This window comes from Rhincodon typus, chromosome 25, assembly GCF_021869965.1.
Source record: "Rhincodon typus isolate 14 chromosome 25, sRhiTyp1.1, whole genome shotgun sequence".
NCBI classification, from domain to species: Eukaryota; Metazoa; Chordata; class Chondrichthyes; order Orectolobiformes; family Rhincodontidae; genus Rhincodon; species Rhincodon typus.
Window position 1 is genome coordinate 11,191,064 of NC_063356.1, and position 72,089 is coordinate 11,263,152.

The window sequence follows — 72,089 nt, forward strand, 5'->3', positions numbered from 1 at the left end:
GTCAGTTTGCGATGACAGCTGGGGAGGTGGATAGTGTCATGGATCATTGTAGGCATTGTAAATCAAAAAATTATGACTTTGTTTTTTCCAACATTAAATTCTGACTCAGATAATAGTTGGGGACTTTAACAAGTCTTTTCAGTTCGGGAAGTACAGAACACAAATGGACAGTGATTCCATTTGCACAATATCTGAGAGAAAGCAGATAAATTGTGAAGAGGGGAACTAAAAGTTATGTGCAAGTGGCAGACATGAACAGAACCAAGTGACAGCAGTGCCACTGAATTACAGAGGAGAGATACAAAAATGAAGATTTCGTGATCATCAGCAGCAAAGTCGATGAGGACTGACACATATTCTTATTTTTGACTCCAAGCAGTGCGATCACAGTGGTGTGGCACAATGAAATTTGGATTTGAATGCAAAACTTGCATTGGCAATTGTGGGAGAGTTGCAACATAGCTGTTCAAGGGCAGGACTTCATGGAAATTAGAGATAGAGGGAAGGTCAACGATTATATTTTTCGAAAAAAGTGAAGCACTAAAACCGGGCATTTTAAATTCAGCTCCAAAAATCTTTTGAAAGATTAGGTTTAGTAAGTAACTAAGTAACGGGAGCAGGACGATAAAGATAGCATTCATGGACATCTGAAGACAGGAACAAGAGTTGTAAAGTGGATGTGGTAGAGACATCTATCAGAGCAGGTGCTTGCACACTCATAGTCCTAATATTAAACACAAAGATGAGATTTCCAAAACTTCAATACCTTGCTAATGCTCAGCAGGTAGCATGCTCACCTTCAAGTCCCCCTCTAGAGATCTGCACACAAAAATCTCAGCTCAGACTCCATGGTACTGGAGGAATGTTGCACTCTCAGTCGTGCCACCTCCACTCTTAGGATTAAAGATCCAATTTCATTATTTTGAAGGGATTTTACCCCATTATCCTGGTCATCATTTATTCTCCAATCAACTTCACTAAAACAAAAATAGACTATCTAGTTGTTATCACATTACTATTTGTGGGAACTCCATCACATTAACTGGTTGCTGTAAATCCTACATTAAAACTATAACAAATACTTGGAAACGGCTGGAATGCATTCTGGGATGGCTTGGGTTGTGAAAGGCACCATGTCTTCCCATTCTCCGCACAATGGGATAATGGATTTTTTTAAAGCCCAGACTTCAGATGCTGGAAATCAGAAATAAAAACAGAAATTGCTGGAAAAGCCCATCTTCAGAACATTTTGTGTCACTGGACTCGAAACGTTAATTCTGCTCTCTCTCCACAGATGCTGCCGGACCGGCCGAGTTTGTTGAGGCTAATGTGACTGTCCCTTTGAATAAATATGCACTGTGATGTATTATTTTGTGCTAAAATTCTTGCTATGAACTAAATAAACATCTGTGATCTGATCTATATGTCATATAAACAAAACACTGCATTGTTCTGGGAGCTATATGCCCTGTATTTCTTTATTTTTCCTAACAGTGTGAAGTAAAATATCTATTTTTGAGGCCTTGCTTTGAGCAAGTATTTTGCAAAGTCAGCCATGTGAAGCCCAATACAGACCTACATGAGAATTTGTCAATAGTTCTTTGTTATACGTTAAAGCACAGAATCAGGCCTTTCAGTCCATCAATACTGTACTTGTGTTGTCTGAATAAAAGTAGTCAAGGTGCTGGATTCATTTGAGAAATCAGTTCGATATTGCAATAAGGGATAAGTTCAAGGGCATTTTCATTTGAAGAACAAGTAATTCCCGTCAGCTGGAATTATTTTGTGATATCATGAGCAACTTAATCTAATTTTTCACTGCAAGAAACATTTAATCTGATTTAACTTTCCTGCTCACTTCCTATGGGTTTAAAATTCCACTACTCTTGTGCTATTTATTAAATATTTTATGTTTCTCTCTGCTGTCTCCTCTGCACCAATTCCAAATAAAGAAGCACTAGCACTCGCACCCCAGGAAGTCAAAAGAGCAGTATGTTTGCCTTTACAAATGGTGCACTTTCCAAACAACGTCAACAACCCTGTGCACATTCTTTCCAACTCACTTTTTTTAAAATGTATTCATGTGATGAGGGCGTTACTGGCAAGGCTAGCATTTATTACCCATCTCGAATTGCTCCGAGAGCAGTTAAATGTCAACAGTAGGCCAGATCAGGTATGGATAGCAGGCTCCTTCCCTAAAGGGCATTAGTAAACCAGGTGTGTTTTTCCTCTGGCAATTAACAATGGACTCATTAGACTCTTAATTCCAGATTTTTATTGAAGTCAAATTCCACCCTCTACCACAGTGGGATTCGAACCTGGATCCCCAGAACTTTAAACCTGGGTCTGCGGATTAACAATCCAATGATAATACCATTAGGCCACCTAATGTTTAAGAATACTGTATTGCAGTTTTGTATTTTTTTTTAAATGCAATGACTTCCATCCAGTGATCAGTATACACAGGACTTTCCTCCTTGTTTGACCAAATTCCATCCTACATTTTATTGAACTTCATAATTCACCTCTATTAGTACATGAATAACCTACCACTACTACAGGATCAGGAAAACTAAGTATTATTTGCCCTATCTTGTGAACTATGAATACTTTTTAAAAACTCATTCATGAGATATGGATATCGCTTGCAAGGTCACATTTGTTGCTGATCCCTAATCGTCCTCTAAAAGATGGAGGTAGCCCATCTTCTTGAACCACTGCAGTCTAACTTGTGTAAGGGTGTCCACAGTCCTGTTAGAGAGTTACAGGATTTTGACCCAGCAACAGCGAAGGATCAGCGATATAATTCCAACCTAGGATAGTTTGTGGCTCAGAGGAGAACTTGTAGTTGGTATTGGTGTTCCCAATCATTGGTTACCTCATCCTTCTAGCTGGCAGAGGTTGCAATTTTATAAGGTACTGTTGACAAAGCCATAATGAATTCCTTCAGCGCATCTTACACACTGTGTGAAAGTGAAGGAATGGTGAGTTTTATCCATGTCAGGACAGAGGCAAATTTGCTAGTGGTGATAAATTCATGTAGCGAAAGAGTGGGAGGCAGTTTGGGGGAAAAGGGAGCCAAGGACAGTCAGTGAAGAGATATGTAGGTATGTGAAATTGGGAGGGGGCAAAAAGGGACCAAGGATGGAAGAAGAAAGGGGTTGAAGAAATTGAGGAAGAAGGGACTGAGACAGGAGGGGGAAAATAGTTGGTAATGAAGAGGGTTGTGATGGGAAGAGGAGGATGAAAGCAGGAAAAAAGGGTGAAATTCATCCGCCATGCTGGGGTTAAAGCATATGTATTTCATAATGTCAGGATACAAAGGTTTGGTCAGTCTGCTTAATCTCATTATTTAATCTTTTAAGGGCAGAATCATATCTAAATTTGAACCAGACGTGACTGTTGATTCAGCAATGCTTTCAAATGGAAATTGATTCAGAAACAACTCCGTTGCATGGTCAAAAACCCACCAACCCTATTTCTATTGGCATAAGGACTTTAAAACTGTGCTGATTTAGCACCAAGATGGTTGAAACATTTTGAAACCTGTTACGACTCTGCGTTCATTCCGTTATGAAATCCTTCTCCACACACGTAACTTGGGTTTGGAACCCATTTCGAGTTTAGTCCAAGACATTTCATCCTCATCCAGTAAAACGACCAATTTTCGTCAGTGCCTTTTTCGCGACAAGTTTAGAAAAAAGGGCTGAAACCTCAGATTTGTGAAGAAGTCAAGCCACTCATAACCGAATGGATCTCTTTACTGCTCCTATGATGCTGCTTGGCCTGCTGTGTTCATCCAGCCCTGCACCTTGTTGTCTCGGATTCTCCAGCATCTGCAGTTCCTACTATCTCTGGATCTCTTTACACTCGAGTTTTACGTGAGTTTAAGAAATGTACTCACCTGTGGCCATAATGTAAATTTATTCGGTCGGACTAAAGGTTGATTCTTTTTAAAAAAGGCAACTCAACGGAATTACTCTCGATTATGCTACACCACTAAAAGCACAACGAGTAAAACTTCGCACTTTAAAAAAAAACTAGAACTTTGAAAACAAATACAAAAACAACAGATAGTTAGTTCACTAAGTCCTGCGACCAGAGAGAGGGCTGACGGAAACAGAATTTGCGCAGTTCTCTTCCGTTTCCTTAAAACATGCTTCTGACGCACAATATGGATCAAAACATCAAATCGTTAAATAAAAAGAACAATCAGTCTCGGCCTCTGACAATTCAAAAATATCATTCTCTGACCATCGATCCTAAGGAGAAAAATTAATAGTTTCGTAAGGTATTGGTTACATTCTCTCGGACTGAACCGCTAGGATGTGGGTGCACAGTTTGTTAGATAATTATTGTTACATCATTCTTAAAGAGCTAGACATTAATTCCTAAGCGAATATTCACTATTGCACTGCAGAATCACAATGACCCAGAACTCCAGATAGGAAGAAAGTGAAGAAACACCGACTGGAGTTATTTGCTGGGATTATGTTGAAGTGCCAACGTAGCTGACTCTGGGCGAATTGCCCAGAAAGTTGAAACTTTCGATGGGCAATCACCCAGCATTTGGAACCCTCTAAACACGTGCACAACTCTGAGTTAGAGATGATGGGGGATTCCAACTGACTCGGAAGAGTTCAAACCTACGCCAACTATTAAACTTGATGCACCGATGTCCCAAGGCTGAGAAACCATCCATAACCACCTCCAGCCCCCCACACCAACAAGACCCCCAACACCTCAAACCAACCTGATCTGATTCTACCCTTGGACTAGATTTCCCTGTCTCAATAAGCCAACCCTAAGACTTGGGAACAGAAGTAGGCCATTAAGCCCATGGAGCCTGCTCTGTCATTCAATGGGGTGATGGCTGATAATTCTCAACTTTCCTACCTTAACTCCATGACCCTTGATCCCCTAACTGATTAAAAATCTGTCTATCTCAAACATGAATATACCTAATGACCCAACCTCAACAGCCTTTTGGGGTAAACAATTCACCAATCATGACCTGACCCACATTCCCATATCCTAGATCCCCTGAGTTGACTGTAATCCCCAAGATCCAACACCCCCAGACTGCCAATCCCTTCCTGACCCCAAACTGCTGTCTGATTCATCTCCCAATGCGCCCCAAGATTTGACCCCTTATTCTCCTCCAACACTCTCCCTGGATCAGTTGCCATTAACTCCCTTCCCAGCAACTACTCCCCCCATTCACTCTAAGCCTTCATCCACTTAGCTGCCACTTTAGTCATCTACCATCTGCCATGTTATAGAACATAGAACATAGAACATTACAGCGCAGTACAGGCCCTTCGGCCCTCGATGTTGCGCCGACCTGTGAAACCAATCTGAAGCCCATCTAACTTACACTATTCCATTCTCATCCATATGTTTATCCAATGACCATTTAAATGCCCTTAAAGTGGGCGAGTCTACTATTTTTGCAGGCAGGGCATTCCACGCCCTTACTACTCTCTGAGTAAAGAACCTACCTCTGACATCTGTCCTATATCTATCACCCCTCAATTTAAAGCTACGTCCCCTCATGCGAGCCATCACCATCCGAGGAAAAAGGCTCCCACTGTCCACCCTATCTAATCCTCTGATCATCTTGTATGTCTCTATCAAGTCACCTCTTAACCTTCTTCTCTCTAACAAAAACAGCCTCAAGACCCTCAGCCTTTCCTCATAAGACCTTCCCTCCATACCAGGCAACATCCTGGTAAATCTCCTCTGCACCCTTTCCAATGCTTCCACATCCTTCCTATAATGCGGTGACCAGAACTGTACGCAATACTCCAAGTGCGGCCGCACCAGAGTTTTGTACAGCTGCAACATGACCTCATGGCTCCGAAACTCAATCCCTCTACCAATAAAACCTAACATACCGTACGCCTTCTTAACAATGCTATCAACCTGGGTGGCAACTTTCAGTGATCTATGCACGTGGACACCGAGATCTTTCTGCTCATCCACATTACCAAGAATCTTACCATTAGCCCAGTACTCTGTATTCCTGTTATTCCTTCCAAAGTGAATCACCTCACACTTTTCCGCATTAAACTCCATTTGCCACCTCTCAGCCCAGCTCTGCAGCTTATCTATGTCCCTCTGTAACCTGCAACATCCTTCCGCACTATCCACAACTCCACCAACTTTGGTGTCATCCGCAAATTTACTAACCCATCCTTCTACGCCCTCATCCAGGTCATTTATAAAAATGACAAACAGCAGTGGCCCCAAAACACATCCTTGAGGTACACCGCTAGTAACTGAACTCCAGGATGAACATTTCCCATCAACCACCACCCTCTGTCTTCTTACAGCTAGCCAATTTCTGATCCAAACCGTTAAATCACCCTCAATCCCATGCCTCCGTATTTTCTGCAATAGCCTACCATGGGGAACCTTATCAAACGCTTCACTGAAATCCAAATACACCACATCAACAGCTTTACCCTCATCCACCTGTTTGGTCACCTTCTCGAAGAACTCAATAAGGTTTGTGAGGCACGACCTACCCTTCACAAAACCGTGTTGACTATCCCTAATCAAATTATTCCTTTCTAGATGATTATAAATCCTATCTCTTATAATCCTTTCCAACACTTTACCCACAACCGAAGTAAGGCTCACTGGTCTATAATTACCAGGGTTGTCTCTACTCCCCTTCTTGAACAAGGGGACAACATTTGCTAGTCTCCAGTCTTCTGGCACTATTCCTGAAGACAATGACGACATAAAGATCAAAGCCAAAGGCTCTGCAATCTCCTCTCTAGCTTCCCAGAGAATCCTAGGATAAATCCCATCCGGCCCAGGGGACTTATCTATTTTCACACCTTCCAGAATTGCTAACACCTCCTCCTTATGAACCTCAATCCCGTCCAGTCTAATAGACTGTATCTCAGTATTCTCCTCGACTACATTGTCTTTTTCCTGTGTGAATACTGACGAAAAATATTCATTTAGCACCTCTCCTATCTCTTCGGACTCCACGCACAACTTCCCACTACTGTCCTTGACCGGCCCCAATCTTACTCTAGTCATTCTTTTATTCCTGACATACCTATAGAAAGCTTTAGGGTTTTCCTTGATCCTACCTGCTAAAGACTTCTCATGTCCCCTCCTGGCTCTTCTTAGCTCTCTCTTTAGGTCCTTCCTGGCTAACTTGTAACTCTCAAGCGCCCTAACTGAGCCTTCACGCCTCATCTCTACATAAGCCTCCTTCTTCCTCTTGACAAGAGATTCAACTTCTTTAGTAAACCACGGTTCCCTCGCTCGACCACTTCCTCCCTGCCTGACAGGTACATACTTCTCAAGGACACGCAGTAGCTGTTCCTTGAACAAGCTCCACATTTCAATTGTGCCCAGCCCCTGCAGTTTCCTTCTCCATCCTATGCATCCTAAATCTTGCCTCATCGCCTCATAATTGCCTTTCCCCCAGCTATAACTCTTGCCCTGCATTATATACCGATCCCTTTCCATCGCTAAAGTAAACGTAACCGAATTGTGGTCACTATCACCAAAGTGCTCACCTACCTCCAAATCTAACACCTGGCCTGGTTCATTACCCAGTACCAAATCCAATGTGGCCTCGCCTCTTGTTGGCCTATCTACATACTGTGTCAGGAAACCCTCCTGCACACATTGGACAAAAACTGACCCATCTGAAGTACTCGAACTATAGCGTTTCCAGTCAATATTTGGAAAATTAAAGTCCCCCATAACAACTACCCTGTTACTTTCGCTCCTATCCAGAATCATCTTTGCAATCTTTTCCTCTACATCTCTGGAACTTTTCGGAGGCCTATAGAAAACTCCCAACAGGGTGACCTCCTTTCCTGGTTCTAACCTCAGCCCATACTACCTCAGTGGACGAGTTGTCATCAAATGTCCTTTCTGCCACCGTAATACTGTCCTTGACTAACAATGCCACACCTCCCCCTCTTTTACCACCTTCCCTGATCTTACTGAAACATCTAAACCCCGGAACCTGCAACAACCATTCCTGTCCCTGCTCTATCCATGTCTCCGAAATGGCCACAACATCGAAGTCCCAGGTACCAACCCATGCTGCAAGTTCACCCACCTTATTCCGGATGCTCCTGGCATTGAAGTAGACACACTTCAAACCACCTTCCTGCCTGCCGGTACACTCCTGCGACCTTGAAACCTTATTTATGACCTCACTACTCTCAACCTCCTGTACACTGGAGCTACAATTCAGGTTCCCACCCCCCTGTTGAATTAGTTTAAACCCTCCCGAAGAGCATTGGCAAATTCCCCCCCCAGGATATCGGTACCCCTCTGGTTCAGGTGTAGACCATCCCGTTTGTAGAGGTCCCATCTACCCCAGAATGAGCCCCAATTATCCAGGTATCTGAATCCCTCCCTCCTGCACCATCCCTGTAGCCACGTGTTCAACTGCTCTCTCTCCCCATTCCTCGCCTCGCTACCACGTGGCACGGGTAACAAACCACCTGCCATCCTAACCCTTACCCACTTATCCACCTTACCCACCTATGCCTTCTTACCAACTACTTTATGCACCACAATCATTCAATTGAATGAATTAATTAACACAAAATATTAAATAAACACCAATTAAATTTAGAATTATTAAATAACAATGGCAATAAATATCTTGAAAGAAATTTAGAATATCATACACTTACAATTAATTAATAAAAATAACTTTAAATGCTTAAAATAAATAGAAAGAAGCTATGCAAAAACACAAAAAATGCTCCATACGTTTTATTACACTTACCCTGAAGTGTAAATCACTAAGCTGGTTACTGCTGACATTCGAGGGCCTTCCCAGGGTGGGGGTGGTGGGAGGAGGTGGTTTACTTATCTTGCACTATGTCAAAGCCTAGGCAGCAGGCTGTGATGAAGGCATCTGAGAGCAGCCAAACTGAGAGGTCTGGCCACAAAAAAAAACACCGAAAGGTAAGTGGGTGCTTTTCGATACAATTTCCATCGGATGAATCTGTCCTAATGGTAATCAGAAGCTCTTGTTCATTGTATCAGTCTACCATCCACATGGAGAGCAGGATGTAATACACTGGATGATGCAACATTTTGAAGAAGTTCTGAAGAAGTAATATTGGACTCGAAACATTAACTTTCTTTCTCACTTCACAGATGCTGCCAGACTGCTGAGTTTCTCCAGCATTCTCTGAGCTTGTTTCAATTTTCCAGCATTGGCTGTACATTACCTTTAACATTTTGATGAGTCAGCTGCTGCTAATAGCTACTCCTACCAGGAGATGTGCTGTTTGTAATGTTCATTTTGCCTTGGACATCCACTGGAACTTGCCTGCAACTGCCCTGTGACAGACAACACTCAAGCAACACAACCACCAATTTTCTGCACTTTGCATTCTGGAAGAAAAATCTTGGTAGCTTTGCAGTTCTTATGAAATGGCTGATTATTGCCATTTTATTTTCTGGATGTCACACTCCGAGTCTAAAATGTGATGATTTCAATCAGAAGGAAACGAGAATACATAACATGGTGGCAGCCAAACCCAAACATTTCAAACAAATTTATTGCTGAATTTGATTGAAAAATCAACTGGAAATTGTGTATTCCAGCTAGCTCCCACTGCAGGATATCTTGACATTCTCCTGTCAATTAAAATAATTGCAATATTTAGAGAAAAAATTAATAATCGGAACAGTTATATTGATACAGAAGCATTGTGTCTCTGTACAACATATATAGATACATATTTTAAAAAGTGTTTGTTATATTTTTATTTTTAAAGAGCTTGGAACTAAATATTATATGCACATGCATCCCAGGATACCACATTTTAATGCAGCACTGTTATCATGACAGGTAACAATATTTCAGTCCATAAGCCACATTAGACAGCTATGGAAAACTTTGGGGAGCAGCAAGAATACGCACAATGAAGCTTCAGCATTTTGAGTCTAAAATGCGATTATTTCTATTAATGGGAAGCAGAAGACATAACACAGTTCCATTTCGGGATGTGCACACAAAACCCAGGGCAAATACTTTATTGCAGTGCTGAGGGGTGCTGCACGTTCAGAGATACTTTGAATTAAGACCATAACAAATGGGAAAATTAATAGGCCATTCGGCCTCTCAAGCCTGCTCTGCCATTTAATGGGATCATGCCTTCATCAAGGCTGTCTCTACCCTCTCAGGTGGACTTAAAAGATCCCGTGGCACTGACATTATCTCAAAAAAGAGGAAGAGGATTTATTCTTTTAAATATTTAGCCATTAGTCAGCATCATCAAAACAAATGACCTGGTTGTTATCACAGTGCTGTTTGTGATGCACCTCTGCATTTCCTGCATTATAACAGTAACTACACTTCAGAAGTACTCCAGTGGCTGTCAAGTACTTTGAAACATCCAGTGATCATAAAAAATGCAAATCTCATTCTTTATTATAAAGGGAGAATTCATCATTAAAATTGCATTATTTTAATAAAGTTTATTACACCTACCTGTTCAAGTTGCTGTCACACAGGGAGGTTATTGTAGGGACAACATTGCACAGCTACATTTACTCAAAAAAACTCTGTCAGCTCAGCTGAAATTCGGGGACCACACCCAAATCTTGTTTACATTTTTGATTAAAATCTCATTGGTTATTTACCTTTAGAGTTCAGAAAAAAGAACAACTAGTATTTAAATAATATTTTATTTATTATCGTAAAATGGTTTACAGCCAACAGAATACTTTTTTAATGCAGTCATTATTGTAATATAGGACACACAGCAAGCAATTCATAAACAGCAGTTCCCACAAACAAGAACATTTAATCTGTTATAGTGATGTTGATTTAGGGATAAATATAAACCATGAACATGAGTTTTTGAAGAGGTGATAAAGGAGCTTAATGAAGGCAGAATGGTAGACATTGTCTATTTGGACTTCAGCAAAATGTTCAACAAGGTTCTATATGGTAGACTGGTTAACAAGGTTAGATCACATCGAATCCAGGGGGACCTAGCCAACTGGGTAAAAATTGGCTTGAAGGCAGGGGACAGAGGGTGGTGGTGTAGGGTGGCTTTTCAGACTGGAGGCCAAAAGGCTGGATGCTGGGTCCACTGCTTTTCGTCATTTATATAAATGACTTGGATGTGAATATAGGAGGCATGGTTAGCAAGTCTGCAGATAATACTAAAATAGGTGGTGTAGTGGACAGTGAAGAAGATTATCTCAGAGTACAATGGGACCTTGATCAGATGGGGCAATGGCCCAAGAAGTGGCAGATGGAGATTGATTTAGATAAATTTGAGGTGTTGCATTTTGATAAGGCAAACCAGGGAAGGACTTGTTCAATTAATGGTAAGGTCCTGGGAAGTGTTGCTGAACAAAGAGACCTAGGGGTGCAGGTGTATAGTTTGTTGAAAGTGGAGTCGCAGGTAGACGGATTGGTGAAGAAGGCATTTGGCATGCTTGCCTTCATTGGTCAGAACATTGAGTATATGAGTTGGGACATTATGTTGGATCTGTACAGGTCATTCATGAGGCTAGAATACTACGTACAATTCTGATTGCACTTCTATAGGAGGATGTTGTTAAACTTGAGAGGGTGCAGAAAAGATCTACAAGGATGTTGCCAGGACTGGAGGGTTTCAGTTATAAGGAGAAGCTGAATAAGCAGGGTTTTTTCCCTGGAACATTAGATGCTGAGAAGTGACCATATAGAGTTTTATAAAATCATGAGGGGAATGGATAGAGTGAATAGCCAAGGTCTTTTTCCTAGGTTGGGGAGTCCAAACTGAAAGGGCATAGGTTTAAGATGAGAGCTGAAAGATTTAAAAAGCACCTGATGGATAACTTTTTCACACATGGTGCATATATGAACAGAAGAAGTGTAGAGGTGGGTACAGAGAATATTTAAAAGGCATTTGATGGGTATATGAATAGGAAGAGTTTAGAGGGCTGTAGACCAATTGATGGCAAATGGGACTAGGTCAGATTGGGATGTCTGTTTGGCGTGAATAACTAGGACTGAGGGGTCTGTTTCCATGCTGTATGACTCTATGACTACATAACTCCTCTGCTCTTCTTCAGAGTAGTGTCTTAGGGTCTTTTCCTTTCATCTGAGTGGATAAATGAGGTCTCTGTTTTGCGTGTAATCTGAAAGATATCACTCTGACCATGATACTGGCATTGAGCATACCAGATTTTGTACTTAGAGGTAAGGGTTCTGTCACTGAGTCCAGACTGATAAACAACTCGTACTATCTACATTGTTGATAACATCAACAAACATAATGAACAAACATTTCAAATTTACTGTTTCAGGAAGACTTATTTTAAAATGATTAATGACCCTTCAACACATGTACACTCAGTCTCTTGTAACACTTCAACTCTGTGTCAAACCAGCCAGAATAGCCATCGAGAATTTATCTACTCTTGACAGCTGTTCTCAACAGCAGAGCTGCCAGTAAGAACTGTGAGCCTTTCGTTGAAACTACAATCTACATTGTAACTGCTACCTTGCACTTTCAGACCTGAGGCTCTATTTTTTAATTTCCTCCCTGTAATCTCAAAATTTGCATGTGGGATCTCAGTATGTACTCACTATGTCATTGTTAGTGACATGTATCACGATTTCTGGTTCACCCTGTTCTCCTGGAAAAACTTGCCCCATACAGTCTCCATGATGCTGTTTACCCTGGCACCAGGAAAGCAATGTACCACGCATTAAATAAAAGTCTGCCAGTTGCCTTAATTATGGAAATTTTAATGACTGCATTTCTACTTTTTACTGGTCCTCTTGTGTAGTATATTGCCCATTGATGGTGCGACCTGGACTGCATTCCTACAAGATGTAACTCCCAAAAGTAACTCCCACACAGTCTGAAGACTCTTCCATTTCCTGTCCCTTCCTTCGCTTTGAGGTGGCCACAAATCTACTACTGTTGCTGCTTGTTGGGTGATCATCTCCAGAACTGAACAAGCCCGGAATTACTCCTCCTTCCCAAATCTTTGCAGTCACTTCAGCTTTGCCTCAATTTCCACAATCCTGAGCTCAATCTAAAGCAGCTAGAGGTGGTCTATACATGGTCTGCCCAACATTAAGGGATCTGAATTTCCCACATGGCACAGGAATTACAAGTGTTACAAACAAGAGGGAGAAGTGAATTTAATTTTTTTTAGTTCTGAGGAAGGGTCACCGGACCCAAAACGTTAATTCTGTTTTCTCCTTCACAGATGCTGCCAGACCTGCTGAGCTTTTCCAGCAACTTTATTTTTGCTCCTGATTTACAGCATCCGCAGTTCTTTTGGTTTTTATTTAATTTTTTTTTTGTTTTTCTTCTACTGTCCGTAAGCAGAGGTTGTTTCTTATTTTACTTATTGTCACATGATGATTGTTACATCACACGTACACAAGTGTGCAAAGAAAAAACAGAAAACATTTACAATTATAACTAGCTTAAAAATCAAAGATATGAGCATCAATTCATATGATTTTTGTCTGAGTCCAGAAAATCAATATCCAGTGAACATTCTTGCAGATCTATGATCTTGCAGAATCCCTCCTCATAGTAGTTGGATGTGAAATGTGATGTCTGGCTGTGGTATTGGCAGGTCTCAGGTTCTTAGTAGACTGATGTTAATGTAACTAGATGCTGACAAGACTGAAGCAATTGTGTCAGAGACTACAGAACCCTCTCCAGAGGTCAGGGGTATTTTTGGTCATGTGATCCATCTTTAAGGAGTGTGCTTCAATTCAACAATTGGTTACTTTTTCTATTGCCAGGAGTCCATAATCTTCTTAGGCGATAAACAGGGCTATCTATTAGCACATCCAAAACAGTAATGAGGTTAAGCCTCTATGCCACTGGTCAATCCATTATTTATTTGCATAAGATAAATGGTAAGTCATCAGTGCCACTTCAAGCATAATAAATTTCAATAACTCCCTTTTATTCAGAACTGGATGGAGATACATATCATCATTTTTGCTTGTTTTAGATGTAAACAAAGATATAGAAAATAGAAACAGGAGTAGGTCATTTAGCTCTTTGAGCCTGTTCCACCATTCAATATGATCATAGCTCATCATTCTACTCAGGACTCTGTTCCTGCTTTTGCCCATACCCTTTGATCATTTTAGCCACAATAATTATATCTGATTCCTTCTTGAAAGCACTTGAAATTTTGGCCCCAACTAAACTTTACCGGAACATCCACACATGCAAAGATGTGGAATTCCAGGAGCCTAGTCTGAGTTCTCTCCTGGTTGCAACTTCTCAGAAATTGTAGTGAAGTTGCATCATTTCATTGATAACTGACATGTTTCAGTCTATCATAGTTTGTCTTAAAATTTAAACAAGAAAGTATAGCTTTTAAAATAATCCATGATCTCTCTTCACTTCTAATGAGCGTGGCAGAGGCAACAGATCTTAACTGTCCAGTCTCTTAGTTGAGAATTTTAACTACTAATTTTAACTATTGCTTGTAGACTTGCTCTACGCTAGTATTCTTATTAACTCACCTCCTGTTGTACTTATCCTGCTCACGCTGATGATACTGTGCCATTTTACCTTATTCCCTAATGCACATGCTCTATCCTCAAATTCTTTGAGCTATAAACATTTATTTTATATTGAAGCAAATCAAAGACAGATGTAAAATAGATTTGAGGCACTTGTGTCGTTCTTTGGAGTGCAGTACAAAAAAGAAGCTGCTCTTTTTGACTAAGCTGTGGATTTTATGGGGGTGGGGATGAAGTATAGTTAGCGACTATCTTTACAAAAGTCAATCAGAAAACAAACAACTAAAACAATTCTAGTAGTTCCAGCAGTGCCAGAACTCAATAGTAGGTGCTACTGGGACTGCAGGCAGACTCACAATGAAGAGGATAAAGGATCCTGGAGGGCTCAAACTCAGGTTGGTCCTGGAAGTTTGGGTGGGGAGGGATCGAAAACCCTAGAGAAATGTGGTTTAGGGTGGATTTTGGAGGCCTAGTAGCATGGCACAAAGGGGTCTATCAACTTGGAAGAGATGTACCTGATATGCACAGGACACTGTCAAAGGATCTAACCCTTCAAAACTCCTGCTTTTCCACTGAGATGGATCACTTGGCTTGTTAACAAGGACTGTTGCCCATTACTGATTCTTGTTAAAATGGCAAACCTGCACCTGTCTATTACATTATGGGAATCCAATGTGTTGGCATCAGGTTTAAGGCCCAATTTCATCACACCAGATGTGACGCAAGCATTGAATGGTAACAGTTCTAATTTAGAAAAGTAAAATCCCATCTATGGTTACAGATTCCAGCACGCAGCATGAAGGAACAGTTAGATATTTAAAGCATCATGTATTTAGATTATTAAATAGTTTGCAGTTGTGAAGTTGACAGAGCAGTACAGGCACAATGAGAAGACTCTGCAGGTTTGGCATTTCTGCACAAATGAGATTGCACATCATTGGCAAGGCCAGCATTTATTACCAACCCTTAAATAACTGAGTAGTTAGCTTGGCTAGTTCAGAGGCCACGTTGACATCTGTGAGTCTAGAGTCACATAAAGGTCAATCCAGGTAATTCTTTCCTAAAGACATTGGTGAGCAAACAGGGTTTTTAACAACAATCTGATAGTTTCATGGTTATCTTTGCGAATAATTTTTTGTTCCAGATTCATTTAATGAAATTTAGATTCCCCAGATTCCTTGGTAGGATTTGAACTCAGGCCTCTAGATCATTATTCCAAGTGTCTAATTTACTAGCACAGTAACATAATCACAAAACTGTTGTACTCAATTTACTTCTGGGTACCTCACGCAGAGTGGCTATGAGTTACTATGTCTTCAGAGACAGATTGTTCATCCTTGCCATGTAAATAATCTCATCCCTGGGTTTGGAAATAGCAAGGTACAGACAAACAACACATTCTAAAGAGTCTCTTGGTCATCATTATTCGCAGTCCATATTTTAAAGATGCCAAACCACCTTTCTTGAAACTGGCTTGCAAATAAATTTAGGGCTTAAAATTTTGGCACCTTTTGCTCTTCAGCACCACCTTGTGCTGATTCACTGTTTAAGACAGAGGGGCATACAGCTAGAAATAACATTCCTGTATAAAAAGTATTTGTGCATAAATTTGACACACCCGCTTCCTGCAAAAAAAAGGAACAAGAAGTTGGTAAGGATTTATAATTAATATTCATACCAACTATAATGCTCAAACCACGTGATGTTGGTGGAACTAATATGAGGATCATGATTAACACTGTAAACAATTAAATACATACTTAACATCAAGTTGATTAAAGAATATGGGTAGAGCCAGGGAAAGGTATTTTAAAATGTTGAGCAATTATTGAAAACTTTGCACTTGAATCTTCCTTCAGTCTCTTTCTCCATTTCAAGCTAAGTGTATAGAGAACCAACAATGATCTTTATAATGAAACAGCATGCAACATCATAGAAATGGTAGGTCTGTAAGGCATTATAATGCCAATGGTACAAAAGGATGCTTTAAATCATTCAGCGAATATTCAAATAAAAACCTGTGCTTTCAATTCAAGGCATCATACTGACATGGATGTGGAAAGGCTGCTTAGAATTACATAGGTCTTTCAGTCACATTACAACACAAGATTCACATGCTTGGGCTACAGGGTCTATTGTCATCTTTTTATTCTATTTCAGAAATTCACTAGTAATGCATTAGAATTCTACTAGGCTTTTCACAGACTGTTGGAAGCAGAAAATTTCCAGATATGAGTTAGAAATAGCACATTGAAGTTGTGTTGAGGTAGAAAAGTAATGAAACATAAACAGATGCAACCTACACAGTGGGTTTGACCAATACCGAGGCTCTGATTGATGTGAATATGGCAAGGTGAGTGGTAGAATTGGGTGAGATGTTCAGCAAGGCCCATCTCAGTTTTGAGATCATCTCACCACATCTTGTTCACTTTCTCAAGTGGTGTGGCAAGATTCTGGCCAGGCAGCAGTGAGTTCCCAATTGACACTCATCATTGCTTGTTAAACACCTTGTTAACAGCTCAACTTGCCACACATTACCATGTTACCAAACTCACCAAATAAATTAACTCCTGGGAAACTTGATGTGGAAAACAATGTAGGTTCTTGGCAGGTCCAGTGAGCCGCTTGCTCTAAAATACCTCCATGTGGGACATTGGGCACTAACATCTTGAGCATGCTTCATGAGCACTGGCCACACCCAACCCACATCCACAGACATTGGTATCCAAGATGTGCCAACATCTATAAATCCTTGTGGCGGGAATTGAATCTGATTCTCATCCCAAGGGCTCAAATGCCAATTAAGAATATTACCGGGACTGCAGGGTTTCAATTATAAGGAGAGGCTGGATAGACTGCGTCATTTTTTGCTGGAACGTAGGAGGTGGAAGGATGACCATATAGACGTTTATAAAATCATGAGGGACATAGATAAGGTGAATAGCAAAGGCATTTTCCCAAGAATAGAAAAATTCAAAACTAGAGGGCATATTTTTAAGGTGAGAGGAGAAAGAATTAAAAGAGACCTGAGGGGCAACTTTTTTTACACAGAAGTTAGTTAGTTTGTGGAATGAACTAGAGAGGAAGTGGTAGATGTAGGTACAGTTACAACATTTAAAAGACATTTAGACAGTTATATGAATAAGAAAGGTTTAGAGGGATGTGGGCCAAACACAGGCAAATGGGACTAGTTTAGTTTAGAAAACTTGGTGGTAAGATTGAGTTGGGCCAAAGGGTTTGTTTTCATGCTATATGACTCAATGATGAGAAAAATCATTTGACCATGCACTTTGCCAAAAAAGAAAACATAAGATTTAGCCCCATACCTTTTAATTTTCTGTGTTTTAGATTGTGGAAAGGTCAGTTCCCTTGTGGGAGAATCTAGGACCAGAGGGCATAACTTCAGAATAAGTGGTCACACATTTATAACAGAGAAGAGGAGGAATTTTTTTCTGTCAGATGGGTATGAATCTATGGAATTCTTTATCGCAGGCTGACTCATTAATTGTATTCAAAGCCGAGATGGACAGACTTTTAATCAGTAAGGGAATCAACGTTTATGATGAAAAGGCAGAAAACTGGAGTTGAAGATTATTAGTTCAGTCATGATCTCACTGAATGGTAGAGCAGACCGATGGGCTGAATTGCTTACTTCTGCTCCTCTGTCTTATGGACTGAAATTGGAAAAATGATTGTTTTAAAAACCAAGAATTGTGGAAAGAATTGCTGCACTTCTTTAAACTAAGTTACATGACAAGTGCTGTTTACACTGCTGTTTGTTCAAGCAATGGGATAGGTTATTACCAACGAACTAGTATGAAGAGATGTGTATAAAGGGAGAGTCAGTCAGCTGATTGATCCGTAAAACAGTAACCAGGTGTCAATGACAAAGGCCTTCTGCCTGCCAACAACTATTCAATTGGCTCTTAGGTAGCGGAACAGCTTGTGGCTGTGAATGTCTGATGAAAAGCCATCAGACCTCTGGAAAGAAATGAGCTGTCCTTTTCTCTGCAGCAAAAAAAAACACCTCAAGCCTCAAGCCAGTTTATTTCCCTGATCAGTTGCCGTAAGCTATGGCTTTTAACCAATAAGTCAGAAACTTTATAAGTGTGAAGCAGAGACTCTGAGCCTTCTGCAAGCAGGTGAAAGTACCTGGAAATGAGGATTGAGGAGCACCAAGCCCCGAAGTGCCAAAAGCACCATCTCAGTGAACCCAGCAGACAGAGACCATTGAACTGCCTTCCAGTCTTTCCCTCTGCTCATAACAACCATGTACTTTTCTGTGAGTCTGTGTCTGTTTGCATGTGTGCACAGGGAGACTTTTATAATGGTTTACACTTTTAACTAGTAGTTATTTGTCAACAGTTCATAATTATTTACTTGTAGCTAGAATCTATTTATTTGTAATAACCAGTCATTCTTGTTAAGCATAGAAATGTGGTCTGTGCTTTCTGTAAACCTGGGTCAGAAAGACAGATACATTTTGGAATTTTGTTGTCTTTTATCTAATCTTCAACTTTGGTCACAACTCAGGAATACTAAAGAAGGGGCCAGACCCGAAACATCAGCTTTCCTGCTCCTCTGATGCTGCTTGGCCTGCTGTGTTCATCCAGCTCTACACCTTGTTATCTCAGGAATAGCAGGGCTTGATTTCCTCTCCAGTGAGACACCTGCATAACAGTGATCACACTTAAAACTAACTGAATGGGAAATGGTTCCTCATACCCAAACTCAAACATTTGGAAATGTATACCTGATTGGTCAAGAAAGGAGTTCTCATTGAATTTATGTCCTGACCCGAAACATCAACTTTCCTACTCCTCTGATGCTGCCTGACCTGCAGCATTCTTCCAGCTCCACACTGTGTTATCCCTGACTCCAGCATCAGCAGTTCTTACTATCTCATTGAGTTTATATCGTGTTTCTGACAGATTCAGCTTATAAGAGGTTTATTAGCATAGTTCCAGCATACTTTCTGACCCAATTGCAAATGTTTGGAGATGTTAGACAGATTATTTAAGGATTTTGATCTGCCCTCTCAAGGGAATGAGTTAACCATTAAAATTGTTATCTGTATCAGTAGGAATAATGGGGAGGGGATGGGTCATATTGTTGGCTTCCATTCATTCTATCCCATAAGATTAATCAGACAATATAAGTGCTATAATTCATGTGCCAAGGGGAAGGGAGAATTTTTAATTGTAGGCGATGCCTTTGATTGGCAGTTTGGCAACTAAATTCCCAACATAGAGAACTGAAGATGTAACAGACCAAAACTTTTCACTTCCTTTCTATGATAAAAGGTTATTTTCAGAACTTAGAATGGTCTGGGCGAGGAATGTTGCTTTCATCTCATGAGGTTAGTTCCAACTCCTTGAGAAAGAGGTCGTTGACTTATGAATTAAATTAGACACATTTGAAAGTGTGAAAAGACGTAATTTAATTGGGTTTTGATTATAAGGAATGACAGAAAATGGATTGCATCATTCTGAAAAGTGTACTTTCTTTCATAAAACCTGAAGCTTATAAAATAAACAAATTCATCGGTTTATGTTTATCCTTTTGTGGAAACTCCTCATCAATCCACAATTTGAAAACCAGAGTAATTCTAACTGCAGTAGGTGCTGGATCTCAATAATCAGTACACACAATTATGTTCCTCATGCTACTCAACTTTTTAACTGGATGTTGGGGAAAGTATATTTTCAATACTGGGCAATGGGTCCAGTTACTGAAGTGCTCAGGAATGGCAGACCCAATAGAATATTAAAGCAGATCCAACATTTGCAACAAGATATAAATACCCAGTTTTCCTTTTTGAATTAATATTCAAGACTTACTGCTTTACAGTGACTACATAAAATTCTATTCCTATATAGCATTACAACATTATAACATTGTTTTAGGGATAACATTCCAATACTGCATTTTATTTCTCATAAGATGCCAATATGCGGCCTTGACTCATTGTAAAAGACAGTCAAAGATACAGATTATCTAACTTTGGCTTAAAAATGTAACTCTTTCTAGAACCTGGAAGTCATATTATGCTGATATCAAACATGAATGCATTGCTTACAGTTGCTATTGTTTCTTGGCTGTAAAACTTGAGATCGCCAATTTTTGGAGATTTATGCTGCTGTGAGTTTCTTTGAAATTGCCGTTGCTGATTGTAATTTTGGAACAAAAGTATGCTATAGCATAAGAAATATAGAATAAAATACTTTATAAAGTAAAACTAATTTTAGTGAATTAATAAGAGATCTGGTCCAGGTAATTTAGGTGTCAATGCCTGGCTGTTAGAAATTTAAAGCAGCAAAGGGCAACCTTTAGAAAGGCAAGATTCTGGTTCAATCCCACAGGTAGAAAGGAAGGGCAATGAAAACCAGAATGTCTCAGATGGTAATGGAATTAACGGAGGGGAACAAAGTAAGAAACTGGGCATAGTATAAGGGAGAACCAGGCTGAATATAAAAAGTGCAGAACATCAGTTAAAATAAAGGGAAGTAAAAGGGCCATAGAGGAAATACAAGAATAGATTGGAGGGTAACATAAAGGTGGTTCCGTAGATCTCTACAGGCATATTACCAGAGAAAACGTTGTCATAACAGAAATGGAACCAAAGAGACCAAAGATGGCATGATTCTTAATGAATACTTTACTTTTAGGGGAGGCAATAGCCTAGTGGTACTATTGCTGGACTGTTAATCCAGAGACCCAGATTCAAATCCTGGGGACCCGGGTTCAAATCCCACCAGGGCAGATGGTGGAATCTGAAGTCAATAAAATATCTGGAATTAAGAATCTAATGATGACCATGATTCCATTGTCAATTGTCAGGAAAAACCCAACAGGCTAACTAATGTCCTTTAGGGAAGAAAACTGCCTTCCTTACCTGATCTGGCCTACATGTGACTCCAGATCCACAGCAATGTGGTTGACTCTGAACTGCCCTCTGGGCAATTAGGGATGGGCAATAAATGCTGCCTGGCCGGTGACGCCCTCATCCCGTTAATGGATAAAGAATAAAGAAAAAAACCTCAGTGTTCATTAAGGAGGATTTTCCCAAGTCTGTGGAAAGATGGAAGCTGCCAGGACACTAGGTGTGTTTAATTAAATAAAAATTAATCCAGATGCAGAAAGGCTGGCTACTTACAAAATCACCTGATCTGAATGGAATGCACTTTAGCTGGCAAATTGTGGAATGCTGATCACAATCTTCCCATCCTCCTTAGAATAGGGGTGGAGCCAAAGAATGCAGAATTGCAAATGTTCAAAGAAGGGAAAAGAATAAACTTGCCAATTGTAATTATGTTGCTGGTAGGGAATATTTTGGAAACAATAATCTGGGAGAAAATTAGCAACCACATTGTCAAATGTGGCCATGGAACAAAAAAAAGGCACAGATTTGGTAAGGTTGCATCATGTTGAACCAACCTGATAAACATTTTTAATGAAGTTACAGAAATGGACTTCAATTTATGGTGCATACATGGACTTTCAAAAGACATTTGATAAATTAGCACACAATCAGGCTTGTTGGCAAAGTTTGAAGCCTGTAGACAGCATGGATATAACATTGGCTAAAGGATATGAATCAAAGTTGGAATGAATGTATGCTTTTTGTCCAGAAGGGATACATACAATGGAGTTCCACAAAATTCTGTAATAGTACCACTTCCATTAATGACTTGGACTTGGGGATACAGGGTACAATGTTAATATTCAGACGACAACCAACTTGGAAGTGTTGTCAGCAGTGAGGAAGATAATAATAGCCTTCAAGAGCAAAGTCAGACTAAATGGAATGCAAATATATGGCTATATAAATAGAAGCATTGAGTCTGAAAACCAGAAAGTTAAGATAAATCAACACAAAATGCTATTCCAGCCCAACTTGAATATTGTGTATAATGCTGGGCAACACACTTTTGGAAGGATGTGAAGCCTTTAGAGGGGGTACAGAAGAGATTTGCTAGATTTGTGCTATGAAGCTTTACAGTTACAGTTACATGGTTAAATTGGAGATTACCTTGTTCTGCCGAGAGCAGAGAAGTCCTACAGTAATTTGATAGAGGTGTTTAAAATCATTTAAGTGTTTATGTAGAACAATTAGAGAAACTGTTTCCAATGATTGAACGATTGCTAACCGGAGCAGCCAGATTTAATATGATCAGGAAGATAGAAACTCGGAAAACAGAAGCAGGACCAGGCCTTTCAGCCCATCAAGTCTGCTCCACCATTCAATATGGATTATGGCTTATCCTTGATCTCAACATCATATTTCTGTTCTCTCCCATATGTCTCAACACCCTGAACTTCTAGAAATCTATTTGTTTCTTAGATTATAAACAAGAAGAAAAAAAAACCAAATCCTGTGATAAAGTGGTGAATACAGATTCCAAGTTAGCCTTCAGAAGTGAATGGAATGAATACTTAGAGAATAAAAAAACTTTCAGGAACATGGAAAATAGTGAAACTGGATTGTTTTCAAAGAGCAGGTGCAGATTCATTGGGCCAAATGACCCCTTCTGTGCTGTAATATTCTAACCATTTTATTAAAGTCAAAACCAGTTGCTGCTATGCTATTATGATCTCAAAGTGCTTTTGCCTTTAAAAATATAAAATATGTTCTGTCTTGCTAAAACCATACAAGGCACTGGTCAGACAATATGTAGAATACTGTGAACAGTTTTGGTTCCCTTATCTCAGGAAAGATATTTGGCATTGGAGGCAGTCCAGAGAAGGTTCACTCGGTCAATCCTGGGCATGGAGGGATTTTCTTATCAGCAGAGGTTGGAAAAGTTGATGGTAGTGGTCATGGGTTTGGAAGGTGCTAAGGAGTTTTGGTGAATTTCTGCAATGCATCCTGTCGATGGCATCTCAGAATCAGTGATGGAGGGAATGAATGTTTGTGGTTGTGTTGCAAATGAACTATCTGCTTTGTTCAGGATTATATCAAGTTTCTTGAGTGTTGTTGGAGTTGCACTCATCCAGGCAAATGGGGAGTATTTCATCACAATCCTGATTTGTGCCTTGTTGATGGTGATCAGGTTTTGGGGAAAAAGAAGTGTGTTAATCACTGCAGTATTCCTAGACTCTGACCTGCTCTCATAGCCACAGTATTTCTATGGCTACTCCAGTTCAATTTTTAGTAAATGGTAACCCCCAGTATGGTAACAAAGGGGAACTCACTGATCATAATGCCATTGAAAATCAAGGGGTGATTTAGATTCTCTCTTGTCTTGTGTAATTTAAATGTTACTTGTCACTTGTCAGCCCATGCCTGGATATTGTCAAAGTCTTGCTGCGTTAGGACACAGATTGTTTCAGTATTTGAGGAATTGCAAATGACTCTGAAAATTGTGCAGTCATCAGCAAATATCATCACTTTTGACCTTATGATGACGAAAAATCATTGATGAAGCAGTAGATGATAGTTGGTTCAAGGACACTGCCCTTAGAAACTCCTGGAGAGATGTCATTGGAGCTGAGATTACTGACACATACATCTTTGTTTGTGCCACATATGTTTTTAACCAAGGTAGTTTTCGGCCTAATTTCCATTTCTAGTTATGATGGCGTTCTTTGATGTACAATCACTCAAATGTGGCTTTGATGTCAAGGGCTGTCACTCTCACCTACCTCTAGAATTCAGCTGTTTTGTCAATGTTTGAACCAAAGCTGTAATTAGGTCAGGAGCAGAGTGGCCGTGGTGGAAGTCAAATTGATTGCCACTGAATAAGTTTTTGCTAAGCAAGTATAATTCAAAAGTACTGTTGCAGATCCCCTCCATCACTTTCCTGATACAGATGGGCTGGAAATTGGCTGGGTTGGATTTCACCTGCTTTTTGTCTACAGGACGTATCTGGGCAATTTTCCATATTGTTGGGTAGATGTCAGTTAGCACTGGAATAGCTTGACAAGGGGCATTTGCCTTGCAACACAGAACTTTCAGTAGTATTGCTGGAATTTTGTCAGAGCTCATAGCCTTTGTATTATGCAGTACCTCCAGCCATCTCTTGCTATTATATGGAGTGAATTGAATTGGCTGAAGACTGACATCTGTTTTGCTGGGGCCTTCTGGATGAGGCTGAGATGGATCATCCACTCAGCATTTCTGGCTAAAAGTTGTTGCAAATGCTTCAGCTTTTTGTGCTGATATGTTGGGCTATTCCATCATTGACGACAGGATATTTATGTAGCTTTCTCCTCTAGTGAATGGTCTACCACCATGGATGTGGCAGGACTGAAGAACTTAAATCTGATCTGAAGCTCTGGAATCACTTCGTCCCATTGGTCACTTGCTGCTTATGCTGTTTAGCACACAAGTTGTCTGGTGTTGTAGCTTCACCATTGACACCACTGTGATTATTAGGCATGCCCTCTTGGACTCTTTATTGAAACTTTTGCACAAAAACAATTACTAAACACCCAAGGCATTAGATTAGATCAGATCTATCAGTTTATTGAAATAAAAATATATACAGTGTTATGCTGCATTTATGTGACCTCTTCATTCAAAACAAAAAACAATCATCATGACAACCGTGTGTTTAATGGACTTTCTTGCTGTGTGTACAGTAAAATGTTCAGGAACAAAGTCAGTGGCTAGAAAATTTATTTTAAAGAAAATTTGCTTCAGTCTAAATGAAATTCTGTTCTTGAAGATCCTCCGCAAGTTCCTCTGGTGGTGCTGAATTTTTCGGTCAACCAGAGAACAAAATTTCTGACATTTGTATTAATAGAGGGATTGAATTCAAGAGCCGTGAAGTTATGCTCCAGCTATACAAAACCCTGGTTCGGCCACATCCGGAGTATTGTGTCCAGTTCTGGTCGCCTCATTACAGGCAAGATGTGGAAGCGTTGGAAAAGGTGCAGAGAAGATTTACCAGGATGTTGCGCGGAACGGAGGGAAGGTCTTATGAGGAAAGGTTGAGCGCGCTAGGGCTTTTCTCTTTAGAATGACAAAGGATGAGAGGTGACTTGATAGAGGTGTACAAAATGATCAGAGGTATAGATAGAGTGGACAGCCAGAGACTTTTTCCTAGGGTGGAGGAAGCTATTACGAGGGGGCATAGTTTTAAAGTGAATGGAGGTATATATAGGGGAGACATCAGAGGTAGGTTCTTTACTCAGAGAGTGGTAGGGGCATGGAATGCATTGCCAGGGAGGGTAGCAGAGTCGGCCTCATTAGGGGCATTTAAGCAGCTATTAGATAGGCATATGGATGGTAGTATAAGGTAGGGGTGGAGGTTAGATAGACCTTAGGTTTAGGGTAAAAGTTTGGCACAACATTGTGGGCCGAAGGGCCTGTACAGTGCTGTACTGTTCTATGTTCACCATGAAAAAAATTAAACAGCAAGAAAAATATAGGCTCTACAAGCACTATTCACATTAGACATTTTTACAACATTTACAGTGTACCATTACTTTGTTCTGTGCTGCACAGTTAAAATCACTTGCTTATTCATTAGACCGACTCTAATAATAAAGATTTGGATTAAATCCATGTATTATAATTTATGTACCTACCCCCATATTAAGGGACACGGGGGAAGGTAAGCCAAAAAGTGACTCAGAAGAGGTATGCTACAAAAAGGAACATCATTAGTGAGCATCTTCTAAAGCCTATTACTAGTAATACAGATGTTCAATGTAGGTAGGTGCTCAGATTGGTAATTTCAGTCTGTACTTGTAAATGAGTGGCCTTAGCAGCCAGTTTATTGCCCAATACCGACTAACAGGCAGGAATTTCGAACTATAAAGCTTGTCAAGATTGTCTCCATTTAGTAAATTTGTAAGGAGTATAGATGTGTTTGCCAATATAATCACTAATCATGTGAAAGCTTCCATCCAGTACAGATTTCACCAGAATTGGCATTTGTGCCTTTCAATTCATAATTACACTGGAAAATGGGTTCAAATCAAAGTATGCAAGAGTGATGTGAGATAGGGCTTCCAATGAGTTAAAATCTTATTTTACAAAATTGAAAATTTATTATGTTTCTCAAGATAGACTAATCATCATCTTGTCTCGAATCTGTGAGTGACTTCACTTAAAGCCTTTGTAGGTTTTCTTTGAGTTAAAGCACTTTTATTAACTTTCATATGGAATTCTTCGTATAAGGCTTTCCCCAATTCAATTTACTGTGTTTCTCTCGGGGTGCAACAATTTACAGCACTGTTCCACAGGCACTAGCAAACCTCTGGTAATTCTGTGTGACCACTGTTTGTGTGCAAATATCCACAGTTAACTCATCTGCCAACACCCAGTGTGTGGGAACCATCCTAGTAAGAGAATAAAATTCACTCATGTTCTTGATAAATTCCAAGCATAGTTCTCTCGCAGACACAAATCATGACCTGCAATTTAAAATCACACCCATGTCATTTTCTTTCACACAAGGACAATTCATTCCAATACACCCAAAGCCCTTTTCCAGATAAGGCTATCCAAGTAAACCTTTAAAAAGTCAGTTCTGTCATTGTATCCTCTGTGATTTTCACTTATGCTGCACAATACAACACTAAAAAAGTCCAAGTATAGGTCCATAATTCAGGAAAGCACCAAATCTGCTGTAATTAAAGGGGAGACATAACTGAGATATTTGGATTTTATAAGTTTGATCGCGATAAATCAAGGATAAAGGGTCATTACCTTAGAATTTGAGTTGTGGGATGATGTCGGGAAACATTTCTTCACTCAAAATGTAGTGGAAATCTAGAACACCCTTCCCCTAGAATGCTATTGAGGCTAGATCAACTAGAGTTTTAAAATCTTAGATTGATTGATTTTTGTTAGATAAGGGTACTAAGAAATATGGAACCAAGGGGCTAAATATTGTCAAGGTACAGATCAGTTTCAGTGCAAATTGAATGGTGGAGAAAGGCTTCAAAGGCTGAATGACGCATTCCTGGTCATATGGTCTCTGAGGTTACAGGCAAAATTAAAGTCTAGGCAGTGACGAGTTCCAGTTTTGAGGCTCCAAGAAGTAAAGAATTGTAGAATAAATGGTGCAAAGTACTAAACAAAACCCAGTGGCTAGATGCAAAGAAGAGAATCAGCTTATGCAAAATGCAAACATAATTTTGTTTTAAGGTCGAGTAAATGACTACTATTTTAAAGACGCTTTGTGAGCTTGAGGTTAAGGTACACTGTTTCTTGAAGGACTTGATTAGAAATTTAACTGCAAAGTTTTAAGTGCAAGATTTTTGATGTGTTAGCTGCAAAAATGTTATTGATAGAAAAGGTTAGGGCCAAGGTGGCAAGATTGCATTAATGAAGAGTAAATAAAGATTTTGTCTTGTGGCACAATAGGTAGTCTCCCTTCCTCTCAGCAGCGAGGTGCCCGTGTTTGAGCCCTACGCCCGGATTTAATGGCAAAGGAAGGTATGTTCATAAGATGGGCAAACAGGCCATCTACTTCAAAACCTTCCAACACAAACCAATGGCAGATGATAAGAGCATCACCTGTGTGATGGAACAATGTTTAAGCCTCTACCATCACTTTCTACATCTCTAGACTACAACATGCATGTAAAAGTGCATGTTGTCACAGTGACTTGGACTCCAAGTGAGGAGTAGCATAACCACCAAATAGTAAACAGGCAATTTTGAGAAAAAAATTGAATGCAATGTATACGATTGAATAGAATACCGTCTGATGATTATATGGATAATCTTCTGTGTAGGCTTGTAACAGTAAAACTATTTCATCATTCAACGTGTACCTAGATGCTAAATTGCACTGGATTTGGGGAGCTGGAAGGCAGACTGTATTAGACAGTTGTTCTCGCTGTCTGGAAAGAGGATGCAGAACCAGCACCACGAGCTCTGGTGATGCAATGGCCAAGAGGCCTAGGTTCAAGTCCCACCTGCTCCAGAGGTATTTCATAACATCCCTGAACAGGTTGATTAGGGGGAAAAAAAAAATCTAGAACCTCTACCACAGTTTCAATTGACAGAAATCAGAGTTCCTTATAGAGTGGCTGGCAGGAGAAGACAGCGACATCCCTGCAATATGGAGAAGTAACTCAATTGGGTGGATGAGGAAGCTTTACTGTGGTGCCTTTTAAAATTTGTTCTCAGTTTATTAATCATGTTAGCAAGACCATGTTTAATGCTCAATCCTAGCTGCTCTGAGACTGATATTTAAAAAAATACCCAATATAGCCAAGGCTACTTTAAAAAGCCATTAAAAGTCAACCACAGTGTGAAACTGTGTCATGTGTAAGCTAGAATGCTATTTCTTTTCCAGGTGCTAGCTACAAACGAGCAGGTATATGGAATTCAGTTTCACAACCTATTATCCTTGTGTGTTTCTCCAGTACTGTCCATTTATGAAAGAATTTAAACTCCAACCCAATGGATTGCTAGCAGTGATCCCTCGCATGCACAATTGCTTAAAGCTTGTGAGGTTCCTGTCTGATAATCTTCATAATTGTTGCACTGCCGTTTGCATTTCAGGGGAACAACTGATTATGTAATTGGATTAGCTACTAAAAAACTATCGTACCTACTACAAAATCTTACAGCACAGAAGGCAGCCATTCAGATCATCACACCTGTGCCAGCTCTTTAAAAAGTTATCCAAATTATTCACACTAAACTGTCCTTTATTATTGTTTTCTCCTCTTCAGGTACTCAATCAACCATTTTTTGAAAACTACTCATGAATCTACATCCTTTCAGGAATTCTGAATTATAAACAACTTAATGCATAAAAAAATTCTCAAGTCTCCCATCTACTTCTTTTGTCAATTCTGTGTTAAATTTACCTATTAAGTCCTTGACACTGATTCTTTTACATTGACATCTCATCAGCCAAAAGAGCCTATACTACAATGATAAATATGAACCAACCAACTTTTCTGAAGTCATAAAGTGAGAATGAGTAAAATTTACATTAGAAATGCAATTCATTTGTCATTTCGAGAAATAACTTTTCAAACTAAGAGCTGTTAAAACCCATTCCCACCCATATTCAATGATTACAGACACATATTAATAATTGTGATATCTTCTGTACATTCCATTTACAAAGTTCAATGGCTCTGGTATACTTTCCTATAAAAGGAGAAAAGGACAGCCCAGTGTTAACTGGTTGTTCTGGTTATTCTGCTATGTTTTAGTCCCCGGTGTACTTTCACATGTTTTGATAAATGATCGCTGCGGGCGAATTTCTTCTCACAGATGTGACACTGGTACGGCTTCACTCCTGAATGGGAGCGTTTGTGTCTGGACAACTCATCTGAGCGAGAAAACCTGCAGAATTTCAAGAAGATACAAATTACTGATGATAGAACTTTAGGGAAAACTTCTACTGCACCCAACACAATGACACAATCCACTGTGCAGAAGAAAGTTGATTGAACATTCAGTGGTATCACATTGTTCAATAACAGTACAATATGTGACAAGAAAGACCATTTACTAATGAAAAGGAGATTTGTTTTAATGTTGCAGTTCCATGAAATGAGAAATGGCAGCACAATTTCCAAGTTTTAATCAGAAGAAATGGACTGTGATTGCAATGTATCTGGAGATTATTCTGTTACAAAGTGGTTACGATCTGAAAGATCCAGCCATTGGGACATCAGAACCAACAAACACTTGGAGCAGAGAGGTGCATATTACTGTTAACATTAACCCTGAATAGAAGAGCTTCTTCAATGCCTCTGTGCTTGTCTGCCAATTGGGCAGCGTGGTGGCTCAATGGTCAGCACTGCTGCCTCACAACACTAGGGACCTGGGTTCGATTCCACCCTCAGGTCACCATGTGTGTGGAGTTTGCACCTTCTCTGGGTTTCCTACAGGTGCCCCCGTTTCTTCCCAAAGTCCAAAGATGTGCAGGTTAAGTGGATTGGCCATATTACATTGCCTATAGTGTCCAGGGATGGATTAGCTGTGGTCAATGTGGGGTTTCAGTGACTCATTGGGCCGAATGGCCTGCTTCCACACTATAGGTATTTTATGAATTATTGTGACATAGAGCTATCATCTGACTTTGAATTTATAGCACAAAATCGTTAGACCATGGTGATGAAAGTGTTTGTTCAAGTGTCAGATGACATTTTTCCCTTGCTTTGTACTTGCATTCAGACTGCTTGAAATCTGTAATGTCCTACAACTCTGATTCAAAGGTTGTCAATTTTAAATGTTAACAATGTTTCTCTTGTCACAGATTCATTCCAACCTGCTATGTGATTCAGCATTTTCTGTTTGTAAATCAGATCATGTTTGGCCTTTTGAACCATTTCTGAAGTGTATGTGGATGGCAAAGCAAAAAGCTTGTATTAACTATGCTACATTATCACACAACATCTATCATGTGGACAGAATATGAAGGTTGCTGAAAAACCTGACAACAACCTGAATTGTAAAGGCTTTTAATATTATTTTTGACAGTGCTGGCCTCTTTGCTGTTTTAGTTAACACTTAGGAGCAATAACCATTTCCCCACTCCCACCACCCCACTGCAATAAAAAAAAACTGAAATGTTGGTGCCAACTGCAGGCACAGTGCATTCATTATATCTGAGTAAGTGAGTTCAAGTGAGTGTAAACTCAAAGAGCATTCAAAGATCATGGCAATGCGCTTGGCAAGCCTTTATTTATTATGTGGCCTCAACTCTCTCAAAATACTCTCAAATGACACCTTGCATTTACACCAGTTGTAAAATATCCTGACACCCTTCACTGAAGGTTCAGACAACATTTAACGCACAAGTCAAAAGGAGGAAATACCCAGATCAGTGGGTTTTTACAAAAGATAGAAGATGGTGTGGTATAGTGAAAGAATTCCACTATTACGGCCTTGACAACAGGAAGCACGACCAACAATGGTGAGGTAAAGCATAATGATGCTGTGGCTTTAAGAGGTTATTTTGTCCTTTGTTTTTAAAGAAAGGGAGGTGTTAAGACAGAGACGCCGAGCTGTCTAATTGGAATGCCAGTAAACAGCTTGTGAAGCCTTGGATCTTTATTTTAAGAAGTTAAAACAATAGAAGCAACCTGACTAGGCGTGGCCAGCTCTCAGAGACCAAGATTTCAAGTTTTTAGTTTTTTAGCTCTGAGATTCAGCATCAGTTGCTGTTAGAGTGTCAACAGCGTTGGAAACTGCAGTAAAGGTTTCCTGGTTGCTACTCTCTGAGTTTTCACTTGATATTTTTATCTCTGTCTCTGCTGCTGTGTTGCATGTGAGAAGACCGGATTTCTGAATTTGCTTTTTTGCCAAGAGGTGTTTCTATGGGATACTACTATACTGGAACAGTTAATTAGTAATAGAATAATCTATTATTCTGTCAAGTTTTACAATTTAGAGTCAAGTTATTCTAAATTCCTTATTTTTGGTTTATTTTAACTATAGTGTTTAAATAAATTGCTTTGCTTAACAATGAGTAATTTAACTAGTCGCATTGCACGTGGAACACGGCACTTTACATTTACCTTTAAAGTAAGAAAAAGTTAGGGTCTATGCTACCTTCTTAAAATATTTCGAAGGAGGTATAGTCTGGTCCATAACAGAGGAATTGGGCATTGAAGTCCTCTAACTCTGGTCTCTTGCACAGACTTCTCGAATGGTCATTTGGACAGAGCTTCATCAGCAGATGAGGGAGAAAACAGAGACAAGTGGTATTCAGGTGGAATTAAGCTGTCTCCATGATCGAAAGGATGTGGGATCAAACTCAGTTTAGGTTCAAGTTGTGTGCTGAGATTGCAGTTGGATTTCTAACGGTTCTGTATGAAACTGAATGAATCTAGATGCCTTTGTAGACTCACTTCTCAATACATAAACATACAAATTAGGAGTAGGCTATTTGTCCTCTGAAGCCTGCTCCATTATAAAATCTGAATAAAACCCAAATCTAAATCTTATTCAATTAGATCACAGCTGGTCAGATTTCGGGAATCTTAACTCTGCATACCTTGATAGTCCCCAACACCCGTTGTTAGTGTGCAACCCATCTATTTCTGCCTTAAGAATTTGTCCAGCCAATACAGAGCAGCAATCAACAGTAAACAGTTTCATTATTTTGCTAAAAGAGTTGAAAACGTGAATGGAAGTCGTATTCAATTTTACAGCATTGGGTCAGATCACACGTTAAGCATGTTCCTGGGAGGAAAGTGAGATGCTCCTGCATTGATGACAATACAAAAAAAATGAGTTTTCAAACTGTAAGGTGATCTTTACAGCAGATAATTTTTTAAAAATTTTACCTTCTAATTTAAATTGAGAAGCATCAGGTCAAAGTTAGTAAAATACTAATTTCAGTTAGATATCAGGATGTCTTTACACAGTGATTAATACCATAGGCTGGATTCCAAGTTAAATCAGTGTAACTGAAAACCTTGGAATAACTTAGACACCTGTTGTAGGTCTGACACTGCCTGATCCAGACAGCAGAATAGAACCTCTCAGAGATAGTAAGAACTGCCGATGCTGGAGTCAGAGATAACACAGTGTGGAGCTGGAGGAACACAGCAGGTCAGACAGCATTCTTCAAAAGGATGGTGCATTTCAGAAGAAGGATCCCGACCTGAAACGTCAACGTTCCTGCTCCTCTGATGCTGCCTGGCCTGCTGTGTTCCTTCAGTTCCACACTGTTATCTAGAGTAGAACCTCTGTCCTCTTTAAGAGCAAAGTTTCAGAGGAACTTTTATTTTTTCTTCTAAAAAAAAAGCAACCTGTTTGTACATGCCGTGACACCCTCCTTGTCAGGTGGGACTTGAATCTAGACCTTCTGGCCCAGAGATAGGGGCACTACCATGACCTGCAAGAGTCCTTAAATGCCAAGAGCACCTGGTGTTCCCAGGCAGTTCCCCAATCAAATACCAACCAGACCAGAGCCTGATCAGCTTCCAAAAACAGGCATTTACAGATTAATAAACACAATGGAAAAACTCAGCAGGTCTGGCAGGATCTGCGGAGAGAGAAACAAAGTTCATGTTTCAAGTCCAAAATGGCTCATCTACCAAAAGCAAAGTAAACGAGACACAAACAAGACTAGGCTGTTTTGGGAAGGGGGGGAGGGGAAGAGGAAGAAGAAGTGAGAGAGTGGGGGGGAGGGTAGAGGAAGAGGAGGAGAGAGAGAGAGAGAGAGCGCAGAGACACAATGGGGAACAGATATAATACAGCCAGTTTTTGGAGTAAGACAATTTAATACTGAGACTGCAGCTGCGATCTACTCCGGTGATCGAAAATGCCTTCAATCGCATCTCTTGTGTTTCCCGCACCTCTGCCCTCACATCCATTCCCCCCGCAATAAAAATGAAGACAGAATCCCCCTTGTCTTCACATATCACCCCACCAAGCTCCGCATACAACGTATCATTCTCCGCCACCTACAATCCAACCCTTGAACCAAAGATATATTTCCCTTCCTACCCCTATCCGCCTTTCGTAGGGACCACTTTCTCCGCGACTCCCTCGTCCACCCCACACTCCCCACCAACCCCACCACCCCCAGCATCTTTCCCTGCAACCGCAGAAATTGCTACACCTGCCCATACACCTGCCCCCTCACCTTCATTCAAGGCACAAAACAAACCATCCACATTAGACAGGGGTTCACCTGCACATCCATCAACTTGGTCTACTGCATCCGCTGCTCCCGATGTGGCCTCCTTTACATCGGTGAGACCAAGCGTAGACTCAGAGACCATTTTGTAGAGCATCTGCACTCCTTCCACAACGAATGACAACATCTTCCAGTCTCAAACCCTGGACAACATGTCCATCCTGGGCCTCCTCCAGTGTCACAATGACACCACCCGCAAACTGGAGGAGCAACACCTCATATTCTGCCTCGGGAGCCTACAGCCCAATGGCCTAAGTATGAATTTCACCCGTTTTAAAATCTCCCCACCCCCAGCCTCATGCCATGGCCAACCTTCCCTCTCATCCCCAACTCCTTGACCTGACTCAACCTGTCCATCTTCTCTCCTACCTATCCGCCCCTCCCACCTCACTGACCAATCCCTACCACTCCCTACCTGCATTCACCCATTACCATCCCACCCACCAGCCCTACCCCTCCTCTCTATTTATTTCTGAGCTCCCTTCCCTCTCCCCATTTCTGAAGAAAGGTCCGACCCGAAACGTCATCTTTCCTGCTCCTCTGATGCTGCCTGGCCTGCTGTGTTCCTCCAGCTCCATACTGCATTATCTCTGACTCCAGCATCGGCAGTTCTTGCTATCCCTGAGTGACCTAACTCGCCCCCTTAACGGTACTACCACTGCATTTTAAAAAGAGAGAATTAGGAAGAAAAACATCAAATCACAGTTCACTTGGATTATGAAAATGTGTTCACGGTGCAAGGGAAGCTCTGACATTTCACTGCTTTTTAAAAATCTGCCATTAATACAAAAACCCTCAATCCAGCCGTCAAAAGCATTCTTGATGCAACAGTGCTTTATATTAGAACAAAGAACAAAAGAAAATTACAGTACAGGAACAGGCCCTTCAGCCCTCCAAGCCTGCACTGACATGCTGCCCATCACAACTAAAACTCCCTATCCTTCCGGGGACCGTATCCCTCTATTCCCATCCTATTCATAGATTTGAGATCACATGAGATCATGAGATCGCATCCTGTTGTAGTTTGACAACATGATTCATGGTGGTGGAATTCTGACCCGTCTGCTTTGCAAAACAGGAACAACTTTGCCACTAATTTTCCATTCTTGAGCAATTGCTCAATGTGAGGGAGATCTTACACAATTGAACAATGGTAAACCTGCTCAGAGATAGTAAGAACTGCAGGTGCTGGAATCAGAGATAGCACAGTATGGAGCTGGAGGAATGCAGCAGGGCAGGCAGTATCAGAGGAGCAGGAAAGCTGAAGTTTCAGGTCAGGACCCTTCTTCAGAAATGGGGAAGGGAGAAGGGAGTTCAGAAATAAGTAGAGGATGGGTGAGGCTGGGGAAGGTTGGATGGTGACAGGTGAGTGCAGGTAGGCAGTGGTGGGGATTGGTCAGTGAGGTGGGAGAGAAGATTGACAGGTTGTGTCAGGTCAAGGAGAGGGAGGGTTGGTCATGGGATGAGGCCGGGGGTGGGGAGATTGGTGAAATCCTAATACTAAATGGTAAACTAGCTTATTGTTCTGTGTAGGATAGTGGGTGTGGCTGAAGAAAAATAGCAAATTAAGGTTAACATTCAGTTTCAGTTCCCTCCAAAACCTCCCCACCATTCCAGCATTTTGAGAATTGATGTTACTAGAGGAACTAATGCCACCATGTTTTTACCACAGCTGGTTCGGAGGTCAAGGCAGTTTCACACTTACATTAAATACAGCCTCTGATGGCCTGACTGAGGTAAGGAACTCAACAATGTTACAAAAATATTGCTTGGATGAGTTAATTTTTGAATGATTGTGGAAAATGGATTTATTTCAAGTTTTGTGGAAATATTTGGAGTGATTTCTTTAAAAGATGTTATTGAAAGTTCATCATGGGAATTACAGATTTCCTTTAAAATAAAAAAGGCTGTGTGTAATTCTCAAAACTGGAGATAATGCCTGCTTTTGCTATAGACCCCTGTTTGGATTGTTTGGAACAGTGGAGAGGTGCTCCTTTATCTGGTTCAGTTAGAGGGTAACCTGGTAAGAACAAGTTGAGCTGGAGGAAAGCTTGACAAGAACAAGGGGCCCAGCTGATCATTCCAATTTCTGAAAATTAAACCATCTGTTGAGTTCAGAGTGAAATCCATTTGTTCTTTTGAAAGAGTAATGGAGAAATATTGAGCAACAGTCTGTGCAGGACTTCAGCACTGTGTATTATTAGTGACTTGAACACACCTGCCAGAACATGAGAGCAACACACTCTGGAACATCTTAGATACTTTCTAATCAGAGATGTTATTCGACTCCTCTGAAGCTGGTGTGGACTTAAACAAGCCCTCCTGGCTCAGAGGTGGGGACACCACCACTATATCACAACACGTTCTGTACCTTAACAACTTGCCTTTGGGAATAATCCACTAGCTAAAATCTTTATTTTTCAGAAAGCCAATTTGAGGGAAAGAAAGAGGTTATGTTGGAATGTATTTTGAGTAATTAGCATTTATACTTCAATATTGCTATATATGTTAACTAATTATTGCATCTTTTATACATACATTTTATTTCAATAATAAACCAGTAACTGTGTTTATTAAGTAACATGACTGAAAGATCTTGTTTAAAGTTGAATATAAAACATTTAATTGGTCAGCTTGGCAATTGGAAAAAGTATTTTTATTTTACGTTGTGACCTGTGGAGCAGAGACCGGAGTAATTGAGGCTGGAGGAGTGCACAGTCATAACAACAAGTTGAATACTTCAGGCCATCAACAAAACTTAAACATCAGGATACACTTAAAAAAATTCAGACAAATAAGAACAACTCTAAGTTTGTAGTATAAGTATGTCATTTGGCCCCTCAAGCCCACTCTGTCATTTGATATTATGGCTGATCTGATTGTAATCCCAACTCCACATTCCATGCCTACCCTTGATAACCTTTCACCCTCTCTTTATAAGAATCAATCCTTTGCCTTAAAAAATTTAAAAACTCTGCTACCACTGACTTTTGAAGTGGAAAATTGCAAATACTTGCAATTCTCAGAGAAAGAATTTCAACCACTAAACAATCATACTGTGTTTGAGGAGGAGGCTCCAAAAGGAACAGGCTTTCAAACAAATCAATGTAATCTCCAATTCCTGTTGTTTTTAAATGCACATTTGTGTCTAGCAGATGAATGCTTTGATTTGCCTGCATCCTACCCACAGCCATCACAATATTTTTCCCAGCCTCATTGCTGTCAGGATCCCACTGGTGACCATTGAAATCCACCCCTCTGTGCCTGATGCCTTGTCCATCACCCACCATTGGACAAGAATTACACCCTACCCCACTCCACTATAAGAGTCATGGTGCTTCCACCTGTTCCTCCATGGATTGAGGTATCTTGGACCTTTGAACCACATGACATCCACATACTAACCATCTCAAGTCCACCCTCTCTAAGCGCCATTCAGAACCCCCATCTTCCACAACTGCACCTACTTTCCTCAGCTGTGACCTTGTGTTGCAGGTTTTCTCATCCATTAGATTTACTGCTTTACATCAGTGGAACAAAAACATTCAAAGAGTTCTGCTGTTTAAAACCCTTGAGGCTGGGAAGGCATTTTGCGAGGATTTCTGACATGAAAAAGATTATCATGCCCACAATTCACCTCCAGGCTAAGTTCACAGCCTATTATTACAACTAATAAAAGGCTAGAACCATACTCGAGGGAAAAAGTCAAAGCTATGTCAACAAGGTGAGATGTAGCAAATAGTTTGTGAAGACATTAGTAAAGAGCATAAACACCATCACAGACCGGTTGGGCCAAGTGGCCTGTATATTCTTTGTAATTTAGACACGCAATTTGAGTACTACCTGGTCTTTTTCCAGAACGAACATCTCTCCTGGATTGGGAATTTCTTCCTTCTTTACTGTTGTAACCTCACCAGAAACCCAGTTTATGTGCTTTTGGTGACGGAATGGGAGAATAGATGAGAGAGATTTCAGAGCCTTGTCTCATACCTGAGTGATGGTCTAGGTCATACAAAAACCAAAACTGCAGTTCTGATGTATTGGAATAAATAATCAAACCAAAATGCATAGATGGTTTGATTCTTTCTCATGGGATTAACTCATCAAAACACATCTGCTTCCTAAGAAGGTGGAAGCAAAGGTAGAAATCACATGACTACAGCAAGCCAGCCAGTATTTCAAGTACAACTGTACTTTCCAAACACAAATCTGGCTGAAATTTTTTAAAAATCTTTTAACTCTTTAAAAAAAAACAGAAGATTCATTTATTACCAATGGTGGTGCACACGAGAAATTAAGACAAATGAATCACAGGGTAGGGTGATGATTCAACCAGTTAGGAACACAAGATATAACGCAGTCCCCATTTTGAGGTCTGTGCCTTTTTATTAAAAACATAATGAACAATTTTAAATGAATTACAGTTAAATATAAAGTTTAGAAGGACTTGAGAAGCAGAGAGTTTCCTTGCAATACTGAAGACCCGCGAGGTGCAGGAAGGTGTTAATCACAAACATTTACGCAGCATTTCCCTCTCAGCTGCATTTTTATAAATGGAAAAAGTGGATACAGAAATGTGACAAAAGGAGAAAGTAAAATTCAGGTATATATAAATACACTCATTAACATGTTAACGGATATATAATCAACTTACCGCCAACCACAATCTGGCCAAGTGCATGAGTAAGGTTTCTCCCCTGTGTGACGCCTGTAGTGTGCCTTTAAATGGCTGCTTTTGGTATACATCTTGTTACATCCCGGGAACGAGCACTTATGCACTCTGATTACATCGGCAGAGGATGATTTCTGAAGCTTCTGGGTGGCCTCAACAACATTCACCAAGCTACCAACAGCTACAGACCTCGCTGCTATTGGTAGGGGTGCAATTTTTACGAACTGGCGGGTTGCACTGTTTGGTGGAGTCTGTACCCGCTGAGGTACTAAGGCAAAGGCTTGGCCCTGGACATTAACGACTAGCTGAGTCAACTTCACACTGCTTGGAGTTTGTGTGGTTGGGCATGCACTGGGCACTTGAACAGGCTGAAGCTGGAGAATCATGGGAACGCTCCCAGTTGCAGCTGTTAGAGTCACCTCTGGAGCTGATCCAAGCCCAGTGCTGTCTGAAGATGACAAAAAACATTCACTGGATTCTAATGAAGAGTCACCCAAAGCTTCCGATTTTACCTCCACTTTGATTTCTGTGGTGGCACTGTTTTCTGTAAGTCCATCTTTCACGATTTCCATTTTTTCTTTCAAGAATTCTTCAATTTCCTCTAGCGTGGGGATAAAGTCACCAGTCAAAGTGGAGCAAAAATCAGGCATTTTCACCTGCGCTTCAAACACTTCGGAACAGCCTTCAGCAGCTGGGGGGTCCAGCTTTGAAACCAACAAGCCCATCATGCTATATTTCTCCAGCACACTAGAATGGACGTTGATATAGTTAACATCCTGGGAGTCTGGGCTTGAACATGATCGCGGGCTACATCCATCACTGCTACCATCTTCCAGCAATGATGAGTTTGATGCCAATTCGCCATGTTGCCCACTACAGTTACTTCCCAAAGGTGTCAGCCGGTCAGTAATACACAGTGGCTCACTGTGGCTTAATGAGACCATTTGCCTTTCAAGCTCCAAACGATAAAAAAAATGCAGTACAGTAATTAAAAACAAAACTTCAACGAGTTGAAGAAACAGTGCTGTGTGTTTCAAAGCTTAGTGTCTATAACTCCCCATTACAAATTAAGTTTTCATCTGTAAGGAAATCAGAAAACAAAGTAAATTAAAACATGAAGTTTATTTACTGCAAAAATAATTTTAAAACCATTGTGAACACCAATATATTTTCTTTATTTAAGTAAAAGGGCTTTGCTTTTATAATCAATGACGTGTTATGGTTTATAATAAACACACAACATACTGAGATTATCTAACAGGTCTGACGGCATCTGAGAGGGGAGAAAGAGAGAAACAGAAAGAGTGTTAACATTTTAGTTCAATGATCCTGGGCTACTCAGTTATGTTTCAAGAAATAATGATAGCTGTTCTCATTTTTAAAGTGAAAGAAAATACTCTTAATTTCCGACCCAGGTTCCTAATTTCTCCAGAAAATAGCAATGTGGCTGCTCAGGTCTGTTTGATGCTAATGCAGCTTTCTTAAAAAAAAACGACATCCTGGGGGTCACCATTGACCAGAAATTGAACTGGACCAGCAACATAAATATTGTGGCTACAAGACCACATCAAGGGTTAGGAATACTGTAAAAAGCAACTCACCTCCCGACCCTCCAAAGTCTGTTCACCACCTATAAGACATAAGTCGGGGTGTGATGGAATATTTCCCCACTGGATGGCTGCAGGTCCAACAACTCTCAAGAAACTTGACACCATCCAGCACAGGGCAGCCCTACCCACAAACATTCAAAATGGCACCACATCCACAAACATTCAAATCCCCACCACCAAATTGGAATTTGAATTAGACTTTTGTTGTCATATGTACTCGAGTACAGAATTACAGGAGCTCAGTGAAAAGTGTACAAAGTCGCCATTCTACAGAGCCATCTTAAAATATAAAATCAGAATTAAAAAAAACACAAGGGAAGGAATAAAAGCCAAATGAACAAGAAAAAATGCAGCATGGTGTGACATCCATGAAATGCACTGCAGAAATTCACCGAGACTCCTTAGAAAAAGTGCCTTCCAAACACACACTGACTACCATTTAGAAGGATGGAGCAGCAAGTACTTCGGGACACCACCATCCCTACGTGCCACTTCTAATCCTGACTTGGAAATGTATTGTTGTTCCTTCAGGGTTGTTAGATCAAAATCATACAACTTCCTCCTTAACAGCATTATTGGAGGTGGGGAGGTGGGGGGGGGGGGGGGGGGGGGGGGGGAGGGTGCCGTGGCACACTAAATGGACTGCAGTAGTTCAAGGAGGATATTTGCCAACACTTTCTCAAGACTGACCAGGGACAGGTAATAAAATGTCAGCCCAGCTAGTGACACCCATGTCCCATGAATGAATAGAAATAAAATGTTCCTGATTTCAGATTAAAATTAAAATGAATGTAGCACATTTGCTGAATGGGTTTATATTGAAATCATGGTTTATTCTCAAGGGCAACAAAATCCACCTTGAAACCAACTCCAGATTTTATTGGCTCTAATTCTTCCATTACACAATGGATAAATGACCAGATGATATAGCTCTGATAGATAGAAAAACTGTCTGCATTGGCTAACTCTACATGGCAGGTTTTTGTCAGAGCCGAACCAATAACACTGTAAAGTTTAGAAATAGACATGATCTCACTGCAAAATCAGTGAAGTGATTGTCGAATGGAGATGCTGAGAGAATGTCTGGAGACGTGTACAGGGTTTGGGCAGAGCCAAATTTTCACTCTGTCTCCAATACCAGTTCAGATGAAAAGGTCACCATCCCATAATGTTACTCTTGGTTTTCTCTTTCTAGATGCTGCCTGACCTGTTGAATGCTTTCAGCATTTTTTGTTTTTAGTTTAGAACATTTTGGTGAGGTATTAAACTGAAGCTCCACCTATCCTTTCAAGTGGATATAAAAGATCCCGTAGCACTGTTTTGAATTACTTCGGAATCACCTCTGGGGTCCTGGCTAATATTTATCCCTCAGACAACAATTATTTGGCTCCACTATCACACTGCTATTTGTGCGAATTTGCCGCACTCCAATTACCTGTCATGCTTCCTCCATTAGACTAGTAAGTATATTTTGAAAGTCCATGATTTACTGTAAAGCATTTTGTGATGTCCTGGCACTGTGAATGACACTGACACACATAAAAGCTACTACGAAAGAAAGACTTCCATATGAAAACTTTGCGATTGGCAATTAATATCTTTTCATGGAAGGTGGAGAAAAGAACGAGCACAGACTTCAATTGGTTTCAGCTACCCTGGGTTTAGAGAAGAAGGATAAACGGCTCAGCATTCCCACTGAATTTTTGATATTGGAAATAAATACTTTTCTCCTGAAATATCTGCATGTACATTACAAAATAAGAGAACTGGACATTACTGAAAATACAGTGAAATACCACTTTTCTGAATTGAGCAATTTGCTTTCTTAGGTGCTTCAATTCAATTGCAAAATCATATTTCTTAAACAATATATTAGCTAGAAACATTTCATTACAAGCATACAACCTACGTGGCCCTATAAGTTAACAGCACCTTGGTACATTGTAGCAGAAAGACCTTAGACAATCGCCTTTCCCCAATGCACCTGCTAAGTTTTGCCAGCATTTTCTGCATCTGAATCATTTTGCTTTTGTGAAATCTCCTCTGCATCTTGTTTGGTGCAATCACGTCCATCCAAGTGTGGCACCCAGAAATGCACACAGTACTCCACATGAGGTCTAACCAACATACTGCTCCATCATAACGTCCCTACTGTTGTATTCAATGTGTCAACTAATAAGGCAAGTATCCCATTTCCCTTGACTACCTGTTCTGTTGCTTTTAAGGATCAATGGATATTGACACCAGATACCCCTGATCTTTCCTGGGGTCCTATCATTCATTGTGTACTCCCTTACCTTGTTGGTCCTCCCAAAATGCATTAAGTTGCATTTGCCATTGTTCTTCCCATCTGACTAGCCTGTCTAAATGTCTTGTAGTCTAAGGCTTTTCTTCTTGCTATCTACCATACCGTCAATTTGTGTGTCATCTGTGACCTCAATTTTTCCATTAGGGATAGGTGATATGGTACAGTCCAACTACTTAGAGCATTCGGCAGCAACATGCCCCAACCCATCCTTTGCAACACTGGAGACAGGTAGAACCTCAGCACCTAGTGACATTTGGTGTTAGACCGAGGGCCTATGCATTGTTTGATGCAACTCTACACAAGGTTGGCCATAAGGCTGTGAACAACATTGGGTGTGTTTCTCCCCTCTCAATCCAGGGTTTTGTACATGGTGTCCCTGCAGGCAAGATCTATTTCTGACCTCCAGATAAAGCAGATGACTCAGGTGACTGCTTCAGTGCAGGCTCAGGGAATCAGCCATAGCTATGCCATGTATGGCAACATAGAGAGCACCTCGTACTTGGTGACCAGTTTGTTTTTAATTTGCAAAGAGAGAGCAGTGGTTCCATATGCCAGTTTCTTTCTCCCTTGGTGATACACTCCTCCCAACTTTAACTGCATGCTCTGAAACATGACTGATGGTGAAGGGGATAAATGATCAGTCAGCCCAGTTCCCATAGAATATAACCTCATTCTTGCTTTGATTTATTTTGGCTCCCAAGGTCAGGTCAAGTTGATCGAAGATGCTCACTAGACTGTGCTTCAATGGCAACAGATCTACGTACAGGGAGGATTTGACCTGCAGGTCTCCGCCGCCTGGGATCATCTGCCTTCTCCAGCTCATATCCTTCCTGATGCACTTGGCAAAAGGCTCTGTGCAAAATACAAGCAAGACAGGAGACAGAGGGCAGCCCCGCCTGACGCCAGACTGGGTCAGGAAGCTTTTTGATTCCCACCCAGATAGTGACGGTAGTACTTATGTTTGTTCTTTATTCATTAATGGGATGAGGGCGTCTCTGGCTAGGTAGCATTTATTGCCCATCCCTAATTGCCCAGAGGGCAGTTCAGACTCAACCACATGGCTGAGGCCGGACTCACAATTCATGAAGGCCAGACCAGGTAAGGATGGCAGTTTCCTTCTATAAAGGACATTAGTGAACCAGATGGGTTTTTCCTGACAATCAACAATGGGTTCACGGTCATCCTTAGATTCTTAATTCCAGATATTTATTAAATTCAAATTCTATCATCTGTCGTGGCCGGATTTGGACCTGGGTCCTCAGGACGTTATCTGGGTCTCTGGATTAATAATTCAGCGATAATACCACTAGGCCATTGCCTCCTCGTATTGTGTAGGGCAGTCAGATCCAATTTTGGATTCCCTCCCCAAAGTTGATTTCAGCACATCTATCCTGTACATGTGAGATATTTCGTCACTGACAATTGCTGCTCAGTCTCTGCTGGGACCTTGCATCTACAAACTAGCTGAGGATAGAGGTAGGCAGGCACTTCACAACTTCAAATAATCAACAATTGGCTGACAGCATCTATTTCGGTAACACACCAGAGGGTCACTGGCATACACAAAAGCACAACACAAGCCTGAATTTGCTACTTCAGAGAGAGGGGAAAAAAACAAGTCAAGGGGAAAAGAAAGGAGAATAAGAAAAAAATGCTTATGGATACATGGCAAACAGACGTACGTGCAGTTGACACAGCAGAAGAGAGCTCTCTCCTAGGCTAGGCATTCATGATATTTACTATTTGTGATGTAATGTGTGTGATTTGTGTATATTTTAATATCATTTGAGTTCAGATTGTTGATTTTGAACTAGTGGCATACGAGTTTTGTGTTTCTGAAGCTGAGAATGTTTAAACTCTGGCGTACGGTCCTACCAGGAACAGGTTTATCATATTCTTAAGGCCTGGAATTGAACTCTTCAATAAATTAAACATAGAAAGGTGATAATAAAGAAAATTCTCTCTGGTGAGAATATTGTGAACAAGTGATCTGTAAGGCAGAATTTTTTGGAATTAAGGCTTTTTTACGTGATTTGAAATCTTCAAACATGTAAATAGTTTGGTTTATTCCATTTTACTTCCATTTCGTTTTTCATAATAAGCTTTTGTTTTATTGTTACATCCAAATACGCAGTATGGTGTGCTCATGTTTCAATGAGAGACAATCTTGTTAAAACCAAAATGACAAAATATAATCTAATTTCGGCACTGGACTTGTTATGATCCTAGCTGACGTTATTACAATGCTCTCCATGTTATTTTTCTTCTCTGTCTTTTGCCGTATAATCCAACAAGGCAACAGTAGGACTGGCTTCACTTCAATGTATATTGCCTGTTTCTCTCTCAACTCCTGTATTTAGTTGCGAATGGAATGGGAGTCAATTGTTTGGGCCTTCAGTCTGCTTTGCTTCATGAGCTGTTTAACAGTTGAGCAAACTGACTACCCCAAGGGATTGAGCATAATACTGCCTTTGAAACAGGTGGCCTGAAGTCATAAACTCACGTCCCAGAAACCAATATTCCATCACAATTTGATTCTAGCTGTTGGAGCTCCCTTATAGCAAACATTCCTACATTTCTTAATGCCTAGCAATGTACTCATCTGGTCCCTCCGACTGTGTTATTGAGCTGCATAATAACATTACTTCAAAGTAGAAAGGGCTTAAGCATCAAATGTCACAAAGTAAACACACAACTTGACTTGATGAGAATAATCAGGAAATACAGACTTCAAAGCTTCTTGTCAAGTAAAAGATGTATAGCAGTTGTGGACATGGACTTGAATTTCAACTTTTTATGTTGAAAGATTAATTTCTTCTACAAAGTCAATGTTTTGCCAAACATTTCTTCCAAAACCACTATTGGGTTTAGGGTTCTCTACTCCTCCACAAAAAAGTTTTAACGATAAAATTAACCATTTAAACACAGTGTCCCCTTTTTAAAAATCCAGTGCGCTCCCACTTGTGAAAATTGTTTTACTAAAGTAGAAATAAATTGAGTAGCTTTGAAAAGCAGATCCACTTCTTACAATACAGATTAAAACTTTGCATATTTCACTGTTCACTTACATAGGTCATTTCAATACTGCTTTCCATAAGACGGTAATAAGACCATAAGATACAGGAACACGAGTACACTATTTAGCCCCCCAATCCTGTTACTCAATTCAATATGAACATGGCTGAGACAAACCACTTTCCTGCCCTTTTCTCACAATCACAGATACATTCTTGATCAGTAAGGGAATTAATCTCAGTCTATCTGTGGTAAGGAGTTCCAAAGACCCTCAACCATCAGAGAAGAAGTTCCTCCCCATCTCAGTCTCACATTAGCACCCCTTTATCCTGAAACTATGCCCTCTAGTCCTAGACTCTCCCATGTAGGGAAACGCCCTCCAGGTACCTACTGGTCAAGTCCCTTAAGAATCCTATATGTTTCAATGAAATTACCTGTCTTTCTTCTAAACTTCAGTGAATACAGTCCCAACCTGTATAGTCTTTGCTTATAAGACAATCCTTCCATACCAGGGATCATCTTCATGAACCTTCACTGAAATGTTCCAAGGAAATTATATCTTTTTCTAAATAAGGAGGCCAAAACTGTTCACAGTACTCCAGAAAGTTATGTTGCAGCTGTGTACAGGCCACATTTGAGGTATTATGTGCATTCTGATCGCCATACTATAGGAAAGGTGTTATGACCTTGGAGAGAATGCAAAAGAGATTTACTAGGATGCTGCCTGGATCGGAGTGTATTAACTTTAAGGAGACATTGGACAAATTTGGCTTGTTTGCACCAGTGTATCAGCGGCTGAAGAGTGACCTGATTGAAGTATATAAAATTATGAGAGGCATTGATAGGGTGGATAATCAGAGTCTTTTTCCCTGGGTGGAAGTAGCAAATACTAGGCAGCATAAGTTTAAGACGAAAGGGGAATAGTTTGAAGGACGCGTGAGAGAAGTTTTTGTTAAAAACAGAGTATGGCAAGTGCCTGGAATGCACTGCCACGAGAGGTGGTAGAAGCAGATACGATAGCAATGTTTAAAGAGGAATTTAGACACATTAACAAGCAGGGAACAGAGGGAGACTGACCATGCGTAAGCAGATGAGATTGTTTAGAATGGCATCATGGTCAGCACAGAAATGGTGGGCTGAAGGGCCTGTTCCTGTGTTCTACTGTTCTATTTGTTCTCACCTGCTTCTTTCATGGGCCTAGTCTAAATTAGTCTCTGCTGTGATAAAAAAGCAGCATTTTACAGGTTAGCATCCAGTAAGTGGATTATGAGAGATGTCCACGCATTCACGTGTTTGTTTATCATCTCAAATAGGGTTTCAGAAGGACTCCAAATTATTTATATAGAATTACACAGTACAGCACAGACCATTTGGCCCAACTGATTAATTCAGGTTCTAGTTAAAGAAACATGCTGGAGAAGTTATTGTGGTATGTTGCCTTTCCACAACTTACACCAGCAGAAAGCCCTTAGGAGGAGGATGATATAATAACAATGTTGTTACATAGGAACATAGAATTTAGCCCTTTAATCCTGCTCCACCATTGAGTAAGACCATGGCTAATCAGGTTGCATTCTGAATTCCACTTTCCTATCTGCACCCCCACCATAATCTCAAGTCCATTGTCTATCAAAAAGTCAATCCAACTCTGCCTTAACTAAGTACAACAACTCAGCCTCCACTGCTTTCTGCAGAACAGCATTCCACATATATGGAAGCCTCTTCATCTTAAAGCAGAGACTTCTTATTCTTGAACTGTGTCTTCTTGTGCTAGTTTTTCCTACAAGGAAAAAAAATCTTCCTCATAGCCACCCTATCACATACCCATAGGACTCCATATTTTGATAAGATTACCTCTCATTATTGCAAATGCCAATGGGTACTGGCCTAACCTGTTCAACCTTTCTTCATTATGATACACTCTTCATTCCTGGAAACGATGAATAAACTTTTCTGAACTGTTTCTAATGTAATTATATCATTTCACAAATAAGATGACCAAATCAAACACAATACTCCAGATGTGGTGTTACTAAGGCCCTCTAAACTAGTAAAACTTTCCAACTTTTATATTCTATTCCTCTTGCTGTAAGCAATAATATTTGTCTTCCTAATCACTTACTGTATCTGCATTTTAATATTTTGAGATTAAATTTACCAGCACACCCAGATCCCTCTGTAGCACAGAACTTTGCAATCTCTCAAGTTCAAATTTTCCCACATTACTACCAAATTTTGCCCATTCTCTGATACTGTCCATATCCCTTTTCAGACACTCTACCTCTTTCTGACAATTTACTTTCCCAACTATCTTGGTATTCTCAAATCACAGATATAAAGTTTAATAAAGTTGCAGCACTGATTTCTGTGGCACTCACTAGATAATGCTTGTCAACCCATATATAAAAAAAAATTCCTAGGCTTGCCTGTTAGCTGACCAATTCTCTATCATGCTAATATTGTTTCACCTATATCATGAGATTTAATCTTGTGTAGTAACCTTTGTCATGGAATCTTCTCAAACACCTTTGGAAATCTAAGTACAATCTACAAGTTCCCAGTTATCCACCTTGTTTGATATCAGACTTTTTTTTTTAAAGTAAGTAAATTAGTTAAACATAATTTCTTTTTCACAAAACTGTCGACTCTACCTGGTCACAATGATTTTCTAAGTATGCTGTTGTAATCTCCTCAATGGTGGATTCTAGCAACTATCTTTTGACAAATATTAGGCACCCAACATGTTTTCTGAGCTTTCTTCCTTTTTTAAATGTCAAAGACCTTTCAATATTCAGGTCCTAGTCTTGGCCACCCTGAAACCTCGTCTCTGTAATATGAACATATATATTAGGAGCAAGCCATTCAGCATCATTCAATAAGCTCATGGCAGATCCAATTATAACGTCAAATCTGCATTCCTGTCTGCCCCTAGTGATCTTTCATGCCGATGCTCAATAAGAATCTACCTACCTGTCAAAAATATTCAAGCAGTGGCCATCAGGTTACATACATTGACTTCTGAGCTAATAGTTCATCTATTTCATTACCATTCGCATGCAAAGCCTTTACCTCCATCTTTTTATTATTTTTGCAATCTCTGGCTTTATCTGCTGGTGTACAATTACTTTTGTACACTGAAACCCTTCTGGTCACACTGGTTATCATTACTCAAATTTGCTCTTCTACTTCAGTGTTTTGCTTTGATTTACCACATCTCCTCTCATGATTCCCAACCTCCATTCCCTTCTCCGCCCTGCTCCTCCCATCATTTAGTTTAGTTGTTGACTAATTATGATGATCAATTTTTAATCACTAAGTCTGCAACAGTGATTGGTTTGGTGTTATATGATAATTAAGAAAATAAGTTGTGCTCCAGTTGGAAGGGTCACAATTTTACTTTGCATAAGGTGCAATCTAGGTTAGATATCATGTAGTGGTTCTTTTCTTGGGCTGTAGATGCTGGTTCATGGAATTCCTTCAAAGGACCGAAGGATCTATTTCCGTACTCTGTGACTCTATGAGTACTGAATCTGTCTTTGCCTGTGGGGTCATCAACTCCTCTGAAAGGTGAGTGATTCAGTGCTGATCCCCTCGACCAGTTTCAGCTGTCCAGATAGATAGTAGAGGAATTTTCCAGATCTTCCCCAGTTTGCTTGCATTTTTATTTGAGTTTTCACATTACCCAAAAGCTCAGATGATTTCTGGCAGGGTGGAAAATGCTTATCGTGATAAAACAAGGTTGTGGGGGACTGATTGGATGAACCCAGTCCAAAATTGTTTAGGTGTGTCAGATTACATTTAGATAGTAACACAAAATCTTAAAAAATTCTACCTAATTGGCATTTGACTAATTCAATACGACATACTTCAGACATTTTCTAGGAAATCTTTTCCATAGAATTACTGTTCATTCACTGAAGAACCCTAGCCCTCAACCTTCTATCTTTATCATCAATGTCCCCCATTCAACAGGGAAGATTTGTCCAATTTCAGTTCTTCATACAAAGTAAACTAGCCCAATTTATTTGATACTAATTTTGTCAGGCTACACACTATTCACATTTGATAAGTCATTGGTGTCCACAAAAGGGCTTATCCACAAATATTACTTCCATTATTTTCTACATTGATATTTTTAATGATAAATGTAAATGTTTATCTGGCCAAGTTGCTAAGGACTCATTTTCACAGAATATTGCACTTCCAGCTAACTTAATGCCACCACAGTGACCTCATTTAGTAATGCAGCCTTGTGACCAAAAGCTCAATAGACTGAGTCAATGCTGTCGAGATAATCAAATTAAAACTGATATGGAGTAAAGATACAAGGTCCTGAATGTCTTTGTTGTACGTCTGAAAATGCTTCATGTTCTTTTCATAGCCAGAGAAAGTAGAGAAATAGTGACAGATATTGAGATCAAAACCAAAATTAGAGCTGGAGAGGGTGCGATTAAGCCCCAAATTTCTTTTGTATTTAATTCTCCAGTTCAGGGATTTTCACTGAATGAGCAACTACCTCACTCCACCCTAATTAAAAATGCAATCAAAATCAATGAACTGCCTTATCGACTGCATCACCAGCCTGCTACAATTAACAGGAACTTTCTCAACACATTACAAAATGATCAGAAAACTGCTTTTCACAGATGGTAGTACCTTGGTGAGATTTTTCCAAGAATTTTAATAGTCATAGAGATGTGCAGCATGGAAACAGACCTTTAAATCCAACTCCTCCCTGCTGACCAGATATCCTAAATTAATCTAGTCCCATTTGCCAGCATTTGTCCCCCATCCCCCTAAGACCTTGCTACTCATGTACCGATCCAGATGCCTTTTAAATGTTGTAATTGTATCAGCCTCCACCACTTCCTCTGGCAGCTCATTCACCCTATCAATGCCCCTCATGATTTATGAGCTTCTACAAAGTCACCCCTCAGCCTCGGACACTCCAGGGAAAATAGCTCCAGCCTATTCAGACTCTCCCTATAGCTCAAACCCTCCAACCCGAGCATCATCCTTGTAAGTCTTTTCTGAACCCTTTCACATTTCGTAACATTCTTCCCATAGCAGGGAGAGCAAATTTGTATGCAGTACTCCAAAAGTGGCCTAACTAATGTCCTATACAACCACAATACGACCTCCCAACTCCTGTACTCAATGCACTGACCAACAAAAGCATGCATACCAAACGTTTTCTTCACTATCCGATCTACCTGCGATTTCACTTTCAAGGAACTATGAACCTGCACTCCAAGGTCTCTTTGTTAAGCAGCACTTCCCAGGACCTTGCCATTAAGTGTATAAGTCCTGCCCTGATTTGCTTTTCCAGAATACAGCACCTCACATTTATCTAAATTAAACTCCATCTGCCACTCCTCAGCCCATTGGCCCATCTGATCAAGGTTCCGTTATACTCTGAGGTAACCTTCTTCGCTGTCCACTATACCACCAATTTTGGCCTCATCATTGGCAAATTTACTAACCATATCTCCTATGTTCACATCCAAATCATTTATATACATACTGTAATATATCTTGGTGAAATACCTTTTGGAATTTCAAGAAGTGACTCACCATCACCTTCTCAAGGGATATTAGGATTGAGAAAGTTGTGACTTGGTTAGTCATAGCCATAAATCGCACGATTGCGTTTTAAAAATGCATTCTTAATTAGGCTGGAGATAACCTCCCTCAACCGACCTTTCACTAAAAGGGAGCTTGTCCCTCACCTCTGATGCATCTAGTGGTAAAGCCTTGTGCAATAAAGCCAAGGTGGAATTTTTATTTTCTTCCACTTTTCCATCCATTTCATCCTATTTATTCCCACCCCACCCTCGAACGCAGGAAACATATATCTATATAGTTACACAGCTGAGCAAAGTGTTTTGTAGCAGGAAGCAAAGGGCTTCCAAAGACAGGAGCATGAGTGGCCAGAGGACACGTGTTTAAGGAAGCAGGCAAAAGAACCATCAACAGCAGAAGGAATTTGAATCTGAAAAAAATGGAACCAGATTCAATGTAACTTTCAATGGGAAATCCGTTAAATACTTCAAGGAAAAAGACAAAGACAGAATGCATGGCTATGGCGGCAGGCAGGAGAAAGGGATTAACTGAATATCTCTTGGAAAAAGACTCAACATTGTCATGATGGCCCAAATGGTCTCATTTCATGCTGTATGATTCTGTGATTCTATAAATTCCAGCGGCTGTGTCATATAGAGCACTACTAAAGCCAAATCATTTTCAAAAAAATACTAAAATCGAAGGGAATTCTTTCAGTGAGAATATTAATACGGGAATTTTCCAGCTGCATCCAGTGCAATCCTGGATGTGGGATAGACATCCTACATCTTCAATGGGACATCTTTCTGGATGAACAGATTTTCTTCCCTCTTCAGTCAAGTTAAGAACCACCAAAAAACAACGGTCTGGTTACCAAACTGTATTATTCTGCCTGTGTGCATGTAAGTAATCACACTAGTCAGGGGCCATTGGGTTGCCAACCGGATCCAGGCTAATTTTAGTTCTCTTCAGTCCAGGTGCTTTGAAAGCATTATTTGTATTCTGCTGCTGTGGTAACAAACTCAGCAGGAAACATCCGAGAACTACCACACAACCGAGAAATAGCATGACAATATGACAACGTGAACAGCATTCACTCATCACCAATGTCTAAAATTATAATGTAACACAGTCAATCTATGTTTAATTAAATAATGCCAAGCCAAGGAACAATAAAGATGCTATGATTAGCCCCCACATTTTGAGAGGAGAACTGTAGAAAAAGAGTTTTTTTTTGGCGTTCTTGATTGTTTTTCACTTAGTTCTGCTGAAAGAATGCAAATTCATCACCTACAGGGCACAGGTCAGGATGATGAGATACTATCAACCTTTCTGGATGAGTGGAACACCAGCGACACTCAAAAGGCACGGTACCATGTTAGTTTTGACTAACACACTTATTTCAGTGAGATAAGCACTTCAGAAGGCAAAAATTTTCAACTTCACCAAATGAGATCATTTTTGATGCTGGTTTGACTAAAATGCTTATTTCAGCGAGTTAAGCACTTTTGTAGACCAAAATCTCAACTTCACCAAATGACTCAATTTTTGATGTTGTTTTGACTAACATGCTTATTTCAGTGAGATAAGCCATCCAGGACAAAGCAGTCTGCTTGATTGCTGCCGCATCCGCCATTTTAAATGTTCATCCCCTCCATCATCTGTGCACATTGGCAGCCTGTGTGCGCCATCTCCAACAAATACAGCAAAAATTCACCAAGACTTCTCAGACAGCAATTTCCAAGCCCACAATCTCTATGACTTGGAAGGACAACTACAACAGATACTTGGGGACATCAACATGTGCAAGTTCCCATTCAATCCACACACCGTCCTGACTTGAAACTATATCAAGGTTTCTTCAGCACTGGTGGGTTAAAGTCCTGGTTGGGGTACTTGTACTGAATGGACAGCAATGGTTTAAGAAAGCAACTCAGTAACACCTTCAAGGGTAATTAGGTATGGGCAGTAAATGTTGGCCAAGCCGACATCACCCACATTCTGTGAAGGAATTGAAAGAAATGTGGAAGTCAGGTGAACAGAAGATGACATCCCCTCATTGTGGCACACCTAAATGAAGGCTGGTCACAGGCACTGGGCAATGACTGACACAGACTGGAGCAGACAACATCATCAGTAATGAAATTGATTAAAAATTAAATAATGCACACTTTTACCATGTTGATTTGAAGTAACATCTCAGTATTCCTTTTGTTTACTGCATTTACAGTCACTATAAAAAGACATAATGGTTGGCATTTCAGCAGGTGTGCCTGGCCACAGTTATTAACCAGATGGAGCATAACATGCTTCAGCAAATGCTTGTAGAGCAGAAGACCAGAAGTCAATCCAACATCAAAAATTGAGTCATTTGGTGAAGTTGAGATTTTGGTCTTCTAAAGTGCTTAACTCGCTGAAATAAGAATTTTAGTCAAACCAGCATCAAAAATTAACTCATTTGTTGAAGTTGAAATTTTGGTCTTCCGAAGTGCTGATCTCTCTCAAATAAGCATGTTAGTCAAAACAACATCAAAAATTGAGTCATTTGGTGAAGTTAAGATTTTGGTCTTCTGATGTGCTTATCTCGCTGAAATTAGCATGTTAGTAAAACCAGCATCAAAAGTTAAGTCATTTGGTGAAGTTGAAAATTTTTGCCTTCTGAAGTGCTTATCTCACTGAAATAAGCATATTAGTCAATCCAACATCAAAAATTGAGTTATTTGGTGAAGTTGAGATTTTGGTCTTCTGATGTGCTTATCTCATTGAAATTAGCATGTTAGTCAAAACAACATCAAAATGTTGAGTCTTTTGGCGAAGTTGAGATTTTGGTCTACAAAAGTGCTTAACTCGCTGAAATAAGCATTTTAGTCAAACCAGCATCAAAAGTTGAGTCATTGACTGAAGTTGAGATTTTTGTCTTCCGAAGTGCTTATCTCTCTGAAATAAGCATGTTAGTCAAAACAACATCAAATGTTGAGTCATTTGGTGAAGTTGTGATTTTTGCCTTCTGAAGTGCTTATCTCACTGAAATAAGCATGTTAGTCAAACCAGCATCAAAAGTTGAGTCGTTGAGTGAAGTTGAGATTTTTGTCTTCCAAAGAGCTTATCTCCTCCCACAACACTTTATAGTCCTCACATCCTTTCTAACATCCATTGCCTAGTATTGGACATGACAGCTGAGACCAAACTAGAATTTTGTGAACACTGACAATTTGCTCGCTTTCGTACTCTACGCCTCTGTTTATAAAATCTTCCTTTATGCCTTTGTAATAATTTTCTCAACCTGAACTGCCACCTTAAATTATTCATGGGTGTATACTTCCAGGCTTTCTCCATTCCTGTATCTCTTTTAGAATTGTACCCCTTACTTTCTATGGCTCCTCTTTTTTTCTTCTAACCAAAATGTACTAATTTACTCTTCTCTATATTAGATTTCATTGGCCACGTGTCCACCCATGCCACCAGTGAACTTATGCCCCATCTATTGCTATCAGTTACTTGGATCATGACCTTTTCGGACATTTTTCCTACTGTTTTACCAATTTAGTTCTGCTGGCTTTGTTGATTGCTATACTGAATTGGTTGGATATGTTAGGTATTGCATTACAGCAAACCTGCAATTCAACAGGCTGAATGGCAAATAACAATGGGGTGGAGAGGGGCATGTTAAAGTTATTTGAACAACTGTTTTCATGACAGGAAGCTTAAGACAACAGGTAATAAAATTAGGTGGTGTGTAAAACAAGCAACTGATTGATCAATTTCCCTCTTTGAAGTTAGAACTTTTAATTCCACAGAAAGCAGCTTTGGACAGTTCCAAGATATTTCAACAGAACTGATATGACCTCACCCCCCTACAGGTAAATTATGTTTCTTCCCCTTGATACTCTCTAATCTGTGGAGCTTTTCCAGCAATTTTAGTTCTTTTCTCAGATTTCCTGTATTTGCAGTCTTTTACTTTTGCATTAGGTTAAAGTCACCCTGAGTCACAGTCTAGTCACTTTTCAAAGAGAATCATGAGGTAGTAGGAGAACAATTTTAGTAGCCAGTGTATAGAGGAAAAATAAAGCTTTGGTTATGATCCCTGTGCTTCACCAACAATTACCTACATACTGGACAGGTTGGTTCACTCTCATACCACGCACCTGAATTTCTAAAATGACAATGATTCATTTTCAGCTGTTTTTAATGATTATAGCCAAATTTGTTATATTGTGAAATTAAATTGGATTAAATCAAATTGGCCACTGTTGAATTTGCTACCTTGATCTTTGTTGATTCTGATCTCCCTGCTATAGGAAAGATGTTGGGAAACTTGAAAGGGTCCAGAAAAGATTTACAAGGATGTTGCCAGGGTTGGATGGTTTAAGCTATAGGAAGAGGCAGAACATGCTGGGGCTATTTTTCCTGGAGCATCAGAGACTGAGGAGTGACCTTATAGATGTTTATAAAATCATGAGGGACATTGATAGGGTGAATAGTCAAGGTCTTTTTCCCAGGGTAGGTGAGTCCAAAACTAGACGACATCAGTTTAAGGTGAGAGGGGTAAGATTTAAAAAGGACCTAAGGGGCAACATTTTCATGCAGAGGGTGGTGCTTGTAATGGAATGAGTTGCCAGAGGAAGTGGTGGAGGCTGGTACAATCACAACATTTAAAAGGCATCTGGATAGGTATATGACCAAGAATGGTTTAAAAGGTATATGGGCCAAATGCTGGCAAGATTAATGTAGATTATTTGGTCAGCAAATATTAAAAAATTCAAGAAAGCACTGAACAGGTAAACTGTATGGAATGCTTTGTAATTTTAATTCCTACAGGCAGGGTAAGGGCAATATGACAACCAAGAAGCCTGTGATAAGGGATTAAGGAGTATGTCAATGGCACCAATACCTGAGCATTATTGAAAAAAACATTTTGTTGAAGATTTTGGTCTTGCACTCATCAAGGCAATTCGCAGAAAATACCAAACTAAACAGGAAATAACTATTTTTGCTGCATGAGATGGGTTGTGATTGATTGGCAATTGGACTCTGGTCAGGGATTTTCATTGAATACACCAGTTAATGATGACTGACAGTTAACTGACAAGATTTGCTTAAATTTTAAACAGAGCTGTTTGACTGTGCTTAGTCAAGGTGTTGCTGACAGAAAGAACATCTGCGCACACTGTCTGTTTCAACTTAGTAAAATAGGTGACAGCCACTCTCTGCCAGAGTTGAGATTTCGCAGTCCCCTGGCTTACCACCGATCTTCGCCAAATTGAATGTTTTTTTCTATCAATCTGATGCTATCCTTAACTTCCCTGATTAACCATGGTTGGCTTATCCCCTTCCTTGAATCATTCTTCCTCACTGGAATATATCTATGAGCCATGAACCATTTTCTGAAATGTCTGCCATTGTTCCTCAACTGTCTTTGCTGCTAAACTCCTTTCCTAGTCAACTCCAGCCAACTCTGCCCTAATTCCATTGTAATTTTCCTTATTTAAGCTTAGCATAGCTATTTCTCACCCAAGTTCCTCTCTTTCTAAGTGAATGCTATATTCTACCATATTACGGTCATTGTTTCCTAGGAGATCTTTTACGCTGATATAACACATTATGTTTATACACACATTCATAAGTGGCCTCTGTTCCAGTAGTTTAAAAGATAAACCCAGAAAGGATTGTGAGGATTCAGCTTCTGAGAGATATTTATAAAACGAGGACACAATTGCATTTAAAGTAATCGGTCTTAAGTTTTGGTTTTCACGGATAGGTCCTATGTGATGTTATCAATCCATCCTTCAGTTATCAATGCGTTATTCATATCCTTATGATTTTTAAGGATTGACTAATTTTATTGAACAAACAATTTTGTAATCCTCTACCTAATTTTATAATCTTTCGTCAGCATCGTCACCTAGTCTATTCAAGTCTGAACCCTTTCAATAGCTCAAGTATCATGCTCTGGATGCTGAGAATTGCTATGGCTGCTTTGCAAAATTATTTGACCCCAAGAAAATATTCAATGTGTGAAAATCCAATGATACTGGTTTTAACAATGTACTTCTTCCAATCTTTCAAGATTTAATTTATATGCCTACCAGAGGAACATAGTCAGAACAATAGGGACAAACTTTCACACTGGCAGGAAATAGGATGTAAAAATGTGACTTTAAGCCAAAAAAAGGGAGGAAACAACCCAGGTTGCAAACACAAATCGAGTATACAGAGGAGCCCTATATTAAATCTTACAATGTCTGTCTGCCTGAATTCTGGATCATATTAAAGTACATGGCAACTGACATAAAGAGGACTAAAAGAAAAATACTTTTATAAAAATAATTGGTTGGCAATACATAAAAACCTTGAAAAACTGAACAAACTCAGTTATGATATCAGTCTTCAGGTGGAACAGTAAAGTAAATTTGCACTTTTTTTGCAGAGTTCCAACAATTTCTGAGAGCAATTAACTTATATTAGTACACAAACAATCTTGTAATGCGTTATGTATTTTTTGCGATGAAGCTGTGTGTTCTGGCATCACATTTACATTGGCTAATTTGAAGTTGACTAAGCCTGATGCTGAATGTGTTTCATGGAAATAAAATCAGTCATTTCGAAATGTGATGAAATCTTGATTTGAGAGTGTGTGCTGCTCCATTTCTCCCTAAAACAAAACGGCACTGAAAATATTTGTGACAAAACAAGGAAACTGTTTGAAATGATGAAATAAGCCCTCGTCTTCTTGGTTATCTAAATCTACAAAGGCTGAAGCAATGTGCCCTTTTAATACCCTCTTGTTAAAGGTAGTTGTACTTACACAACACTCCCTTGTCTCAGGAAAGGTTAGTGCTGAATTGCCTTGTGACAGCTCGAGGTTTACATTGCATCAGCCACTCAGTCACAGGCCCGCCCTTCACCGGTGCCCATTGGTTATCTGCTTGAACAGTCTGCCAACTTGGAATGGCATCAGTAGCCCATTGGTCCTCCTGGCTGTCAGTCACAGCAAAACACATCTGCTTCCATAGTATCGAATTACATTAAGGGGGAGGGGTACAAAAAAAGTTGCAAAAAAAATTTCCTCCTTCCGCCTGGCATCGAAAAAGAAACAAATAAAAACACGTCTTTTTTTTTGAAGGAACGTTGACATTTCAACAGAATCAAACACGAAGAAAGATCTTTCTTTTCCAAACCATCTGTGACGTGGTTTGAGGCAGTAAAACAAACCAGAACACAAATTGAACAATTCCAAAATCCTAGGAGGGGATTAAATAAATACACCGCTTGCGATTGTAACCATTAGCTTTACTAGTTTAAAAGGCATTTGGCGTGCAGTATTGTTATTTCGAAATGTTGTTCTCTGACCTGATTTTCCACAGGGAATGCAATGCAGCCGTAGGAAACATCTGCCGCCCCCGCTGTCGTTGCACTGTTGTGATATTTTGCACGTTTTGCTTTTTTGTTGTTGTTTTAAGGCCGGGAAAACTATACCGGGGGCAAAGAGTATGCCCGGGGTCCGCGCGCTCTGCCTCTCCCGCTGTCACGCGCTCGTTCCTTCCATGCTGGCAGCGTCCGCGTCACGTGAGAGAGGCTCGCCCGGATCTCTCGCTGCCCATTGGCCAGTGGGAAGGAGGCTCGTCCAGGGGGTGGTGTGATGGAAGCAGGCCGTGTTCCCCCCGCCACCTTGTCAATCATCTGCTCCGCCCCGCCCCCACTCCCGGGGCCCACACTTCACTGATACATTGCGTCAGTGCATTGTATCAATCAAAGTGATACTTTACACAAGCGCGATTATTACAGTACAGAAAGAGGCCATTCGGCCCGTCGTGTCTGTACCGGCTCCCGAAAGTTCAACACAGCTAGTCCCATTCTCCAGCCTCTCTAAACTCACAACTTTCAAGTGCCTATCCCTATCTTTTTTGAAAGCTACTTTCGAATTCGCTTCCACCACTCTTCCAGGCAGCACATTTCAAATCCTAGATAGTAGGAACTGCAGATGCTGGAGGATCCGAGACAACAAGGTGCAGAGCTCACATTCCAAATCCTGACAACTCTCTGAAGAACGAAGTTTCTCCTCATCTCACTCCGAGTTCTCTTGCTGACAATCTTGAAATTGTGACTCCTATTTATTGACATGCCTCTTTACCATGTCAAAATTGTTCATCATTTTGAACACCCCGATAACGTCACCTCTTAATCTTGTCTGCTCATGGAGAAATAAGCCCAGTTTCTGTAATGTTTCCTTGTATCTAAAATCCGTAATTCCTGATATCATTCTAGTAAATCTTCTTCACACTGTCTCCCAGGCATTAACACCCTTAAATAGTATCACGTACACTGGTGTTCTGTATCAATTGTAATGATAGTTTATGTCAATTGCAGTTGTACTTTGTATCAAGTAGACTAATATTTTATATAAGTCACAGTGTTTCTTTGTACCATAAGGCAGGTTAGCTCAGATGGCTGGACAGCCAGATTACGATGTAGATTGACACCAATAGCGTGAACACCAATAGCAGAAAGTGCTGGAGAAGTCTCCCTGGAGGGAGAAATAGAGTTAGCTTTTCCAATCCATACGAAACTTCTTCAGAACTCAGAAGTAGTTCCAAAGAGGAGTTATTGGACTAAAATGTTGCTTTACAATTTTCAACTTACTTCCCTTAGTGTATTCAGATGCAACTCATCATATCTTGTTGAGTTATCCATATTAAGGGAAGCCAATCTCTCTAATACCTCCTCTTTTATCATGACTTAAATATCTGCCCCTTAATTATGACTTCGGCAGCATCTCCCATCCATGGTAAAGGCAGAAGCAAACTGTACCTCAGAGATGCATCTTATTCTGTCTCTTTTTCAGTCCCTAATTGGCTCCACCCTCTTTTTTAGTATTTTTATTCCTAAAGAAAACTTTTAGATTCCCTTTTATGTTCACTGCCAGTCTCCTCTCATACTGTCTCTTCGCTTATTTTACTCCTTACCCCCAACCCCACCCTATCTTCTGCATATAAACTGATATTTTCCTAGCTTCCATCAGTTCTGAGGAAGGGTCACCAGACCCAAAATGTTACCTCTGACTTCTTTTCACAGATGGTGCCAGACCTGCTGAGCTTTTCCTGCAACTTCTGTTTTTGTTTCTTCTTTTACTTGTTTAATTTCATCTCTTCTTGAACTTTCTGTATTCAGCCTGGTTCTCAATTGTAATGCCAACCTGACAACTGCCATATGAAAGATAGTAGGAACTGCAGATGCTGGAGAATCTGAGATAACAAGGTGTAGAGCTGGATGAACACAGCAGGCCAAGCAGGAAGGCTAACTGCCATATGAATCCTTGTTTTGCTTTACCTTACTTTTTATTTCTTTTGTCATCCACTGAAATCTGGCTTTGATTGACCTACCTTTTCCTCCCATGGGAATGTATCTTGAATGTACTCAATCTCTTTTTTTCTAAATTCAACCCATTGTCCCATTTCAGTTTTGCCTGCCTACCTTCAATTCTTATTTGCTCGGACTAGAACCATTCTCACCCCAATGAAATTGGCTGTCTCCTAGTTAACTATTTATACTCTGGATTGTTCTCTCCCCTTTCCACAGTCAAACTAAGCATTATTATGATCACTGACCCCTACCAACACTTGTTCCAACTGACCCACTTGCATCTACAAAACCAGATTCAATGATACCCCTTTCCCCATTGTCAGGAATCAAACCAACTTAGAAAAGTATCTGAATGAACTTCTGGAGGTCTGCCCCATTTCTGTCCTTTTACACTCTGTTTATCACAATCCTATTAGACTAATAAAGGTTGCCCATTATGCTGACTCTATGATTTTTACACCCCTAGGTAATTTCATTGCAAATTTCTTTCTCTGTGTCTTTCTCACTAACTATTGGTCTTAGATTATATGTAGTAATGCAATGGTACCCCTGCTGAGGTTCCTATACTCAAACAAGATAGATTCATTCCTTAACCCCTCTAGGAAATCCTCTCTCCAGCTCTGTAATATTCTTTATTAATCAATACTTCCACCTCTCCTCCCTAGTTCTTGAGCAGCCTGTATCCAGGGTTATATAATACCTACTCCTGTCTTTGTTTGAAATGTACAGATCTCTGTTATCACCACAACATTATTAATGTGCCTGTAGCACATTAACTTCACTTACCATGCCTTGTGCATTCATGTACGCACATAGTAATTCTATTTAGGTTTTATTGCGTGTCACTGATGTCACCTAAACCCTTATCTATTTCTTACTCTACTTGTTGCCTCTCAATCCTGTGTATATCTTGGTTTTTGTTTCTAATATTATATCCTGGTTTCCTTCCCTCTGGGAAGTTAGTTAGTTTAACCCCTCCCAATTGCACCACAAAACTACCCCCCCAAAGTCATTGCTTCCAACACTGTAGAGGTGGAAACCATAAGACCCACTCCCCCTCCCACAGCCTGGAGATGTCCCTCCTCCCCCAGAACCTGTCCCAAAATCTCAGGAAGCTAAATTCTTCCCTCCTGCACCATACTTCAGTCACACATTAATCTACTCGGTCCTTCTATTTCTAAACTTACCAGCATGCAGTAGTAAGAATCTGTAACCAAGATAGTAATACCTTTATCGCCTTGTTTGCTAATTACCTTCCCAGCCCTATAAAATATGGCTGCAGGACCTCATCCAATTTTCTACCCATATTGTTGGTTATGCTATCGATTGTAACTATTGCAGCCACTGTGACATCCTTGACTGTGCATCAAGGAGAAAATATATCTTCCTGCATTCACCTCTGCAGCTGTAGAAACCCTAGCTGTTCCCTATAACTCCAGAATTATCATCACTATTGCTTTCCCAATTTTCCTCTTACATCCAAGTATAACTGAGTCAGCTGCTCTTCCCTAGATTTGTATCTGTCTGCACTCCCCAGAATAATCAAGATATTGGCTACAGCACAGCAATATACTTCATGTCGAGTACAGTTGTTATTACACTGATGCGTGTGTACATTAAATTCATTGATGCTCAATATCAAGTGCAGTAATTGCCTTGATACTTTGTAGCAAGTAACTAGAAAGTCTAAAGTGTAGCAATTCCTTCTCATGTCTCATCAGCACTAACATCCTCCTTATTCCATCTACATTATTCACCCTTTTTGATATTAAATCACAGGATGATACAGTACCATTGATGAAATCAATTTAGTCCATCATATTTATGTCTGTTTTATGGCAGGGATATCCAATATCTCCATTCCCTCAAGACCACTCCCAGCTCTGCTCCGATAATCCTGTATTTTTCCCAGTCAAGACTTTCTGGTGACACATACTGTCCGTACAAAGAAAGCAAAACCACTTTTCTAAGTAGTAATGGAGATAGTGTTCCTATAATATTGTTGCTTGAGGCCTTTTCTTTGGGAAAGATCATGTGCTGAGATGTGTGATTGAGGTAACCTCTGAGCTGTATGGCGACTATGCTTGACATGGAAGTGAAATTAGTTTTGAATGTTAGTGTAAAACGTATGGTAATAAAGCAGCAAATCTATGAAAGATCCATGGGAAAGAAACTCAGGCAGGGTGAAAAATTGGATCCTGACAAATTATTGTCAGTTTTTAAAATTAGCTCCAGAACCGTTTTGTAATGATTGTAATGAGATCATCCAGGTGGACCTCATAGAATATGAGTTCCCTGACTGGGGCTGTTAACCTGGTCCAATCAGAAAGCCCTGGCTGACAGATATAAACAGGAGTGTCAGAGGTTCTGTTCACTCTGAGAGCTGGCTCTAAGGAAGGTGGATCAGTGTCAAGGACTCTCCACATGAAAATAAAAGGTGACCTGGTGTTGGGATACTAGTCTCTGTGGAGTTATTGCACATTTATGACAATAAATCTTGAAATCCATGGTGAACATTTACTGTGAACCATTGAACACTGAACACTGTTGGTGTCCCTGTGTCACCATGACAGTTGTGATTCACACAGTTAGCCCACCTCCACCTTCTCAAGGGAAATTAGGGATGGACAGTGGAGAACATAGAACTCATATTCTTATGCATGGCAATGTGCATAACTGCAAAATTACTGAATCCACTAACATCACTTGAAGATGTAATTTACTCTGGGCTGGGTGTTAACTAATAACAACATATACATTCAGAGAATACAGAATCTAAAACTCAGCATTGGTCTCAATGTTTGTGGAGCAAGTTTTTAGCTCAAGGCAGATAAACAGGTTTGATCCATATTATAACATACATCCTTAGCTTACAGATATTCATAAGGAGTAAAAGATTTTCCATTTCCTTTCTCTTCCATCTATTTTACAGCTTTGAGAACACAGAATTCCAAGGGTTAAAATTAAATACTAATTATGTTCAGTATATTTAACAGCAATGAAATCTCATCAAAATTTCTCATCAATTGTCTCCATCTATCTCTGAAACTCAGAATTTGCTGTGAAGAACATAGAACAGTAGAGCACAGTACAGGCCCTTCGGCCCATGATGTGGTGCCGACCTATTATCCTACTAAGATCAAGCTACCCTGCATACCCTACATTTTACTATCATCAAGAATGTGGCAAGTTTAACATGTATGCAATTTCTAGAGTTGTCTGCAATTAGTGGTGATGTGGTTGTCATATGCCACAAATTGCTGGACAATTAGTGCAACTCGAGTATTGCAATTTTATTGAGGCACCTCATGGAGCAACATGCTCTCTGAAGAAAAGTTGAATTTTATTGCACTTTCTGTAAAGTCCAATTTGAAATGTTTTTGAATGTAAAAAAAGATTGTGCAACTATGATTCACCTCACAAAAACATTTGAATAAGAAACTGGCAACATTTCCACCACTGAAACAAACTAAATGTCATGAAAAATTGGGGCAGGTACTTCACAATGTAAGGATCTTTTTATTGAAGAGATCCATGTGCTGCGATGCCACTCAACTTTGAGAGCTCCGAGAGAGAACAATTAAGCAGATTCTCACCATTGTGGGGAATAAATTGTCCCATATGGATTTTTTTTTTAAAAAAACTTTTTTCTTTTCTGTCAGAGGTAGTAAGAACTGCTGATGCTGGAGTCAGAGATAACACAGTGTGGAGCTGGAGGAACACAGCAGGCCAGGCAGCATCATAGGAGCAGGAAAGCTAATGTTTCGGGTTGGGACTCTTCTTCAGAAATGGGGGAGGAGGGGGAAAGGAGCTCAGAAATAAATAGAAAGAGGAGGGGTGGGGCTGGGGAAAGTGGGTGGGATGGTGATAGGTGAGTGCAGGTAGAGTGTGGTGGAGATTGGTCAGTGAGGTGGGAGGAGGGGATAGGTGAGAGAGCAAATGGACAGTTGTATCAGGTCAAGGAGGCAGGGATGAGAGGGAGGGTTGGACATGGGATGGGGAGATTTTGCAACTAGTAAAGTCCACATTGACACCATTGGGTTGTAGGCTCCCAAGGTGGAATATGAGGTGCTGTTCCTTTGCGGGTGGCGTCATTGTGACACTGGAGGGAGCCCAGGATGGACATGTCACACAGGGAGTGGGGGGAGGAGTTGAAGTGGTTCGCGACCGGAAGGTGTTGTCGTTTGTCGTGAACGGAGCGCAGATGCTCTATAAGGTGGTGTCCGAGCCTCTGCTTAGTCTCACCGATGTAGAGGAGGCCACGTCGGGAACAGCGGATGCAATAGACCATATTAGCAGAAGTGCAGGCGAACATCTGTCTGATGTGGAAGGTCTTTTTGGGGCCTGACATGGAGGTGAAGGGGGAGGTGTAGGGGCAGGTGTAGCACTTCCTGCAATTGCAGGGAAAGGTGCCGGGGATGGTGGAGCTAGTGGGGAGTGTGGAGCGGTCGAGAGAGTTGCGGAGAGACCGGTCCCTACGGAAGGCAGATAGGGGTGGGGAGGGAAATATATCCTTGGTTGTGGGGTCAGATTGCAAGTGGCGGAAGTGGCGGAGAATGATACATTGAATCCAGAGGTTAGTGGGGTGATATGTGAGAACAAGGGGGATTCTGTCTTTCTTTTTGTTGCGGGGAGGGGTGCAGGAAACACAAGAGATGCGGTTGACAGCATTTTCGACCACTGAAGGGGGGAAGTTGAGGTCCTTGAAATAAGAGGACATTTTCTGTCACTCTTTTTCTCTGTCTATCTAATCTTTCATTCCTTCTATTCTTCATTAGTTTGCTCCAATTCATCCTTTATTTCTCCACCATTCATTTTGTTACTTCATCTTTAAATTTCAGTGGTGAAGAATATAGACAATTAGTCTCATCTTTCATCAAGAACCCAAACCCTTTGACCTTGGTGCACAATTATTTATTCATATTTCCAGAAATTTATAACACTAATAAAATAATCAAGTCACAGGGTAATGGAAGAAAAGCAACTATATTGAGCTAAAATTATACAATGCATCTTGCCTGCCAATATTTTGTGGCTTCAGGCTTGAAAATCATAGTCAATGCCAAAAATAATTCTGTCATCATCTAACACTCAGATAAATGTAATTCTAGCAGAGGCCAGGAGGAAGAAATCAACCTCCTTCCTCCCCATGGTGACACAACAACAGACTGCTTATGCATTGTGTTTATAAGATAGTGAAGTGTCCCAAGTCACATCACAGGAGCATCAAATAAAGTTTGACATTGAGCCACAAAACAATGACTGTGCTGTTACAGATTACACAGTTGTCGACTGGACAGGATTACATTCCAAGATTCGTGACTCATCTCCTCATTAGACTTTTATTCATTCACAGAATGTCAGTAACATTGGAAATGTTACTTTCTGCCCATGTGTGCAAACCTATCCTGTGCCAATTGCTGCCCATCCTCAATTATACAGGCCCCACTTTCTGGAATTTCATCCCTAAAGCCCCTTTACCTCCCGCACTCATTCTTTTCTTTAAAGAGCTTTCTTCAAACCCAACTATTCCATTCTAATATCTCATCGGGCTCATGTCATTTTCCATAAGCCTATTTAAAGCCTCTGGGGATCTTTCTGTACATTTAAGACGCTAAGTTTTTATTTTACCCAAAGTGGTATTGAGAAAGTGATGGTAGTACACCTTCTTTAAGGGTGGTGCTCCTGCATTACTGGAAAGACAATTCCAAGTTTTTGTCTGAATACAATAAAGCTGAGCAGGTATTTCATCTGTTCCATCCAACTGTCATGGTGGGAATTTGAACCCATATTCCCAAAGCATTGATGTGAACCTCTGGAATGCTAGATTTCAGTGACATTATCAGTATGCCACCATCTTCCCTAACGGAACGTTCTATGATGTATCCTCGCAGGGGAATTTGGAAATGATGGTATTGCTATTATATTGCTGTGTGTGTCTTTCTCAGTTGGAGAGGTTGTGCACTGAGATTGTGGTTGATTTAGCTTAGCCATAAGGGATCCATGCTTGGCATGGAAGTGAAATTGGTTTCTGGTGATAGTGTAAAACAAATGGTAACAAATTGGCAGCTTGTTTCATACCCTGACAAAATGTACTGAAAATAAAGTCAGGCAGAACACAAAATGAGCTCCTGATTAATTATTGTCAGTTTTTAAATAATTTCTCAAACTGGCATGATAATAAATGAATAGATGTGAACCATCTTGAAATCTGTGGTGAGCATTAACTGTGAACCATTCAACACTCAACACTGTGGGTGAACATGTACCACAGGACCGCCGGAATTCACAAAGTTGGCTCACCTCCACCTTCTCAAGGTCAATTAGGGATGGGCAATAAATGCTGGCCAGGGATGTCCACATCGCATGAAAGAATTTAAAACAAATCAATGTAAGTTTATGTATGGAAATTCAATAGCAATCAGTAAAGAAGGCAATGTTACAGATTAAGTGCAAATGGATTTAGCTGACCATTGTCTTCCAAACATTTCAACATTCAGTTGTTCTTGGAGTTCTGCTTAACATCTGTAATGAGGAAGATATTGACATAGATATAGCCAACTCCATGCCACTGGTGTCTTGATGAGAATTCTTTGTATTATATTTAACCAGACAATAGAGCATCATGACCGCATCGTAAGGGCAGCATGGTGGTGCAACGGTTAGCAGTGCTGCCTCACAGCACCAGATACCCGGGTTCAATTCCACTCTCGGGTAACTGTCTGTGCAGAGTTTGCACCATCTCCCGGTGCCTGCATGGGTTTCTGCTGGGTGCTCCGGTTTCTTCCCAAAGTCCAAAGATGTGCAAGTGGATTGACCATGCTAAATTGCCCATAGTGTTCAGGGATGTGTAGGTTATGTGTGTTAGCCATGGGAAATGTGGGGTTATGGGGAAAGGGTAGGGGAATGGGTCTGGTGGGATGCTTTTCAGAGGGTTAGTGTGGACTTGTTGGATTGAATGGCCTGTTTCTACACCGTGGGGATTTTAAGTTATCTGTTGGTTGCCTCCCTTACATATTGAAGGGAACACAAGCTCGCTTCACAGATGATCTGCTGCCTGGTGCCAGTCAGTCATTGTCTTCTAAGGTAAAAACCAAAAGAATTGCGGATGCTGTAAATCAGGAACAAAAACAAAGTTGTTGGAAAAGCTCAGCAGGGCTAGCAGCATCTGTGAAGGGAAAAAACAGAGTTAACGTTTCGGGTCTGGAGACCCTTCCTGTTCTGAGGAAGGGTCACCGGACCCGAAACACTAACTCTGTTTATTCCTTCACAGATGCTGCCAGACCTGCTGAGCTTTTCTAGCAACTTTGCTTTTGTTCCTGTGTTTATTGTCTTCCAAGTTTACAGGTCCTTCACCTTCATCACCTATACGATCTTCCAAATCAATCAGTGGCTCCCTCACAACCCCAAAGGGACCCTTCCAGACACCTCGGCTGGTTGCACATCAAAGGGCAGAATTGACAACATCAGGAGGTCATAGCTACCTGAGCTACTGAAACACAAGGCAGCATGAAGACCAAAAATATGGCAAGAGGGTGAAGAGAAGGAAAAGGAGGAAAGGACCCATTAGAGATTTAACAGTATAAGGCCCTCGAATGTTAAAATACAAATCTCAGTGGGGAAGAGATATCTGAGGATTGTGGCTAGAAGGAAAAGGAATCTGATTCACTCAAAAATAGTAAAATAGGGACATTGTGGGCAACAATTAATCAAAAAAGTGAGAAACAAAAGATAGACAAAAGAGCCTTTCGACATTTTCTCTGTTTCTAACTTCTCAGAAATGGTCTGTTTTAATTTGTATGAAATAATGCAGTCATTATGTAAGTGAACATTAATGTAAAAAATACCAAATCGAGAAACTGAATTCTTTCTTCATTCAGATAGGCAGGCAATGATGCACTGCGAAGGTATCTTGCAACAATCAGAGTATGCTCTGAGGTTTGATCTGTGGCATGCATTTGTTTTCAATATTGGTTCAAATAAGAAATCATACAATATCTAACTACCTCCTGAGAGCATCACAATGCCACTCCTAAAAATATTAATTATATCAGCAAAAGCTGTTTTACATCATTCTTCTTTGAATTTCCTTCTTTCATCTTAACAGTTGAGGGAAACCACTACAAAAATGATAGAATTGCGGATGGTGGAAATCAGAAGCAAAAACCGAAATTGCTGGTGAAACTCAGCCGGTCTAGCAGCATCTGTGGAGAGAAATCAGAATTAAAGATTTGGTTCCGCTGACCCTTCTTCAGAACTCAATTGTCCATTCAGAGACTGCGTCACTGGACTTAAAGTGTTAACTCTGATTTCTCTCCACAGATGCTGCCAAATCTGCCGAATTTCTCCAGCAATTTGTGTGTGTGTGTGTGTGTGTGAGAGAGAGAGAGAGAGGGAGAAACCGCTTCTTGGTCTAGCTAGATGAGGCTCTTGTATTGAACAACAGACAGTTTACTGCTTGTTAGTGACTAGTTACAGATTGCATTTATAAGGTCGACACTGTTAGAGAGACTTTGAGGAAGACCAAATGTTAGGTCTCACTAAAAATCCTAACTTGTCTGCACACATTTTGTTCAGATGCTGTGGGTATTGCTGGCTAGCCCAGTGTTTATTGCCCATCCTTAATTGCCCAGAAAAAGATTAGGAGTCTACCACATTGCTGAGGGTCTGGAGTCATGCATAGGTCAGACCAGGTAAGAGTGGCAGATTTCCTTCCATTAACAACATTAGTGACCCAGATGGTTTTTTGCAACAATCAACAGTCATTACATGGTCACCATTAGGTTAACTTTTTAATGCAGATTTTTTTGTTGATTCAAATTTCACCATCTGCCATGGTGAGATTCAAACCCATGACCCCAGCACATTAGCCTGGGATTTGGGATTACTTACCCAGTAACATTACCAGTATGTCACCAATCTGATATAATCTACTGGGCAGTTGTTTAGAATAGGCTGATGGGCTAAAATTGATGATGATATTCAACAGCTGCATGATTTTGAATGAGTCCTGTGAACATTCCTGTACATGCCAAAGATGGCAATAAGCAAAGTTGTTTTTCTGTACTGTTTTCTGTGCCTGGCTGTTTGTTACACTGTGTAAGAGAGAGAGTTTCGTTCCAAGTCATTGGACTTCACCTTGCACCATTATCGCGAACAGTGCCAGGAACAACATCAGCCTCCAGACCAGTCGTCGATCAAGGGGTTCCTGACGGGCAGAAGGGTGTGAGGTGTATTTTTTTCCCTCTCTTTGTTGTTCTTTTTATTTACTGAATAAATGTTCCTTTCTTTTTAATCTTTTATTACTCAATAAATGTTCATATTTAAGCAAATTGCTATTGTTGAGTTTTCTCTTAACTACATTTAACCAAATCCAAAAAAGAACCGCTTGGATACACTCTGTGATCCAAGACAGTGGTGTTTATGCCTCATTTTATATTCTCAGTTTTGCAGTGGAAAAAAAATAGTAAGTACTTGCATTTATACAGCAGAACTGAGATGACGAACTATTGAGGAGGGAATTCCACAACTTAGCATTCTGTCGGGTGAAGGCATGGCCACTGATGGTGAGCACATAAAATTGGGAATGGTCAAAAAGTCAGAATTAAATGGAAGCAAATATTTTAGAGGGCTGTGGAGTTGGAGCAGATTACAGACATGGGCATGGAAGATGCAATAGAAGGATTTGAAAACCAGGATTAGTTTTAAAATCGATGTGTTGCTTGATTGGCAATTAACACAGGTTAGTCAGCACATGCGCGATTAGTGAATGGGTCTTAGTTCAGGGAGGAGAGATTATAGAGGGTAGAATGTAGGAGGCTGACCATGAGTATGGTGGAATAGGCAAGCTTACAGGTAACAAAAGCAAGGTTGAAGGTTTTACCTGTGATAGGCTGACAGGGGACAAAGTCATAGGGGGTGAAATAAACAGGATTAGTGATGGCATGGATAGGTGACACCATGGTTGCACAGTCTGCTTCAGGATCAGAGAGTTACCAGGAATGGGGATGGAATCAGCAGCTGGGAAATGGAGCTTGTGGTAGGGACCAAAGACAATAGCTTCTTCCCAATGTTTATTTGGAGAAAATTTTCACACATACAGTATGACAAGTAGTCTCTCACAAAAAAATACTACGGTAAAGGAAAGACAACATTAAAAAGACACAATGAATTTCCAGAGATAGCAAGAACTGCAGATGCAAAGGTAATATAGAGATTTCTGAAGAAGGGTCCCGATCTGAAACGTCAGCTTTCCTGCTCCTCTGATGCTGCCAGGCCTGCTGTGTTCCTCCAGCTCTACACTGTTTTAACAATGAAATTCCAGTTGTTTGGAAAGTGAGAAGAAGAATGCTCCATTTTCTGTTCCAATTTAACTAGACATAAGTGATGCAATAATGTGCTTGCAAATAAAAAGCTGGCCAGTTAATTCCCTGAAAATTACAGCTCACATCTTGATACAGAAAATCTTAAGAACAGTTCACGGAATGGCAGGGAACAAAGGAGGGAATCAGCTGAAAGCATGGTTGTCAAAAAGATTTTAGGACATTTTTTAAGGTAAACAAGGAAACAAAAAGATTTTGGGAGAGAATTTAGAGAATACTGGAAAAGTGCCTCAAGGAAAAAGCTGCCAACAGAGGTAAAGTATCCCTTCTTCTCCTCCATAAATGGAATTGAGCCATGATCATATCAAATAGCAGAGCGAAATCGAGGGGCTAAATTGCCTACTTCTGCTTCTCGTTCTTATGACCTGTACACAACCTTCCTCCTCCTTTTCACTGGCGCCTGTTGTTTGGGACTTCACATGCCTGGTGCCAGCCTCATCCTTCTCTTCCGGCTCCCACATTACTACCTTTTAAAAGTCCCAAGAGTCCCTGGTCGCTGTTTTTTTTGCATACGTTTGAGATAGTAACATTTCTGAAGAAGGGTCTAGGCCCGAAACGTCAGCCTTCCTGCTCCTCTGATGCTGCTTGGCCTGCTGTGTTCATCCAGCTCTAGACCTTGTTATCCAAGTAACATTGCTAGATCTGTTTTAAATCGAACTCTAGTACAAGTCCACAGAAAAGCCCATTTCAATTCAATTGCATAGTTGCCTGGCGCCCTCTGTTGGTTAAAAAGCCTGCTTTCAATCCAAGGAAAGAGGAAGCAGAGATTATTTGTGAAATAGTTTGTTTTATAATAGTTCCAAAAATGCATTAGATGTTGTAAATAATTGATAATACAATAAAACAGTACAGGTTAACTAATCCAGTGAATGAGCATTAATTAATTTATGTGTAAATGAGTTGTTTTACTATTATGAAATAAATCTGTTCTTAAATTAGAATTAGTACACTATTAATTAGTTTTAGTAGATCTCCTCCTTAATTCTCTTGTGAACTATTCATAGGATTTTCTCTATCAAAATGTGAGGTATAGTTTTCAGGGAATTGTTTGGCAAGCCTTTATTTCTATCTGCAAACACCCC

At 40.2% G+C, this 72,089-nt stretch overlaps 2 protein-coding genes across 3 annotated transcripts in view; both read right to left on the minus strand.

The window, feature by feature from the left end:
- LOC109931797 (AMP deaminase 2) overlaps nucleotides 1–4,129 on the minus strand; it is a 163,481-nt gene extending 159,352 nt beyond the window's left edge. The window contains exon 1 of the mRNA XM_048612068.1: nucleotides 3,905–4,129. Within this exon, the coding sequence (XP_048468025.1) occupies nucleotides 3,905–3,914 (10 nt within the window). The 5' untranslated portion in view covers nucleotides 3,915–4,129. The remainder of the gene's footprint in view (nucleotides 1–3,904) is intronic.
- A 20,833-nt stretch (nucleotides 4,130–24,962) lies between these two features.
- LOC109933755 (Krueppel-like factor 15) lies at nucleotides 24,963–58,840 on the minus strand. Of its 2 annotated transcripts, XM_048612188.1 has the most exons (4): nucleotides 58,616–58,811; nucleotides 58,071–58,341; nucleotides 38,753–39,849; nucleotides 24,963–29,783 (listed from the first exon to the last, which is right to left on the minus strand). In XM_048612188.1, the coding sequence occupies exons 3-4, from the start codon at nucleotides 39,712–39,714 to the stop codon at nucleotides 29,615–29,617; spliced, it is 1,131 nt and encodes a 376-aa protein (XP_048468145.1). In that variant the 5' UTR covers nucleotides 39,715–39,849; nucleotides 58,071–58,341; nucleotides 58,616–58,811; the 3' UTR covers nucleotides 24,963–29,614. The 2 variants fall into 2 exon arrangements, with proteins under 2 accessions (XP_048468145.1, XP_020388304.1); XM_020532715.2 differs by lacking the exon at nucleotides 58,071–58,341 and having other exon boundaries at nucleotides 58,616–58,840.
- Between the last annotated feature and the right edge of the window lie 13,249 nt (nucleotides 58,841–72,089).

Coding starts and splice junctions, on each gene's coding strand:
- LOC109933755 (XM_020532715.2), bottom strand. CDS start 39,714: ATGGTCTCATTAAGCCACAGTGAGCCACTGTGTATTACTGACCGGCTG. Junction 29,784..38,752: donor TGGCCAGATTGTGGTTGGCG/GTAAGTTGATTA, acceptor GAAATTCTGCAG/GTTTTCTCGCTCAGATGAGT.